Below are 60,000 nucleotides of genomic sequence, written 5' to 3' on the forward strand. Positions count from 1 at the left end.
GCACAGGAAGGTCTTTGTGCTCTTTGACCCAACAATTCTATGATTCTGCTAAATTGTTGGTGATATAGTCACACTTGATGTGTTATGAGAATTTAATTCTAGCCCACAAAAAAGAATGATGCTCTATCAGCCATTTCTGCACATCTAGACTAGCTTGGAAGACTTTGTTAAAAAAGTACTTGAATTTTTGTGGTGAGTAAGCTCTAGCTGTAGGGCACATGTTTTTGCCATACACATCACCAGTGTAGTATTTCCTCATATTCTCCAATAAGTGTCTGAAACATTCTCTCATCTCTGCTTGTGGAAAGACTAGTCTAACAGCTGATTCCAACCCTTTACATGCATCAGGGCAGATAACTAGCTTATCCATGGCTCTAATGGCCTTCCTAAGTTGCTCCATAAACTAGATCCAGTTTTCCTTTGTTTCCGACTCAAACAATCCAAAGGCCAGAGTGTAACACCCCTAGTGTTACGAATTTCTTTAGCACCGCGATTTAGGTCTAAGTAAAATTTTTGAAACGAGTTTCTCGGAATTTTTAATTTAAAATATACTCGACGTGATGGGTGAATCCTATGTGACTTAGTTTTGTGGACTCGAATCAACGTCAAGTTAAAATTGCTCAGTGCGTAAAGATATTTAAAAATGTCGAAGGACGATTTTAGCAAACGGTTTGTTATATTAGATTAAGTATGAAAAACAACTTTTATAAATAAAATAAAATCCATTAATAAATAGAACGATATATATATATATATATATATATATATATATATATATATATATAACTTTTGAATCAAATTTAGATTCGGACTTTGTTGAATTTTTTCAGTGCCTAGATGTTGCAAATTATCTAAATTAGTAAACCATTGGAGATATATATATAGGTATATATACGTTACGACGATAACTCAAACAAAGAATTAGAAGAAAGGGGCAAACGTACTCAGCGATACTAGTAGTGATTGACTGTATAAGTTGACCGATTGCTCCTCACTCTTTCTTTTCTCTGCTCGTCTGCCTGCTGGTTACTGCTGCCGTACTGGACGTTGCTTCCTCGTGACCTCGCGCGCGTGGGCCTGTCGGCCTGGCTACGCTGGCTACTTGCTCATTGGGTCACTTCCGCTCTGCCACTGTGTTGCGCGCAGAGCCGAGATGTGGCACCGTCCTATTGACCGCGCTGTGCCAAGGTGTCCTAGCTCCATGTCGCTGCAGTCGCAGTGCTGTATTGTGGCCGCTGGCGGTCGGTCTGCTCCGCTCCCAGCTGGCGAGCTCGCTCTCGGCTCCTTCACGTGCCTGCCTTTTTCTTTGCCCCGTCCGCTCCCTGCTCTGCTTACCTCGCGTGGCGCCCCTGCCACCAAGCCGCCCCACGAGCGCGCGCTGCTCGGGCCACGCCGCTGTGGCCAAGTAGTCAGCTGTCTCTCCTTCCTCCTCCCCGCAACGCTCGAGGCCTCGCAATAGACCGCCTTCCGCTGCCTGGTCACGCATGCCCTGGTCCGGCCGCCCGCGCTCGGCCGTGCCGCAATGCCACTTCTCCTTTCCTACAGCCGCCCCAGCCCACGCCTTCTTCCTCGAGTGCGCGCGCCACCGCTGTGTGGTCACCGTGCCTGGAGAGCCATGCCACCGTCCGTCCGGTCGGAGCCACAGCTGCTAGCTTGCCGCCGCTGCCGGCTTGCCACCACCACGGTGAAAGGATCAAGATGCCCAAGAGGGAGGGGTGAATTGGGCTAATTCTAAATTTTCTTGCAATAATCAAATCATACGGATAGCCCAATTAACCCATTGTGCCTAGAAAAGTGTTTCTATCAAACTAACGCACAAAGGACTTGCAACCTATGTTTCAAACTTACTCTAGCATGGCGATTCTATGAATGTAAAGACAAGTATTGAATTGCTCAAAGTAAATACTCAAAGTAAATGCTCAAAGTAAAGAGAGAGAGGAACGCGACGATGTTTTACCGAGGTATCGGAGAGTCGCCACTCCCCACTAGTCCTCGTTGGAGCACCCACGCAAGGGTGTAGCTCTCCCTTGATCCGCGCAAGGATCAAGTGCTCTCTACGGGTTGATTCTTCGACACTCCGTTGCGGCGAATCACCCAAAGCTGCTCACAACTTGAGTTGGGTCACCCACAAGCTCCGCCGGGTGATCACCATCCTCTCAATCACCACTAAGCCATCTAGGTGATGGCGATCACCAAGAGTAACAAGCACGAACTCTCACTTGACCACGCGAAGCCTAATGAGAAGATAGATGCACACTTGACTACTCTTGATTCACTAATGAGGCTACTCTCTTGGATTCTCAAATCTCAATCACCTCACTAGGACCTTGCTCTTCTTGGTACTCACAAACGTGTTTCTCAGCTGTTGGAATGAGCAAAAGTAACTCCACATATGAGTGGAGGTTCTATTTATAAGGTAGCCTAAAAAACGAACCGTTATGAGCTTCTGCGGGGTGACCGGACGCTCTGGTCAGTTCAACCCGTGAACCAGTGAAAATGTGTTGACCGGACGCTGGCAGGGTCCGGTCACCACTGACCGGACGCGTCCGGTCGCATTAAACCCTTACTGGAACCTTACTGGACTCGACCGGACGCTGAACCCTCAGGGTCCGGTCAGTACTGACCGGACACGTCCGGTCGCAGATTCCCTTCTCTAGAACCTTACTGGAGTCAACCGGACGCTGCCTTTCAGCATCCGGTCACTTGACCTCTCCAGCATCTGGTCACACCGAACGCAGTCTGTTGATCAAATGAACTGACCGGACCCTGCGGCCAGCGTCCGGTCGCACCGGGGCCAGCGTCCGGTCATTATTTGACCCTCCATTCACTTCCAACTCTCAAACATATGTGAATGAAGTTTGCTCTAAAGGATCTTAGGCATTCATAGAAGCTACCTAGAGCTAGTTTTAATAAGTGTGCACCACACCTAATTCACTAGACTCACCTAGGTCAAGCTACTCATCCATACCCCCCTTAATAGTACGGCCAAAGGAAAAACAAAGTCCTAAACTACTCTAAGTGTCTCTCCAACTCCAATCGACACTTAGAACTAGTCATCCTTAACCTTGTTGTCCATCCTTTGAAAACCGAAATGATTTCCATCGTAGGGGCATGACACCTTTGATTGCCCAATCGATCTCCATTACCATGACCTAACTTAATTGCATCTGCAAAACACACGTTAGTCATAGTAATCTTGTATTGTCATTAATCACCGAAACCCAACTAGGGGCTTAGATGCTTTCAATCTCCCCCTTTTTGGTGATTGATGACAATACCACCTAGAGTATGTGAAAGAGTGATGTTTTTGACGGGCTTGGTTCATATAAGCTTTTGTCGATAAGAACAAAAGTGTTAGTCAAGCTTATATGACCTAAGCCAACACAATGTACTCAAAGGATATGAATTAGGCATGAATATGAGTAACAAGGCTCATTTGCATCAGAGTATAAACGCGGAAGCAAAGGCAAATGAGCATAACACAAGTGATATGACATATACATAATGTAAAGTTGCGAGCACACATATCATATATCACAATCACGTAGATAGCACTATCACATAGATATAATAGTATGCATGAAAGTAACACACGAATGCATAATAGTAATAGTGTACCACACAGATAAAACTCCAAATGTATATATAATAAGCTAATACTAGATAACTAGCTCCCCCTAAATGTCACTCCCCCTGAGTTTACATACTCGAAACCTCTCCCCCTTTGGCGTCAAACACCAAAACCTAAGGGTCAGTCGGCGGGGCTGCAGCAGATGAGTTAGGCGCTGAAGTACATGGAGCAAGCTGGAACTAGGCACCATCATCATCTGACCCTAAACTCTGAACAGACTGACCCTCTATAGCAGGAAGTGTCGCTGAAGCGGTCTGGGTCTGAGCTAGGGTAGGTGCTGCCTATGAAGCTGCTGGTACGTCTATCGTAGGATCTAAAGAGGCGACAGACGAGGGGAGTCTCTAAGTAGTCACAGCGACTGGGGCTGCTGTAGAAGGACTAGCGGTATGCATATGAGGCGGTGTAGGCATGCCGGTCAACTCACTGAAAGATGCTCCAAGACTCCTAGAGACAGACGTGTCAGGCACAAAAAGCGAGGGTGACTGCTCCGGTGAGAAGCCCGTGTGATAGGGAGTGAACTGCGGGGCAACCACCGGTGAGGACAACCACTGGGACACCTAAACTATAGGTGAAGCAAACTGAGCTAGAGGCTGTCCCTAACTCTGAGGCCCACTAGGCTGTATAGCTGGAGTCATCGAAGTGGTGGCAGGTTGAGCAAGCTGGGGCAAAGGCTGTGGCAGTGGGGCCCCAAGTGCTGTCACTACATGCTGCATAAATCCCATAAGTTGCTACTGCATGAGTAACTACTGCTGATGCATCTGCTGCTGCTACTGCTGGAGGAGCTGCTGCTACCGCTGGAACTCATCCTAATGAGCCTAAAACTATGCGAAGTTGGCAGCAGTCTCCTGTGCCTATCGTGCCTAATCCTGCTACATCCACTCAAGAATGGCAATCAATGCGGGGTCTGTCTGTGGTGCTGGTGGAGCTGAGCTAGAACTACCGGCCTCTACATCATGTCTGCATGGAGGCATCTAAGGAATCGGTAGATAGTCATCATCCGAACTATCACTGGACTCGGTCATCCCCTGCTATGCCTCAAGCTGCTCCTCCTCTGTAGCGGCTATGCCTCTAATGATCTCGTCCTGCTGAGCTGCTGACTCTAGAACATCTGGACGATGACTGGGCTGAGTGGGTGCCTGTGGAGTGCTGTGCCTAATCCTCTGTGCCATGTTATATGCGGGAAACTCTGTGGTGGCAGCCTTGTACTCTGCAACCATCTCAGGGGTCCTAACCTGCACACACTTGAGCATCAAGAAAGTGACCCAATGTGTATAAGGAAGCTGTCTGCGACCCTTGAAGCCCTTAGTAATAGTATCCTCTATCTCTGATAGAAGGAGGTCCCAAATGTCGAACACGGTCTGCTGCATCAGGGCATTAAGGAGCCAGATCTGTAGGCAAGTTAGACCCTCTCTGTATCCCAACCTGGGAAGTAGTGTCCTCCTAATAATGGCCTCTAGCACATGAGCTGTAGGAGTCAGATCACTGGGGTTCCTGCTCGACCCCTCACCAAAGGGCTCCTTGAAGCAATGTCGCACCAGATCTGTAGGGGGCACCAACCCTCCATGAGGACGCCTAGGAGGCTCTTGCTATCCATAACATACCTCATGCAATTTGACAGGCTAATCCTATAGTCTTAGTATCTCCTAGGCCCTAAAACTCATCACCCTGTAATCTCTACCATTGAATGCAAAGTGAATGAAGTTGTGATGCGGATCAACATAGAGTGAAGCATAAAACTGCTGAACCCAAGATGGTACATATACTCCTGTCCGGCCAATCAGATCTATGAGCCCTGGCAAATATGACAAGTAGGGGCGGATGTGCTCTCCAGCTGCTGCCATAATAGACTCTAAACTGTAGACTCTCTGAGATCTAAACACTGCCCCACTATTGAGATAAGCATTATAGAAATCCTCCTGGAGCAGCATGTAGAACCCCTCTGCTGCTCTCTCATCCCTCCTCAGAGGAAACAACACATCAAACTCAACAAACCTCAGCTGGCGAACCTGTCTGGCTGTGGCGGCCCTCAAGTCGAGGTGTACCACTGGAGGCAGACCCTATGGTCTAGGCGGTGGGCATGAACCCCTGCGTTGTTAGCTGGCCTCGGTGGAACTATAGCATTGGTATGACCAGAGCGGCATAGCTGGGGTGTCGGCTCGGTCTCCTTGGCCTGTTGGCCCTCCTAAGTGTCCTGAGCTGGCTGGGGCTCTGCTGGTGGGGGCTGCTGCTATGGCTCCTGCTAAGACCCCCCCTGACACTGAGGCTCCTCAATAGCCAGATGACGTCCTGCCATCATGACAGTCCCAGGTGGACTACCATGAAGTCGCTCAATCTCCCTTAGTCTGTCCTGCGTGTCTGGTGCCAGCTGATCTGCTATGACAACTCCACTATAGGCACCACCTCTCTCAGCATGCTCTATGGCCTCAGCGACTATAGCTACTCTCAATGTCTCTGTGTTAGGGTACTTGCGCTTCTTGGATGTCACTTGCTTTGTTGCTTTGCCTTTCGGTCCTGTAGGCTTGCAAGGCGGGGGCCTCCGGTCATCATCACCTAGGCCACCACGAACATTCTTAGTGCGAGCCATCTGATCTGACAAGAGGATGAACTACCACTGATGAAGATCAACTGTCAAACTGACACTCCCAAGGCTTGGCCTCGATCCTTACTCGTGAGCTTAGCTCTGAGTTGACTGCCAACTGCCACAAGAACCTCAATGGCACCGACTTGCTGCATGATAGAATAGATGGATATATGAATAAATACAATATATCTAATAGATGCGAAAGACCTAGGAAGCAAGCAATGTAGGTGCAAAATTGAGACGATGGGCAAGCTACCTGACGATCAGCGATCCAGAAAAGGAAGAGACGTCACGTGGGGGAAACCTCGGACCCGGCTGGATCTAGGGTTGCGAAGAACGGTGAATGGATTGACTGCCCTAGATGATTTGAAATCAGTGCATAGCCATGGATCTAGGTCACAAGCAAGGTAAATTCAACACAGGGATTTGGCCTTACCAAGCAATCGAGGAGGCAAGAGCTAGGGCACTGGAAACAGCCTTGAATGGTGCTTGGTGCCTGGGGAGCCGACGACGGCGCTGGCACAGAGGGTGCGCATCGGCTTGGATGCGCGGAGAGGCTCGGTGGCGGCCTTGGCTGTGGCTACGGGAGGCGTGCGGATGTGGTGGCGTAAGGGACTCGGCACGGGGCTGCGGCAGCGTGGCGAGCTGGACGATGGCGTTGGCACGGGAGGCACGCGGCGAGCTGGCAGCGGCTTAGGCTAGGGCAAGGCGACTATGGCGATTAGGGTTAGACGCTGCTGGCTGAGATCGAAGATACGAATGGTTAAAAGGAGACCCCATGCGTAACGGAGAAGGAAACAGGGAAAGAGTTCGGAAACCGCACGTTCTCCATTGACCAGACGCGTCCGGTGGTCCATGACCGGACGCAGGCAGTGTCCGGTCAGCTCAGCCTAATTCTCCTTCAAACGACTGGACGCTGGATCCCTTCCTGATTGGATGCACAAATGCAGCGTCCGATCACTCCTTCAGCAGCAGTTCACCTCCTATGAACTGACCGGATGCTGGACAGCAGCGTCTGGTGCAGCGTCCGATGCACCTTTTCCAGCAAATCTTCAAAGTTCCTTTGCGCTGCCTGTTCCCAATCAAGTTCCAACTTGAATAAGATCCAAATAAACACCAATTGGGACTGATGTGAGTGACCTCTCTCAAACCCTCATATTTTTCAAAATATTTTGCCTTAGGCTATAATTCTTTTTAAGAAAATAGGCAATAAGAGGGCAAATGGAACAAAACGACAAAACAACATCCATGAATATGCAATACTATGTAAGTAAATCTAGTTGCTTGTCAAGTTTGATCTAAGGTTAAGCTTCTTCACACGCTTTTTGGCGGTTATCTTAACCATGTTAGACAAGCCCTATATGCATTGCCAATAAAAATTAGACATGTTGAATATTACAATGAATGCAAGGGACAACACAAGCTCACTTTTTAGTGAAGTTACTAAAATCAAGCACATTGAGCTCATTCTGCAATCTACAAAATGTAGCCTCATCTAGCGGTTTAGTGAAGATATCCGCTAATTGATCTTCGGTTCTTACACCTTCTAGTGATATATCATTTTTAGCAACATGATCTCTTAGAAAGTGATGGCGGATATCTATGTGCTTGGTGCGAGAATGTTGAACCGGATTATTTGCAAGTTTTACCACACTTTCATTGTCGCACAAAAGAGGTACCTTTTCTAGAACTACACCATAGTCTAGCAAAGTTTGTTTCATGTATAATATTTGTGCACAACAAGCACCCGTGGCAATGTATTCCGCTTCGGCGGTGGACAAATCCACACTATTTTGTTTCTTGGAGGACCAAGACACAAGTGATCTACCAAGCAAATGGCACCCTCCGGATGTGCTTTTTCTATCAACTTTGCATCCGGCGTAATCCTAATCGGAATAGCCAATTAATTCAAATATAGCTCCTTTGGGATACCAAAGACCAATGCTTGGTGTATGCTTAAGATACCTAAGGATTCTTTTTACGGCAATTAAATGTGTTTCCTTAGGACTAGCTTGAAATCTGGCACACATACACACACTAAACATGATGTCGGGCCTAGATGTGGTTAAATATAACAAGCTACCAATCATAGAACGGTAGAGAGTTTGATCAACCGGGTTACCTCCCTCATCTAGGTCGAGATATCCATTGGTAGGCATTGGTGTCTTGATTGGCTTACATTCATCCATCTTGAATCTCTTGAGAAGATCTTTTGTGTATTTCTCTTGAGAGATGAAGATGCCTTCTTTCATTTGCTTGACTTGAAAACCAAGAAAGAATCTAAGCTCACCAATCATGGACATTTCGAACTCCTTCGACATCAATTCACCAAATTCTTTGCATGAGTCTTCATTTGATGATCCAAAGATGATATCATCAACATATACTTGACAAATGAAGATATGCCCATGAAACTTCTTGGTGAATAGTGTGGTGTCGACCTTCCCAATGGTGAAGCCCTTCTTAATGAGGAAGTCCCGAAGGTGCTCATACCAAGCTCTTGGGGCTTGCTTAAGCCCATATAGTGCCTTGGACAACCTATAAACATGATTAGGATATCTAGAGTCTTCAAACCCAGGAGGTTGATCAACATAGACTAGTTCATTAATAAAGCCATTTAAAAATGCACTTTTCACATCCATTTGATATAGTTTCATTTCATGATGTGATGCATATGCAAGTAGGATACGGATGGCTTCTAATCTTGCAACCGGTGCAAAGGTCTCTCCAAAATCTAAACCTTCAACTTGAGAGAACCCCTTTGCAACTAGTCTTGCCTTGTTCCTCACAACAACACCTTGATCATCTTGCTTGTTGTGGAACACCCACTTTGTTCCAATGACTCTTGCACCTTTTGGTCGCTCTTCAGGAGTCCAAACTTCATTGCGAGTGAAGTTGTTCAACTCTTCATGCATGGCATTGATCCAATCCGGATCTTTAAGAGCTTCTTCTACCTCGGTAGGATCATAGCAAGAGACAAAAGAGTGATGAGCAATACATGAAGTAAGTTTTTGAGATCGAGTCATTACTCCCTTTGATGGACTCCCTATGATGAGATCTTGTGGATGATCTTGTAGGAGAGGTGTATTTCTTCTATTGACCACTTGGGGAAGAGGTTGTGGAGCATCAACATCTTGTGCTTGTACCACCATTTGCTCATGGGAGATATGAGTATCTTCATTTTCTACTCTCCCATCTTTTTCACCATCTTGTGCCACACTTGATGAAAAGGGTTGGTTAATGACTTGTACATTATCTTCATCATCTTTTGGCTTGATGTCTCCCACTGGAATATTCTTCATAGCCTCCCTTAATGGTTCATCACCTACATCATCAAGGTTCTCATGTGCTCCTTGGGAGCCATTAGATTCATCAAATTCTACATCATATGTTTCTTCAACCAAGCCGGTGGCATGATTAAATACTCTATATGCTTTGGACTTCGATGAGTAGCCAACAAGAAAACCAATGTCACAATGTCTTTGAAACTTCCCTAGGTGTTGCCGCTTTTTGTAGATGTAGCATTTGCAACCAAACACCCTAAAGAAGGAGACGTCCGGCTTCTTCCCATTGAGCAACTCATAAGGTGTCTTGCCAAGGAACTTTTGAAGGAATAGGCGGTTTGATGCATAGCATGCGGTGTTGATTGCTTCCGCCCATAGAGCTTCGAGGGTGTTGTACTCATCTAGCATTATCCTTGCAAGAGTGGTCAAAGTCCGGTTCTTCCTCTCAACTACACCATTTTGTTGAGGAGTATAAGTTGCGGAGACTTCATGCTTGATCCCAACTTCATCACAATAGGCTTCAATGTTTGTGTATTCAAATTCTTTCCCATTGTCACTTCTAATCTTTTTGAGCTTTACTTCAAATTCATTTTGAACTCTCTTGGCAAACTTCTTGAAGCAAGATGCAACTTTGGATTTGTCATGAAGGAAGAATACCCATGTATACCTTGAATAGTCATCCACAATCACAAGACAATAGAGATTCCCTCCCAAAATCTTGTATGTTGTTGGTCCAAATAAATCCATGTGTAGGAGTTCTAGCACTCTTGTGGTTGACATGAAAGCTTTGGTTAGATGAGTATTTGCAACTTGCTTGCCGGCTTGACATGCACTACAAAGCTTGTCCTTTTCAAACTTCACATCTTTCAACCCTCTCACCAAATCATTCTTCATAAGCTTCTTGAGTGAGCTCATCCCAACATGAGCAAGTCTTCTATGCCATAGCCACCCAAGTGTTGTTTTGGTGAATAGGCAAGTCTTCAAGTTTGCATCTTTGGAGGTGAAGTCCACTAGATATAGGTTGTTGTATCTAAATCCATTGAATATCACTTGATTGTCATCTACCTTAGATACAACAACCTCCTTCTCGGTGAACAAGCATTGGAAGCCAAGATCACACAATTGTCCAACAGATAGCAAGTTGAAGCTCAATGAAGTAACATAGAGCACATTGGAGATGGAATGATCATTTGATATTGCCACTTTGCCTAATCCTTTAACCTTGCCCTTTGAATTATCTCCAAATGTTATTTTCTCTTGTCCATCTATCTCTTCATCTAGTGAGGTGAACATACGAGGATCACCGATCATATGTTGAGTGCAACCACTATCAATAACCCAATGACTTCCACCAGTCTTGTAGTTCACCTACACACAAGAGATTCAAGCTTTAGGAATCCAAACTTGTTGAGGGCCCTTCACCTTCTCAACAAGTGACTTAGCCACCCAAATCTTCTTAGGCCTACTCTTGTTGGGGGGACCTAAGAACATGACTTTCATCTTTCCACTAGAGTCCTTTCTAAGCATGTAGTGAGCATTGAAGGCAAAGGGTCTAGCATGCTTGGGCAAGGGTTGTGGCGGTGGAGTTTGACACTCATGAGCAAAGTGGCCTTCTTGTCCACACTCAAAACATCTCTTTGGCTTTGGCTTTGGCTTTGATTGTTGTTGTTGAGCTTGAGCCTTCTTCTTCTCTATACTTGCCACATATCCAATGCCACTTCTATCCATCTTCATGATGGTGTTCATAAGTAGCTCACTTTGGAGGTGCTTACCTCTAGCAAACTTGCTCAACCCAATCTTGAGATGCTCTTTCTCTAACTTGAGTTTCTTATTTTCTTCCTTTAGAGCATCATCTTTCTTCTCTTCCTTGAGCTTCTTGTTTTCTTCTTTGAGCTTCTCATTCTCAAGGATCAACTCTTTGTCATGATCAAGAGTTTCTAGCACAATGATGTTGTGGCTTTTCATCTCTTCAAGATCTTTTATGAGCTTCTCATTATCACTCTTGAGCTTGACATACTCATCATAGTCATTGCACTCAACCACTTGCTTGCCTTTGCTACTAGATCCATGCTCAATGCTCTCATCAATTAAATCATCACATGAAGTAGCTATATCAATCTTGACAACATGGTTAGTAGCATCATGTGGCTCATTTGGTAAAAATTCTTGAGCAATAACAAGAGTATCATGATTAATCTTAAGAGTAGTGTATTCATCTTTTAGCTTGTTGTGGCTAGTGATGAGTTCATTGTGCACCCACTCAAGTTTATCATGTTTATCTTTAAGCTCTTTCTTGGAAGATTTGAGCTCCTTGAGTTTGGATGATATAGCATCATTAGTTTCTCTAAGCTCATCATTAGCCTTTTCCAATGTATCACACTTAGCTAAGAGTGAATCATTTTTAGCATCAAGCTTTTCATTTGTAGCTCTACTCTTTCTAATGATCTTAGTGTATTTTCTTAGTATTTTGACAAGATCATCATATGTAGGTGAATCATCATCATCGCTATCACTATCATCATCATAGCTTGCTCATCATCACTACTATCATCACTCTTAGTTACCTTGCGTTCACCCTTGGCCATAAGGTATAGGTGTGTAGAGGATGATGGCGATGGTGGCGGTGAAGATGCAAGATCAATAGCAATGGCGGCCACCTTCTCATTGTCACTATCATCATCAGATGATCCACTTGATGAATCAATGTCCTGTGAGCCAATCATCGACAATGTAGGCCTTTCCACCTCTTCTTCTTCTTGTAGAAGTCCCTCTTTTTGCCATCTCTCTTCTTGTATGGCTTGTTCTTTTTCTTCTCATCTTCATCTTCATTGCTTGAGTCATCTTTCTTGCCCTTGTTCTTGTTCTTGAACTTGTCTTTCTTAGGCTTTGTACATTGATGAGCTAGATGGCCAAGTTCGCCACAATTGTAGCAATCCATCTCGGAGACTGGCTTTCTTCTTGAGCTAGTGAAGAACTTCTTCTTCTTGCCATCAAACTTGATGCCACTCTAGTTTAGCTTCTTTAGCATCTTAGCGGTCTTCTTCACCATGAGAGCAAGACTTTCTTCATCATCTCTTCATCACTTGAGCTCTCATACTCAAGTCTTGCTTTGCCCTTATCTTGGCTAGCTTTGAATGCTAAGTCCTTCTCTTTCTTCTTTGTAGAGGATGAGCCATCTTGTGGCGTGATGTGCATGTACATCTCATGAGCATTGATCTTCCCTAAGATTTGTGTCGGTGTAGCAGCGGAAAGATCACCTTGATGTAGCACGGTCACAATATGCCCATATTTGTCAATGGGGAAGGACACTCAAGATCTTTCTCACAACGTTGGATGGTGACATTTGAGTAAGTCCAAGCCCATTGACTTCCTCTACAAGAACATTTAAACTGAGAATACATCTCATTAGCACTTTCTTTGGAAAGCATTCAAAATGAATTTAGCTTTTTAATCACAAGATGATAGCGTTCCTCACGCTCACTCTTGGTTCCCTCATGGAGCACACAAATGTCTGACCATAGTGCATGGGCGTCTTTGTGGTTCCTTACACGGTTAAACACATCTTTACAAAGGCCTCTAAAGATGGTGTTTCGAGCCTTTGCATTCTATTTTTCATAGTTAACCTCAGCGCCTTGTAGGTTAGTAGCATCCCTGAGGTTTTGGGAAGCCTTGAGAGGTGGCTCTAAGAATACCAACATCTAGAGCTTCTAAGTATGCCTCCATGCGGATTTTCCAATATGGAAAGTCATCTCCCTCAAAGATAGGAGGAGGTCCATCCCCGTGAGACATCTTGCTCTTAAGCGGTTAAGCTTAAAAACGTGAGCACGAGGCTCTGATACCAATTGAAAGGATCAAGATGCCCAAGAGGGGGGGAGTGAATTGGGCTAATTATAAATTTTCTTGCAATAATCAAATCCTACGGATAGCCCAATTAACCCCTTGTGCCTAGAAAAGTGTTTTTATCAAACTAACGCACAAAGGACTTGCAACCTATGTTCTAAACTTACTCTAGCATGACAATTCTATGAATGTAAAGACAAGTATTGAATTGCTCAAAGTAAATACTCAAAATAAATGCTCAAAGTAAGAAGAGAGAGGAACGCGGTGATGTTTTGCCGAGGTATCGGAGAGTTGCCACTCCCCACTAGTCCTCGTTGGAGCACCCACACAAGAGTGTAGCTCCCCCTTGATCCACGCAAGGATCAAGTTCTCTCTACGGGTTGATTCTTCGACACTCCGTCATGGCGAATCACCCAAAGCCACTCACAACTTGAGTTGGGTCACCCACAAGCTCTGCCGGGTGATCACCAAGCTCCCAATCACCACCAAGCCATCTAGGTGATGGCGATCACCAAGAGTAACAAGCACGAACTCTCACTTGACCACACAAAGCCTAATGAGAAGATGGATGCACACTAGGCTACTCTTGATTCACTAATAAGGCTACTCTCTTGGATTCTCAAATCTCAATCACCTCACTAGGACCTTGCTCTTCTTGGCACTCACAAACATGTTTCTCAGCTGTTGGAATGAGCAAAAGTGACTCCACACACGAGTGGAGCTTCTATTCATAAGGCAGCCTAAAAAACAAACCGTTATGAGCTTCTGCGGGGTGACCGAATGCTCCGATCATGTTGACCGGACGCTCCGGTCAGTTCAACCCATGAAACCAGTAAAAATGTGTTGACCAGACACTGTCAGGGTCCGGTCAGCACTGACCGAATGCATCCGGTCGCATTAAACCCTTACTGGAACCTTACTGGACTCGACCAGACGCTGAACCCTTAGGGTCCGGTCAGTACTTACCGGATGCGTCCGGTCGTAGATTCTCTTCTCTGGAACCTTACTGGAGTCGACCGAACGCTGCCTTTCAGCGTCCGGTCACTTGACCTCTCTAGCATTCAGTCACACCGAACATAGTCTATTGATCAAATGAATAGACCGGACCCTACGGCCAGTGTCCGGTCGCACCGGGGCCAGCGTTCGGTCAGCATTTGACCCTCCATTCACTTCCAACTCTCGATCATATGTGAATGAAGTTTGCTCCAAAGGAGCTTAGGCATTCGTAGGAGCTACCTAGAGCTAGTTTTAACAAGTGTGCACCACACCTAACTCACTAGACTCAACTAGGTCAAGCTACCTGTAACAGAACCGCCCAATTTATACAAGATCAAGTACGGCTGTCCCCGCTAACACGTTGACACACACATACTTTCACTCATATAAACCCGGTAGTCCGCCGAGTGTCCCTAAAGACCTCGATAAATCAACATCACAACCAAGATCACGTGATTAAGCAAATACACATCACATACACAGGGTTGCAGCAGAAATAATATTACAAATGGGTTCACAAATAATAGTGCAAAGTTTGAGGTTTCAAAATCGATTAGTGAAACAACATAGCTTTCAAAAGATTACATTAATATATGTTCCAAATACATTGCTAGCATAAGTGACATCATCCGACAAAAGCATATAGATGAGAAGTAACTATAGAATCACCGAGCCCATCGGCGGTTAGCCACCATCTTCACAGGCCGAGAACTTCACCTGCAACATGGTGGGATAAACCCTGAGTACGAGAAGGTACTCAGCTAGACTTACCCGTCAAAACCAGAAAATAAAGGACACCAAGGATCATGCAAGGCTTTTTCAGGTGGGCTAGCTTGACACAGTTGCATAAAAGAGCTTATGATTATAGTAACCAATTTAAACTTAGCATCAAGCTTATCATCATTTACCTATCCACTAGATTAGCACCTGTACTAGAGCACTCACTTATTAGGAGCAAACAATATTAACCATAGCAGGTATAATAAGGCTGTCATCATCATATCATCATTTCCGAACCATTAAGTTATTAGTGTATCTACATTGGAGATAAGCCCATCAAGTTCTCACTAACCGGGAGAGACGGCGACTCGAATCGAATTACAACTCAGCTGAGGGGGTATTCCTAACTCTCACCCTGGCATACTTAGCAAGGGTAGCCGTGGGTCACCTTTGGTACAACTCAGGAACCAAATTCGCGGGTTCGATCAGCGCCAGCACTCTCAGGGATTACCCTTCTGCCAGGACGATCAGGACTTTTAAATCACCTACCCTTGGACTCACGCCTACGGCTCCCTTCCGAGGCGTACTTTATACTTATCGACTCCCGGCCTGAGTTGAGCTACTCGGCTTCGCGGTCGGTCTCCAGACCCGACCAACTAAGAGAGAGGCATGCGTTCAACATGAACAGGAAAGGCTCCAAGATTCAGTCCTTAATCAACACAGACGGAGTCACTGCAAACCGGCAAGCCTCCGTTCGGTCTTCATTTCAAATTAAGACTAGTTCTTTTCCACGATAGCAAATATAGCCAACCGTGCCACATGTATCTTCCTATATCTCGCAGGTGACAGGAAATCACCTGACTTCTACCGTGTTTAAGCAGGGCTAAGCACTATACGAGCCTGAGCTACATAGGATTCAGGGTAACAATATCTGGACAAGGATTGGGTAACCAATGCAGCAAGTGTTTGCATCCAACACCTAAACTTAATGCAACAATATATATATGTAACAATAATACTGTAACTGCATTTCAGAAATTAGGAGGCTTAATATGCTCCGGGGCTTGCCTGGGATCTGACACGAATCAGTCAAGTTAGCTTGCTCTGTCTTGACGACGTCTCCACTCTAGTCATGCACTCCAGGGTCCTTCCATCCTCGGGAGGGATCCACCAACACCATCTTCGGATTTGGCTCCAACATCTCGTCCTTCACGTGGTGCATCTAGCGTACCTAGATGAGATGCAAGATGCAAGTGCATGAATATGAAGAATAGTACCATGAGACGCATCACAAATAGCAAGCAAGACAAGCATCGTTTACACTAAACACACTTAAGTACTTTGCGATGCTTAACTTAACATCACACAATCTATCATGCTAAGATAACAAAGAATATTATACATGGCACATAAGTCTCACAAGATCTCAGGTGTATTTAACTTAATTACCAAGGACGTGAACCACACCTAGCAACATGCAAAGCAAGTCAAGGTGAAGCAACAACTATAACCGGAATATGCCAATTTCTGGACTTGCAAACAACAGCTTCATAAATCAATCATATCTGGAGTTTTATAAATCCAAATGATATAAAACAAGACATTCTGGAAAGCTTAGGAAATTATCCACATTTCATATTTAATCATCTCAGCATGATTCCCAAGTTATCATGACCAAACATGCTAATATTTTAAGTCTGCGTAGAATGTAATCAAAATCTGACAATAGACTTATTAAGCATGCAACTCCTAAACTATCAGACCTAGGATCATGAAAATTTAACACAAGCAAGATAAGATAATCATCTACGACTTTTGTATTTACCAAAACTACAGTAAACATCATTTACACCATGAAACTAGTTGCACATGTAACACTTGCACCAGCAGCCTAAACAGCAGAGGCACAGCTATGGACAGAAAACTTATAGGAACTTTAGAGAAGCATAAATGGAGTTCTAGACCTCCGACAAATATGATTCTTAACTTTATGGAAAGCTTATAAAGTTACCTACAACTTTCTTATTATCATCTTAAGATGATTTCATAGTTAACAAGGTCAATTAAACCAAGGAAGACATCTATATCCAAAACATGAACAGAAACTGATATGCTACTTTAAACAGCTATAAGTTGAGTTCCACATGTCCAATAAATATGGTTCTGGAATTTTTGGAAAGCTTAACAAATTTTGAACAACTTTGCTATAAACATCTAGAACTAATTCTGCTACTAACAAGGTCACACATGGCACACAAAGCAACCCTGTCTGGGTTTGGGCAGAAACTGCCACAGTACTTTAAACAACTATAGCTAAACACATACTTAACCAAAAATTGTGCTCTTTAGCTTTTTGAAAAGCTTATGAAAATTACTACAACTCATTTATTATCAACAAGGCATGATTCATAACTTAACTGAGCCAAACAATGCATACATGCAGAACTGTCCAGAATAGAAGCAAAGCAACATATGTCATTTGTTATTTTTCATATCTCTAAATTGATCAAGCCTAAAATCCTGAAATTTTTACCACACTTCAAACATCACATGAGTAGAATGCCACAAAAATTTCACTTCATTTGGAGCCCTACAACTGCAGTTATGAAAAAGACAAATACAACTAGAATTAAAAACCTAGAGGCATAGATCTATTTTTACAGCTAAAACTTTAACTGAAACATGGCATATTATAGATCTACTGCATAGACAATTTCACAAGGATTCCAAAAAGTCCTCATTTGCTATTTTACGAATTTCCTATGAATTACTATGATTTTCTAAACTTTCAGCCGATTTAAAACAAATAGGTCCTCGAGGTACTATTCACTTGAGTCTATGGTTCTGCAGAAAAGCCCCTTTACTTAGTCGAATTTGAGGACGAAGTCCTTGACGGGGTGGAGAACAGAGGAGGCCAGCGGAGCTCGCGGCTCCGGCCGTTGGGGGCCATGCCGGCGTCGGGGAAGTGGCGGTGGAGCACCAGGGAGCCGACGCACCCGCGTGGGGCTGCTCAACCCGGCTCGAGGCAGCCCGTAGTGGCCTGGCCACGGAGACAAGTGACTGCTGCGGCTGTTGCTCCGGCGACAGTGCTTCCCGACGTCTTGCTGACCGGAGGAAGGCGTGGGAAGGCGCTCACGGCTTTCCCGCTGCTGGGCGCGGCTGCAGGAGGCTTCAGGAGAAGGAGAGGCGGCAGCAAGGGAGTTTGGCCGCGGCGGCCATGGCTGCCGTGCGCTGGCACGTGCGCCGGCGCGTGGTCGGAGCGAGAGCAGCGATGGGAAGGCGAGCGAGTGAGCCAGAGGGAGCTCGGGCGCGCGATTATGGAGGAGCAGGAGCGCGACAGTGGCAGGGCACGCGGCAACGGCGCGCGGCCATGGTGGGGCGCGAGCTCTGCAAGGCGGCCACGTCCACGGACAGGTGCCGCCCGTTGAGGCATTTCACCGAGCACGTGGCGGGCAGCGACGTGGGCAAGGTGGAACGCCGTTTTGGGCCGCTTCCAGGCCGAATTAGACATTGGGCCATAAACGAAGTTTGTTCACCTCGACATGCTCTACGCTTCTTATTTAAGGTGCCCTGGCCATTTGAGCTTTGTAACAGCGGATAATTAAGCTCCAAGATGATAGTGTCAATATGTTAAAAGCGATCACGGAAACTCGCTTTCGGAGGTCGAAACTCGATCAAACTTAGTGCAACTTTTTGCATTCTCTTCTCCATAACATAACCTTGAACTTTTATTTTTGGACTAACTCAAGATGCTTAGCAAAATTTGGAGAACGCGGGATGTCAACATCGATGTCGGTGAAATCCGGACTGCAAACATGGTCGGGTTGATTTCAGCTTTTTCTCTTATACTTTGAGCACTGTTTTGATCTATTTCGAAGCTAAATCATGACTTGGTCCTTTAACAAAGTTTGTTATACTCAAACTTTTCTTCAACTTTCATTTTTGGTCAAACCTCATATCTAGGTCCAGAAGTCAACTTTATTTCTCGGTCAACGCAAAGTCCTTTCTGCTACAAAATATAGGGTTTCCATTATTTTCGAACATTTTCTCCACCTTCGCTCAACACGAACCCTTCATAACTTTGTTGTAGAGTTCAATTAGAGTTGTTTGAGCAAGGTTACAAGGTTTGGTTGACTTCATATGTTTCCAATCACTTGATAAAGCAATTCATGCAAAGATATGACTTATCATTTCATGTGACTTTTTGATTCCAAACTTCATGAAACTTTTCCACGGGTCTAGATGGATGCATATGGATGTAATGTACATAGAAGAAGCATACTTAGAATTACTCTTGCATAATCTTAACAAGGGTCCATATGTAAGCAATTGTGTGTGGCCCAAGTTTAAGTTGAAGCTCCATCATGTAGATTTGATCTTGACACCTTGATTACCACTTGACATGTCATGTTTGAGCTCAAACCCATTGCTTAACTGGTGACAAACACCTGGGGTGTTACAGCCCTCCCCCCTTAAAGGAATCGCGTCCCGAGATTCGATGCGAAAGACTTTTAAGGAGAGAGAAACTTGTCATCTAGTTCCCAACATCAGTGATAGCATTAGGCTACTTCAACTTTGGAGTATCAGAGAGGCTAATTTGGTCACGACACTTTCTGATACTTGCTCTTCGTTAGTAAGTTATTGTCTGAAGAATTTCTTCGTTGGCGTCCATAAAGCATCGTTACATTGGAAGGAATCCAAGATAGCACTGTCCTGCGTACTTCGTCCACGATGTACGAAGAAGTGATACAAGCGTAGACTAAATACTTGTAACATCTACTTCCCTAGTGGATATAACATAGACCTATGGACTTTGCACTAGATCGCAGTCGGTTGACGTATATTCCTCGCAACGGTGCTATATTGGTTCCCTAAGGGTTGAAAAGCAGTTCTCTACTAACAGTGGCTTGAGCACAACTTCTCGTAAAGGATGTGATCATAGACCGGGTAAACATCCTTTGAGGGTATGAGAAGCTAGTTAACCAATATCCAAGTTGGTTGAAGCGGTGCAATCACTCATATGTCAACTGATGGAAAGCTACATAATGTTCCATGTGGGTAGTGCTCTTTTCTGGTAACAACACTGTGTTATCTGAATCTGTTGAGTGAGTGGTAAATGTAATAGCTAACTCAGTCAGCTCAACGTTCCCAATGATCATTCCTTAGGGAGCCTTTGGATCTAAGTCGCAACAGCGATCTGGGTTGAATCTGAGGCAACCTATTGGGTAAAACACATATAAGGTACCAAAGGCATGTCAGCATTGGAGAACCGTTGATGCAGAAGGATGTTAGCGAGGCTTGGAGGGTAGCACTAAGTTGCAAGTAATCACAAAACTAGGGACTAGTTCACTACCAAGTAGGTTGAGTACAATTTGCCTTCGTGGTGCAGTTGCACAGCAAGTTGGGTTTACTTGCATCGTAGCAAAACCAGCTTTCTTAAACTATATTTGACGTCGAGGCTTCCATTCTTATGCCAATCGATGTCTCAAAAAACCATAATCCAAAAATCTATGGTTTGACACCTTTCCAATTACTTTCGAATTGCAAGGGCACAATTTGACTTCTAGAACACCTTGACTGCTCACGCATTGCTGATCTAAGCGGGCAAAAGCAAGGCACATAGGGGTGCAATTAGTCTTCTCAAGGGTAAGGAGGGTTGTCTAACAGCAATACACCTACAAGTTGTAATTTCTTGGCATTAATTACAAACACAACCATCTAATGGAAAAGGATAATCGCAGTCACAGCGAAATTGCAGATTCTGTACCCCTTTTGTTTTCTATTCATATCTCACAAACTAGGGCTCCATTGTGCATGAATTTTGGTAGGAATATAGATCCATGGATCTTCTAACTACTCACCAAAATTCAACTCAACTGGACACTGTTTGATCATCCAAACAATTCATCTACCAAAACTGCTGTGTTCTGAAATGGCAGCAAAGCCAAGCCGACAAGATATCTCTCAAATCCAATGTTTTACTCAACCAATACTCAAACTAACTTAAGACATTGAAGGGTCCTAAGCAAGGAATGAGATCACCAAGTTTGGGGTCAATCCAACTTCGTTTGAGTCACTAATCGTTGGCTTGAAGATGTTCGGTTCTGTACCTTAAAAATCTAGACAGATTTCTCATTCTTCTCTTTCTTTGCTTCATACGTTGTGGTGTGTGTTCTATACTCTCGATCTCTTTGTATAGCAGCAGCAGCCTTTCCCTAGCTGAGGATGAAGGCTAGAGTTTTCCTCACATGTTTCTTAGGTAACAATTTCCGCCGTTGATCTAGACACCAACTTGACGATGCACAAGCATTGGACTTGTGGGCTATTTTCATAGGGTGCAAGGCATAACTCCACATGGAGGGCATTCCTACATAGACAAGGAACCATTTCTGAATATTCTCTGGCACTTGGTCCAATAGAACCTTGAACAAATCCGTTTGTGGTACCTAGGGGCACAATGATGCTGATCGAAACTAGGCACATGCTTTCTCTAGTTCCTTACATAGCCGATACAACGTTTTGTACTATCTGTGTGATTATCCAAGATGGAATTGACTTGATAGCACAGGTTTTGGAAAACAAAGCAGTAGCTGCATTGGTAAACGGCTTGCTATTACATTGCTTAACATTGCTCTGCGAGACATAGCCTTTGTAATTAGCAAAAGTTGTCACCTAGCTGGAGGTTAAGCTTCTGACTAGTAACTAATCAGTTGTCTCTCAACACTCAAAGTTCCAATTTCTTACTCTTGACCACAATAATTGCAATCGAGGCACAACAGACGGTCGCCATTGAAGTCTGCGGATAAGGAGTCACACTAGAGATGTTGATCTCGACTGTGCGATCAGCATGCACATAATAATCAAGACTTGGATAGCCAGGTCATAATCATAATGTGACGTTCGATTCTTATCTGACTAACAACTTGTCCAACATTAATTGTTGTGTGCCTTTCTGATCCAACAGTGATGACATAAGTTGTTCACTAGGTGACGGACGTCAACGTTGGGACAACCAAGTGGAGTCACTTGTCTACCACCTCTTGTAGTCTGTTAATGTTTATGTCGGTGACCAGTTTTTCAAAGGTTATTCTTTTTGTGACTTCAAAAGGAAGCTCTACTACTTTCGGTCAGATATATGGATCTTCGATAAGATATAGAGAGATAATCAAGGAAGAGCTCATGTGAAAATAACACATCGGTGCAGTTCGGCAATGGATCATGACTAGAAACCTCGATACCAGCGCGCACCCAGCAGCACAACCATGCGTCGGCCGCCCACAAGGAGGCCCTAGGTTCCGTTGCGGCACCATAGATCGCTAATCGGGGCACCATTACTGAACATACAACCAAAGTGAAACTTCTAGTGGCACCAATTAGTTGTAAGAACAAGCATTGTGCAAAAGAGGGATAGCGAACAAGGATAGTCACAAGGTTAGGAATCAACAAGAAGGCGATCAGAAGATCAAAACACAGCGCAAAAGAACATAGCCTAATTGCCAAAGGCAACTAAGCAGGAGACTCTTGCTTAATTTCCATATACGCCTCGTGTCCACCAAAGTGATTACCAGATAAAGATTAACATGAGATTTGGTCTTGTCGAGCAACAACATGAGATCAAGACTGATAAACATCCAGAGACTTGAAAGGGTTGGAGGCAAAATAAATGAGATTCGAGGGACAGGGCCATTGCACTGACTAGGGATTGAGTTGATAAAGCAATGACATGATCTGTGAGGAAAAGGTTCCAAAGCCAGGGCAGATAACGATTAGCGTTGCACTAGCTCATTAGTAGGAGAAAGAGCAATGAGGTCTAATAAGGAATTTTTTTGGTAGCAGGGTCCTCCTACACAGGAGTGGGACAACCACGAAACATGCAAGCATTCAAGGGAACTAAGCTTGGGCCTAAGGTCAAGCAAAGGCATAGATAAAGTCTCCGTAGCACAACGTTCAAGGCTAGCAACCACGTGTACAGGCTCAGGTTCCTAAGAGAGAACTTAATTGTAGACAGCAACCCTGAGATTACCAAAACTTGGACGCTGCTCCAGGATAGCGCTCTTCCACACTCATATGCTTACCGAGGACAAAAGGGTGACAACTATGGCACTACCTAGATAACTAGCATCCACGCCTACATAATGGTCTTAAGCGAGCATTTCGAAACACTCAATCCAATTAGCTTAAGCGACTATTACTAAGCACAAAGCTCGTACATAATAAGCAGTCACCTACAGTAACACCACAACACATATCAGGCAAAACATGGTGGTAAGGCACTGTTATCCTTTTGTTTCCTTTTTACTGAGTAGGTGGATATCTCTACAAAACAAGTTTTACGTACATTTAGCAATTTAGTTTTCAAAGGGGTGAAGTTTTGCTAATTAATAACTTATCAGCTATTTCCTTTGGAAGCCAACATACGAGATGAGCTAATCACACACTATCTTCAAGCATAGCTATACAAGCAGCATGGGACAAGACATTTTGTCTAGCTTCACACAGGGAAGATGGTAACATCACATGGATCACAAGTTACTTACTATTAGAACAAGGTGAGGGAAGCATATTTATGCACAAGCACAATCATGATGCATGCTCGTCCTATTCGTCCTCACGAAATTGCCAGCCTAAGGTGGCAATCACGTTCTATGTCGGTGGCATAACACGTACTCTCTCGATATATAGCTAGTCGTCAGCTACATTCAATCTACGCATTCGTGGTTAGCGTACCTGCAGGCAAATTCATTGCAGCCCATCCCCACAAGAGATAAATAAGCATACAATGAAAGTAGTAAACTAAGATACTCTCCATATATACATCCCCCGATGTATATACTTCGGTATCCATAGCTACCCGATAAATATACCCACAATTAAGTACCTTCATATATACATGTGTGTAACATGTAAATATTCCAGTAACCAAAGCTAACTCTCCCCTAGACCGATAGTGGGACGGTCATGCTCTCACAACTCACACTTACCTGGGCGTAGAGACAATTGATCCATACATTACCATTCAAGCGAATGGCATCCATACAATAGCACGCCGTATGGACGACGAAAGTAAAACCCCCCAGGTTAGTACTTAGATAGCCACCTAATAGTCCTTAACTGGGCATAAAGGAGGATGTCGCTAGCATAGTTTTGCAAATTAGTTTTTTTTTGACAAATTTGCCTGTAGCTAAAGTTTTAGTTAAAATAGGCTTTTTAAAACCAAAACTTTGTTTTTAAAACAATGTACATGACAGTATTATGCTTAATCTTGCTCTGATGCCAGCTGTAACAGAACCGCTCAATTTATACAAGATCAAGTACGGCTGTCCCCGCTAACACGGTGACACACACATACTTTCACTCATATAAACCCGGTAGTCCGCCGAGTGTCCCGAAAGACCTCGGTAAATTAACATCACAACCAAGATCGCGTGATTAAGCAAATACACATCACATACGCAGGGTTGCAGCGGAAAATAATATTACAAATAGATTCACAAATAATAGTACAAGTTTGGGTTTCAAAACCGATTAGTGGAACAACATAGCTTTCAAAAGATTACATTAATATATGTTCCAAATACCTTGCTAGCATAAGTGACATCATCCGACAAAAGCATATAGATGAGAAGTAACTATAGAATCACCGAGCCCATCGGCGGTTAGCCACCATCTTCAACAGGCCAAGAACTTCACCTGCAACATGGTGGGATAAACCCTGAGTACGAGAAGGTACTCAGCTAGACTTACCCGTCAAAACTAGAAATAAAGGACACCAAGGATCATGCAAGGCTTTTTAGGTGGGCTAGCTTGACACAGTTGCATAAAAGAGCTTATGATTATAGTAACCAATTTAAACTTAGCATCAAGCTTATCATTATTTACCTGTCCACTAAATTAGCACCTGTACTAGAGCACTCACTTATTAGGAGCAAACAATATTAACCATAGCAGGTATCATAAGGCTGTCATCATCATATCATCATTTCCAAACCATTAAGTTATTAAGTGTATCTACATTGGAGATAAGCCCGTCAAGTTCTCACTAACCGGGAGAGACGGCGATTCGAATCGAATTGCAACTCAGCTGAGGGGGTATTCCTAACTCTCACCCTGGCATACTTAGCAAGGGTAGCCGTGGGTTACCTTTGGTACAACTCAGGAACCAAATTCGCGGGTTCGATCAGCGCCAGCGCTCTCAGGGATTACCCTTCTGCCAGGACGATCAGGACTTTTAAATCACCTGCCCTTGGACTCACGCCTACGGCTCCCTTCCGAGGCGTACTTTATACTTATCGACTCCCGGCCTGAGTTGAGCTACTCGGCTTCGCGGTCGGTCTTCAGGCCGGCCAACTAAGAGAGAGGCATGCGTTCAACATGAACAGGAAAGGCTCCAAGAATCAGTCCTTAATCGACACAGACGGAGTCACTGCAAACCGGCAAGCCTCCGTCCGGTCTTCATTTCAAATTAAGACTGGTTCTTTTCCACGATAGCAAATATAGCCAACCGTGCCACATGTATCTTCCTATATCTCGCAGGTGACAGGAAATCACCTGACTTCTACCGTGTTCAAGCAGGGCTAAGCACTACTCGAGCCTGAGCTACATAGGATTCAGGGTAACAATATCTGGACAAGGATTGGATAACCAATGCAGCAAGTGTTTGCATCCAACACCTAAACTTAATGCAACAATATATATATGTAACAATAATACTTTAATTGTATTTCGGAAATTAGGAGGCTTAATATGCTCCGGGGCTTGCCTGGGATCCGACACAAATCAGTCAAGTTAGCTTGCTCTGTCTTGACGACATCTCCACTCTAGGCATGCACTCCAGGGTCCTTCCATCCTCGGGAGGGATCCACCAACACCATCTTCGGGTTTGGCTCCAACATCTCGTCCTTCACGTGGTGCATCTAGCGTACCTAGATGAGATGCAAGATGCAAGTGCATGAATATGAAGAATAGTACCATGAGACGCATCACAAATAGCAAGCAAGACAAGCATCGTTTACACTAAACACACTTAAGTACTTTGCGATGCTTAACTTAACATCACACAATCTATCATGCTAAGATAACAAAGAATATTATACATGGCACATAAGTCTCACAAGATCTCAGGTGTATTTAACTTAATTACCAAGGACGTGAACTACACCTAGCAACATGCAAAGCAAGTCAAGGTGAAGCAACAACTATAACCGGAATATGCCAATTTCTGGACTTGCAAACAGCGGCTTCATAAATCAATCATATCTGGAGTTTTATAAATCCAAATGATATGAAACAAGACATTCTGGAAAGCTTAGGAAATTATCCACATTTCATCTTTAATCATCTCAGCATGATTCCCAAGTTATCATGACCAAACATGCTAATCTTTTAAGTCTGTGCAGAATGTAATCAAAATCTGACAGTAGACTTATTAAGCATGCAACTCCTAAACTATCAGACCTAGGATCATGAAAATTTAACACAAGCAAGATAAGATAATCATCTACGACTTTTGTATTTACCAAAACTATAGTAAACATCATTTACACCATGAAACTAGTTGCACAAGTAACACTTGCACCAGCAGCCTAAACAGCAGAGGCACAGCTATGGACAGAAAACTTATAGGAACTTTAGAGAAGCATAAATGGAGTTCTAGACCTCCGACAAACATGATTCTTAACTTTATGGAAAGCTTATAAAGTTACCTACAACTTTCTTATTATCATCTTAAGATGATTTCATAGTTAACAAGGTCAATTAAACCAAGGAAGACATCTATATCCAAAACATGAACAGAAACTGATATGCTACTTTAAACAGCTATAAGTTGAGTTCCACATGTCCAATAAATATGGTTCTGGAATTTTTGGAAAGCTTAACAAATTTTGAACAACTTTGCTATAAACATCTAGAACTAATTATGCTACTAACAAGGTCACACATGGCACACAAAGCAACCCTGTCTGGGTTTGGGCAGAAACTGCCACAGTACTTTAAACAACTATAGCTAAACACATACTTAACCAAAAATGGTGCTCTTTAGCTTTTTGAAAAGCTTATGAAAATTACTACAACTCATTTATTATCAACAAGGCATGATTCATAACTTAACTGAGCCAAACAATGCATACATGCAGAACTGTCCAGAATAGAAGCAAAGCAGCATATGTCATTTGTTATTTTTCATATCTCTAAATTGATCAAGCCTAAAATCCTGAAATTTTTACCACACTTCAAACATCACATGAGTAGAATGCCACAAAAATTTCACTTCATTTGGAGCCCTACAACTGCAGTTATGAAAAAGACAAATACAACTAGAATTAAAAACCTAGAGGCATAGATCTATTTTTACAGCTAAAACTTTAACTGAAACATGGCATATTATAGATCTACTGCATAGACAATTTCACAAGGATTCCAAAAAGTCCTCATTTGCTATTTTACGAATTTCCTATGAATTACTATGATTTTCTAAACTTTCAGCCGATTTAAAACAAATAGGTCCTCGAGGTACTATTCACTTGAGTCTATGGTTCTGCAGAAAAGCCCCTTTACTTAGTCGAATTTGAGGACGAAGTCCTTGACGGGGTGGAGAACAGAGGAGGCCAGCGGAGCTCGCGGCTCCGGCCGTTGGGGGCCATGCCGGCGTCGGGGAAGTGGCGGTGGAGCACCAGGGAGCCGACGCACCCGCGTGGGGCTGCTCAACCCGGCTCGAGGCAGCCCGTAGTGGCCTGGCCACGGAGACAAGTGACTGCTGCGGCTGTTGCTCCGGCGACAGTGCTTCCCGGCGTCTTGCTGACCGGAGGAAGGCGTGGGAAGGCGCTCACGGCTTTCCCGCTGCTGGGCGCGGCTGCAGGAGGCTTCAGGAGAAGGAGAGGCGGCAGCAAGGGAGTTTGGCCGCGGCGGCCATGGCTGCCGTGCGCTGGCACGTGCGCCGGCGCGTGGTCGGAGCGAGAGCAGCGATGGGAAGGCGAGCGAGTGAGCCAGAGGGAGCTCGGGCGCGCGATTATGGAGGAGCAGGAGCGCGACAGTGGCAGGGCACGCGGCAACGGCGCGCGGCCATGGTGGGGCGCGAGCTCTGCAAGGCGGCCACGTCCACGGACAGGTGCCGCCCGTTGAGGCATTTCACCGAGCACGTGGCGGGCAGCGACGTGGGCAAGGTGGAACGCCGTTTTGGGCCGCTTCCAGGCCGAATTAGACATTGGGCCATAAACGAAGTTTGTTCACCTCGGCCTGCTCTACGCTTCTTATTTAAGGTGCCCGGCCATTTGAGCTCTGTAACAGCGGATAATTAAGCTCCAAGATGATAGTGTCAATATGTTAACAGCGATCACGGAAACTCGCTTTCGGAGGTCGAAACTCGATCAAACTTAGTGCAACTTTTTGCATTCTCTTCTCCATAACATAACCTTGAACTTTTATTTTTGGACTAACTCAAGTTGCTTAGCAAAATTTAGAGAACGCGGGATGTCAACGTCGATGTCGGTGAAATCCGGACTGCAAACACGGTCGGGTTGATTTCAGCTTTTTCTCTTATACTTTGAGCACTGTTTTGATCTATTTCGAAGCTAAATCATGACTTGTTCCTTTAACAAAGTTTGTTATACTCAAACTTTTCTTCAACTTTCATTTTTGGTCAAACCTCATATCTAGTTCAGAAGTCAACTTTATTTCTCGGTCAACGCAAAGTCCTTTCTGCTAAAAAAATATAGGGTTTCCATTATTTTCGGACATTTTCTCCACCTTCGCTCAACACGAACCCTTCATAACTTTGGTTGTAGAGTTCAATTAGAGTTGTTTGAGCAAGGTTACAAGGTTTGGTTGACTTCATATGTTTCCAGTCACTTGATAAAGCAATTCATGCAAAGATATGACTTATCATTTCATGTGACTTTTTGATTCCAAACTTTATGAAACTTTTCCACGGGTCTAGATGGATGCATGTGGATGTAATGTACATGGAAGAAGAATGCTTAGAATTACTCTTGCATAATCTTAACAAGGGTCCATATGTAAGCAATTGTGCGTGGCCCAAGTTTAAGTTGAAGCTCCATCATGTAGATTTGATCTTGACACCTTGATTACCACTTGACATGTCATGTTTGAGCTCAAACCCACTACTTAACCGGTGACAAACACCTAGGGTGTTACACTACCCATCCATACCCCCTTTAATAGTATGACCAAAGGAAAAACAAAGTCCTAAACTACTCTAAGTGTCTCTCCAACTCCAATTGACACTTAGAACTAGTCATCCTTAACCTCGTCGTCCATCCTTTGAAAACCAAAATGATTTCCATCGTAGGGGTATGACAACTTTGATTGCCCAATCGATCTCCATTACCATGACCTAACTTAACTGCATCTACAAAACACACGTTAGTCATAGTAATCTTGTATTGTCATTAATCACCGAAACCCAACTAGGGGCCTAGATGCTTTCATGTTGGTTGTGAGATTATGAAAGAGCTCAACTTGATATGGTTATTATTGTATTGACTTAATGGTACCAACATGTTTGGCATAGGATAGTTGCTAATCTAGTATGAGATAGGATTAATAACTGGTGATTCATAGTTGAAAAGATATTGGATAACTAATGTTTTATGCAAATAATGTATACTAGCTCTACTTATAAAGCCTTGCATACTCCTTGGTGTCTTAGCATTTTAGTTGATGACGGGTAAGTCTAGCTGAGTACCTTCTTGTACTTAGGGTTTTATTCCCATTGTTGTAGATAATGTTTTGTACCATGGCTACTACAAGCACTCCCTTGCTCCTATAGTGGATGAGGAATAGGACCATGGGCAATGGTCACTCTTTTATATCATCTCACCCTTGTGCTTTTGTTTAGATGATTGTGGAAAATGGCTATGTATCTAAATTAATGTTGATGTCATTCTTAACTATGTTGCTTCCACTACTGTTAAACTGAGGTTGTAATAACTATGTTGGAACCCCGATGTATGACAAACTACTTGTGAACTTGTTGTAACATGTGGCTTGTATGTTGAGTCATGTACGATCTTGGTTTATATGTTGGTTGATTTGAGATCCTTTGTGATACTCGATGGACTATCGGATTTATATGGGCTCAAGTGTGATAATTTGACTGCCTCAGTGGTTACTATTGGACTTGTGCTCTTATAAATTGGACAGTTCTATTATAGCTAGCATAAGAGCAGGATTCAACACTAAACTTGTCACATGTGTAATTAAAATAAAGGTTTTTGTTTTATAAACTTAAAATTCTACAATTGTAGTAATAAGTTTAGAGTGTTGAACATTGAACTTGAAACTATAGTGTGCCAGTGGTCATCTCCTTTATACCTAGTTAAGGACTATTAGGTGACTATTTAAGTACTAACATGGGGGGGTCCTACCGCTCTCTTCTTCCCCGCGCTCTGATCCTTAGGGCTGCGACACTATGGGACTTGTTAGTTCATTATTTGCTTCATCTTGCTTCCTGATGAGGACATGACACCCATGCATATGACCATGTTTGGCATGTGGTATGGAGGGGTAGGAGGCCAGCAAGGGTGTCCAAGTCAAGAAGGAGGTCCAAGGCTAATTCGGTTCGAGTCCTCGAGGTGGAGGCCCAAAGCAACTCAAGTTTGAGTCTGCCTCGACGTCCAGGACCAGTCTGCCTTAAACTGGTCACCTAGGACGTATCCGGACTCCGTTTTTGACGATCCACATATGGTTGGAAAGCTAATTTGATAAGGAAGCTAATACAAGTGGTTTCACATAAAAATACCTTTGGAATCAATAGGAATTGTCGAAATAAGTCAACATCCAGAATCTGCTACGGTGCTGCGACACCCTCTTTTGGTCCGTTGGACCGTGTATCGTGTTTGGGCCCATTAGGGGGCGCGTCCAGGGAGAGTGACGCCCAAGACTCTATAAATAGCAGCCATCACTCTCCTTAGGGTTTGGGTTTTGTTTAGTTCTTGATTTACTCATGAAACAGATATCGTTTTGCTGCAACTGTGCCGCCAAGGCTGCTTACTGTGAACCAAGGCCCCAGTTCTTGATCTTGTTCGCCTATGGCGATTAATCCTTTTGAATATAGACTTGAACTCCTTATTTTCATAAGCCTCATATTTATTTGCAATTTTAGATTGCGTTCATCCTGTTCTTGCTTGTGTTCTCGATTTGCTTGCAGGAAAGCATTCTCGGCGAGGTCAATTGCGTTCACGTGGTTGATAACCAACGGAGCAGTGGTGTAATGGTTGCGGGGGTCCGAATTAGTCTTGATTCGAAGCCTAGATCATGAACATCGAGTCTCCACCTATTGACGCTATCATACCTTTTGGAAGATTGGGCTTAGTCTACATCAAGTGGTATTAGAGACCTTGTTGCCCGTTGGGTATAACTTTGTTTTCCCCCTTTAGATTGTTATTGTTTTTGCATTACCTATAGTCCACAAAAAGCAAAAAAAGTACACCGCCACATATTTCCTATCCTATAGCCTCATTATGCCATGCAAGTTCATCTCTGTTTCACGTTGTTGAGTTTGTGCCCTAGGTCAAGTTCTTATTGCTTGTTTTAGATCGTTTTTAGTCCAGTTTGTGTTTTCCCCTTTGTTTTTCATCATAATCCGTGAACATCTCCAAGTCTTGTTTAGTTTCCTTTGTATCCATCAAACCCTAGTCCACGCCATCTAATTTCCTACACTTGTACGCACTGTTTCCATCAAATCCTTGCTGTCGTGACCAATTTTGCGCGCATTGTTCCTGTTTTGTCCTCTAATTCGAAGTGTGTTCGTAAAACTGGTCTAGTTTTCGCATACGAACTTGGATTTCGATGTTCCATATATTAAAATCGATCAGAAAAAAAATTTTGGATCCGTCCATCCCTAGCCTAGCTAGGGTCGAAGATTTTTATTTTGGTCAAAATGTGGTCACAAGATCCTATTTTCATGGTCACAAGGTTTTTATCAATTTCGAGCACGTCTTCTGGAAATTCCATAGGCCACGTCTTTCACTTGTTTAAGCTTATATTTTTTGTGGTTACTTCTTTTGTGCTCCTAAGTGAAGAAAAAATATCAAAAAAATAAAAATAAAAAGTCAAAATTTCTCAAAAGAACAACGACAGCTCAAAAAAATACAAAAAAAGAGAGGGGTAAAAGAGAAACAATATCTAGAGGAGCACATAGAGAGCGTCATTTGAGCTGTGTTTGCGTGTGCTGATTTCTACCTTGTTCCTAATCATATTCTTGCTGTTCACATCACTTAATACATCTGGTACTTGGAACATGAGTAGACCAGTAACTAAGACAAGTACTTGGAATACATATTTAGCTTTGCTATTCAGTTGTGAATTTTGCTATTCTTTGCTACTATATTGTGCCTGTCCAAGCTCCACTTTCTTCTAACCAAGTATAGGTTCGCCTTGCAATTGTTACACTCAAGCTACAATGGTATCACAGTCACCGACCGATTGCACCGCCTATTGCTTTGGTAAGAACACTTGTAAGACCGTGGTAAGACGCTTGAGAGTTGAGTGCCTTGATTTTTCCTTGTCCACAACCTAAGTAGTTGATAGGGATAATACTTTTATGTTGTCTTTTGCTATCTTCTAACAATGACAGGTTGTTTGTATCCATCGACTTATAATGGTATAGGTGCTGATGAGTACATGGAGTGGGAAATTACCATTGATAACATTTTTGCTACTCGCTTTATGTGTCCAAGGAGGAAGGTAAAAAATGCAGCTAGTGTTTTATGACATTCTGCTTTATCTTGGTGGGAGTCTTTAGATCCTTCTGATAAACCTCAAACTTGGAATGATATGAAACTTCTTATGCGAGAAACCTTTGTTAATCCACCTCCTTACTTGACTTCATATGATGAGGTGTACCATTTAGAGGAAGAGTCTGTTGTTATTTCTCTTGCTATGACTAACCTTCTGTAGGATAATGTACATAAGCGAGAGGATGACATAGAAGAAAATAAGGAGCTCACAACCTCATATGCAAATGCAGAACCATCACTTCACAATGCACCTATTACTCCTGCTGAAAACATAGGTAATGCCCATGGTGCTACACTCATAGAAGGTGAGAATTGTTTTAATGTACTAAATTCTTCCACATGCCATGCTATCATAGAGCAATTGTTAGTGGAACCCTCTCTTGATTTATCTTTGTCCCATGATAATTTGCTTGATGTTCCTTGTGATAAAGATGAATTGGTTGATGATGCTTCGGTTTTACATGTTTTGGAACCAACCACTTGCGCTGAAAATAAACATGTTATTCATATTGCTACTAAAACTGATGAGTTCAAACTGTTGTCTTCTTTACATACTTTGGGTTACATTGAATTTAATGTTTTGTGTAACCTAGATTGTTTGGAGAAGAGCCTATCTAAATATATTGATTTGCCTTGGTTTTCTAAACATACATATCATGTTATTGGCAAATATAACAACAAGGGACAATATATGATACATCGAGTATACATTCACAGTAATATGAATTCTCCTTTTGTTGTACAAGATTATGATCGTTTAGAGGTCAGCCATAATAATACAAACATTTTCTCATGTTCCTCAAAGAAACAAGTTCACTTCCAAGAAGGGGAGCATTGTTGGTTGCTACCTATGTCTGCTAGATCATCTATTCCTGCACTGTCTTTGGTTAGTTCTAATCTTTTGCAAGATAGTATTGACATACATCATGTGTATTTGGATCATGGAGTCTACATGCTTGCTAAAATTTTTATGTGAGATGACATGCTACAAACTTGGAAACATGGTCACGTTCCTTCTCACAATAATTTCAGTTCTCTTTGTTTTCGCAACCCCGTTCTCCTTTATGTTGTGCAGGATCAGTTTCAAGCACAATTGATGCTAAGGACGGCTTTTCATCAAGAAGGAGAGGATGATGAGGATATGACACCCATGCATATGACCATGTTTGGCACATGGTATGGAGGGGTAGGAGGCTAGCAAGGGTGTCCAAGTCAAGAAGGAGGTCCAAGGCTAATTTGGTTCGAGTCCCCGAGGTGGAGGCCTAAAGCAACTCAAGTTCGAGTCTGCCTCGGACTTCAGGACCAGTCTACCTTAAACTGGTCACCTAGGACGCATCCAGACTCTGTTTTCAACGATTCACATATGGTTGGAAATCTAATTTGATAAGGAAGCCAATCCAAGTGGTTTCACATCAAAAGACCTTCGGAATCAACAGGAATCATTGAAACAAGTTGGCATCTAGAATCTACCAGGGTGCTGTGACACCCTCTTTTGGTCCGTTATACCGTGTATTGTGTTTGGGCCTATTAGGGGGCACGTCTAGGGGGGTGACACCCAAGACTCTATAAATATCATCCGTTGCTCTCCTTAGGGTTTGGGTTTTGTTTAGTTCTTGATTTCCTCATGAAACAAACATTGTTTTGCTGCAACTGTGTCACCAAGGCTGCTTGCTGTGAACCAGGGCCCTAGTTTTTTATCTTGTTCGCCTATGGCGATTAGTCCTTTTGAATATAGACTTGAACTCCTTCTTATTTTCATAAGACTCATATTTATTTGCAACTTTAGATTGCATTCATCCTGTTCTTGCTTGTGTTCTCGATTCGCTTGTAGGAAAGCCTTCTCGGCAAGGTCAATCGTGTTCGCGTGGTTGATAACCAATGGAGCAGTGGTGTAACGGTTGCGGGGGTCCAAATTAGTCTTAGTTCGAAGCCTAGATTGTGAACATTGAGTCTCTACCTATCAACGCTATCATACCTTTCGGAAGATCAGGCCTAGTCTACATCACTTCCCCTATAGTGCCATCGCCTAAGGGCCTTTCAATGATACCACCACTAGGGTGTGGTGGTATCAGTTTTTGTATTCCTTGTGTGCAGATCGTCTGCACATTGCTTTGTAATCATATTCAACATGAATAAAAGCTTAAGGAATCCTCCCTCTAGAGTTATTATGGCTCTCTCGCGAGGCCAGGGTGAGCCCCTGGGCCATCTGGCCAGATTTGGTCTCGTGGGTGCTGAACCAAGGTTCTTCGAGTCGATTATCGACCTTCCGCTATGTCGGGAGGCAGGGGCATAGGGCAACTTTGGGCCCTTCCATGTGGGCACCAGGGGAAGCTTATGTTTGCCCGTTAAATGCGATTTGACTGCATGTGCTTTGAGGTTGTATTGTTCAAGTTTGACCTCATCAGTCTTTCACCCATTCGACCGGGTCTAAATTCGTGAGTCCAGAAATGTGGACTTCAAGTGAGTTATTGATGTCTCACCGCACAGGGCGACATGGTCATCAAGTGACCTTTGACCTCTCCTCCTGAGTGTCCACGACCCAAAGGATGCAGGCTTCGGGTGAGTCATTGGCCTCTCATCGTGCAGGGCAACAGGGTTGTCGAGCGACCTTGGACCTCTCCTCCTAAGTGTCTGTGAGTAGGAGGACGTAGACATAGGGTGAGTCATTGGCCTCTAGTCATGTAGGGCAACAAGGTCTTTAAGCAACCTTGGACCTCTCCTCCTGAGTGTCTACAAGTAGGAGGATGCAGACTTAGGGTGAGTCATTGGCCTCTCATCGCGTAGGGCCACGGGTCGTCGAGCAACCTTGGACCTCTCCTCCTGATTGTCTATGAGTAGGAGGACATAGACTTAGGGTGAGTCATTGGCCTCTCATTGCATAGGGCGATGAGGTCATTGAGTGACCTTGGACCTCTCCTCCCGAGTGTCTATGACCCCGAGGATGTAGGCTTTGGGTGAGTCATTGGCCTCTCATCGCGTAGGGCGATGAGGTCATCGAGCGACCTTGGACCTCTCCTTCTGAGTGTCTATGAGTCAGAGGGTGTAGGTTTTGGGAGAGTCACTGGCCTCTCATCGCACAAGGCGATGAGATCATCAAGCGACCTTGCACCTTTCCTCCTGATTGTCTATGAGTCCTAGCGTTGCTTTGAGAGCAAGGCACTGTTGCGTGATTTTGAGCCACCCGTGGCGATGACCCCTTCTGAAAAGGTCATTGGTTCTCAAGGGTGCGCATGGTTTTGCGACCTTGCTTTAGGCTATGGTCTCAGATCATATGTAGGAGCCAACCGTGGCCCTGCTCTGACTATCGAGATCGCTCGGGCCTGGCTCTGTCTTCCTCGTGTTGCCCTTTCCCAACTTCAAAGGGTTGTTCTACCTTATTATGGACAGGTTTCAATTTTTGCCCCACGTGGGGAGAGGCTTGTCCACCATAACCACATGGTCAGAGCAGTGCGCCTCAGCGGGGTCGATGGTAATTCAAGTGGGACCCGATATCCTCTCCAATCGACGTGGAGTTTGGTTGTGCCTCATGTGAGACATCCCATTAATCATTGGCCGTCAATCCTATTTTTCCCCAACCGCCTTCGCAGCGGCCAGAGAGCAAGATGCCTTCCCCCCAGAGGGGCTCAACCTAGGAGACTTTGAAATGGACAACTTGAACACCAAGAGAGATGGTCGTGTGGCTCCACACCACCGATTAGAGCCGTGGGGGCCCATCTCCTCCCTACCCCTATCCCTTTGTGGCCTCGAGCCCTTCTAAAGGCTAGCCTAAGAGACATTTTCCTAAGCACGACATAGGGTCATGTTCATGGTGGGTCACTCTTCGCATATAGGTTTTTAGGTATGCACGACCCCTTTGATCCCGTAGCGTTGCGGATGTCCACTGTAACACCTCTGGTGTTAAAGCACCATTAAAACTAACTTGAGCATGTCATCATCATGCATGTTAGGAATCCATGGTAGCAAACTATGCCTTGCATCCACTAAAAACAAGGTTAATTTCTTAGCAATGTAATGCATGTGTGATGAATTGTGTTCCAAACCAAAAATCCTTTTAAGGTACTTTGTGACCTTTTATTTTTGAATTTCACCAAAATACTTGAAATTATGCCATAATAAACTTTAAGGTGTAAAGTGTGTACTTTACACTAGTGTCAAGTGTAGGGTATGAATTCAAATCCAATCCATTAAAACTTGAGCTCCAAATTTGAAAATAGAATTGGATTTCAGCACTTACGCAGAATTGGCTGTCTTGGGATTTGGTTTTGAATTCAAATTTGATGGATTTATTAAAATGAATTTTTCAAATAAACTTATGGCAAATAATTGCATCATTTTAAAGTATGAAGTTTCTACTTTGGGATAATGCTTTTGGTTGTGATGTTTGAACATTAATTAAGCACTAATTAATTCACCAAAGATAGCTAATCAACTCTGTTTTTAAAACCCTAACTGCTAAGGATCAAAGTTTAGAGTTCAGTGTTAATATTCCCTTGTTCTTTGCCTTGGATCTCTCAAACTAGTTCAAAGTAGAGTTTGGTGCTTGAATCAAAGTTGGAGATCTCATGAAGATGACCAAATGTTAGTAAGGAAGTTCATCAAGTTGTTTAATGAAATCACAAGAAAATGGAAGCTGATGATGGCATGTCAGGTCGCTATAGTGTTGCCGGCAGCAGTGTGTCTGCCTGCTTGCCACCACCACCAACCATTTTCCACCTCCTTCTCATGCTTGGCCACATAGCAACTTCCCTGGTCACATCACAAGCAAGAGCTAGACGCCTAGAAGCCTCCCTATCGTACTTATCTCCCTGAGTTGGCCATAGTGCTCATCTTCTCCTCTTACTGCTGACATCGAGCACCTCCTCTCCGCCAGTTGTGTTTGCTGTCCTTGCTCACTCCCAGCTCAATTCATCTTGCCCATAGCTCTGCCACAACCTTATGCTTCTGCTGAGCTAGTCCATGCCAGCTCTACCTATCTGAGCTATCCATGCATCATCGTCTTCTTCCTCTCGGCCGTCTACAGTGCTACCGTGACCACCTCACCATGGCTAGGTCACTCTGGTGAGTCTCTCACCGAGCTGTTTCACATCTAGCTCCGCCCTAACATCCTAATGCTCATTAGCTCTGTTGTTTTTGCTATAAAACTCTAGATGTGAGTTCATGTCGCCGCCATCGTCCTCACCGCCAACCATGTAGCTCTGCCTCACCTTTGTCTCAACCAGCAGGAGCACCAAAGTCATGGTGAGCTCCTAAAGCTAGCCCAGCTGTCCGTTTAAGCTTTACTATGCCCTAGCTACCGAAGCATCGCTGCACCAGCATGCTCTACCCTGCCGAGCCACCGTGTCCACGGTCGCGTGAGTAGCAAAGCTCCACGCACTCTATAGACCCCTCAAGTGTGTGAACAAGAGAGAGTTGAGTATGCTGGTGGCCTTTGTGTCACCGAAGAGCTCATCGTTGGGCATAGCCGCGCTGTTGGAGCTTCGCTATGCCGCCATGGCTGCCGGTGTGGATGCTGTCGTGTCATAGTTGATCGACCATCACCGTTAGGGAGTTTGTGAGGTCGAGAGGGACGTGTAGGGCTAGTTGGTGTCACCAGAATCACCGACGACAACCTTAGCCACCGTGCTATAGCGCCACTGACCCGCCGGAGTCATCGTCGTGCACCAAATGACCAACCTGTACCACTAGGGTGTGCACGATGATCAGAGGAGTGTGACGGAGTAGGTCTCGTCGTCGACGAGCTCGCCGTCAATGAGAACCCACCGGCAATGACCACATGTCTCGCGATCAATGTGGGGGCACTGTTTAGCTAACTTGGGGGCCCCTCTGTCAGTCTCTGGGTTAGCAGGGGGTTGAGTGCCAAAATGTTTTTCCTTCATTTTATTATTTTTAGAAATGATTAAAATGTGTTGATGTTTGTTTAATTCATATAAAATTGTAAAAGTGTGATAAAATCATGAAAAGTTTTGTGTAGCCTCTTTATGCTGTTCTCTATCTAGAAAAAATATGAAATGGTGAAAATCAATAGTTTTTGCATGCTTTAAAATTACCTCTTTTAATTAATAAATGGACCTTCCTTGATTTTTATAGGCTAAAATAAATATCTTCTAATCATGAAAATATTTGTGTATGCCTTCAACGCTTAGATATTCCTTCACAAAAATTTTGATACCATTTTGATGAATATAAATTATCCACATAATTCCATGCCTTAATTAATTGATTAATAAATACTAAATAATTAGAATAAATCATAAAATGACTTGAGTGAGATTTTGGATTTATTGTAGACCTTGGGACACAAATACCCCTATTGTTCCTTGGCAACTTCGTTACATGATTGTGTACTCATTATTAATCTGGTTCATAATAATAACAAATATTGCTTTGTGAGTAATTAACCTAATTAATTAGTGAAGGAAAGTTGTACTCAAGATAATTAGTTTGTTTAGTCATCTTAGTCCATGCTTAACATCTCATCAACCTAAAGAATGTATCTTTACTTACATTTAGAGATCGAGAGTGGAATCCATTTGTTGACCACTCCCAGAAGTGGAATTCCTTTCAGTAGAACTGGTTTTCTTATCTGTGGTTTTCTAAAGTGCCTGACAACCCTAACACCACAGGCAATCCCCATAGCATAAACCCATTTTCCTTGTGTTCTACAAATGCTATTCACATAAGTCTAATGCTTGTTGCATTTAAGTAAATAGGAGTTGGTTGATTACCAATTGCTACATGTCTGCCTTGTCCTTTCAATACTTATTCTTGTCACCATGTTAGCTATGGTAATTTAATAATGCTTAGCCATGCTTAGTTGATAAGAGTTAAGTAATGGGTTAATGGTTCTACACTCAGGGTTGGTCCTAAGGTTAATGATGATCATGAATTTAATTTGAGATCGGGTGGACTCTTTGTTTGCGTCAAGTTTGAGTCTTGACGTAGTGCCCGCCTGTGTCAATTGAGGATCGTTCATTGTAGGCTTGCTTGTGTCAAAACTTTGTAGTGCTAGCCACATACTTCGGTAAGCCTAATACCTTGGCTATCCTATTATTTGAAAGGCCAACCACGCACTGGGAGTGGAGAGATGGCGAGAGTAACATGTACACATCCTATGAATCCACCAGGAGTGGCATAGGGAGGTGGAGTACTATGCTCTCGGGTAGCACAGGATTCGTTCACATTTTGGAGGATCCGAGTGAAGGTTGATATATGTAGGTTCAGACCTAGGCTTAGACCTGCATATGTTGTGTGGTAAGGAAACCCTAACAGGGCCTAATCGATTCAAATTGTTGCTGCTTCTCGGAGAAGAAGACTTGATCAACTACCCTATATCATAGTTAATAACTGAAACATTAGTTATATGATCATGAGATGAGATGGTTAAAGACGTGATTGCTTAGATCAGGTGCAAATGAGAGACTCATAATGTGATAGAACTGCCCAATTTATATAAGATCAAGTATGGCTGTCCCTATCTAACACGTTGACGTGCACATACTTTCACTTATATAAACCCGGTAGTCCACCGAGTGTCATGAAGGACCTTGGTAAATCAACATCACAACTAAGATCGTATGATTAGGCAAATACATATCACATACACAGAGTTACAGTGGAAATAATATTACAAATAGTTTCATAAATAATAGTACAAGTTTGGGTTTCAAAACCGGTTAAGGAAAAACAACATAGCTTTCAAATGATTACATTAATATAAGTTCCAAATACATTGCTAGCATAAGTGACATCCTCCGACAAAAGCATATAGATGAGAAATAAATATAGAGTCACCAAGCCCACTGGTGGTTAGCCACCATCTTCAGCAGGCCAAAAACTTCACCTGTAACATGGTGGGATAAACCCTGAGTACTCAAATGTACTCAGCTAGACTTATCCGTCATAAACCAAAAATTAAATGACTCGAAGGATGATGCAAGGCTTTATAAGTGGAGCTAGCTTAACAATATTTTCCATAAAAAGCCACTAATTCAGCTATATATTTTATAATTCGATCATCAAGTTAATTATAGCTATTCATCTCTAGATTAGCAACTAACCTATGCCAAACATGTGGTATATCATTTAGTAGCATAACAATAGTAACCATAGCTGGTGTAATAATTCCATGTTCATCATAACCATCATATTCCATAATCTAGTTACTACAATGTTGGGGCTAGCCAAGTTTCTCACTATCCGGGAGAGACAGCGATTCGAATCGATTTCAACCAGCTAGGAATTTATTCGTAACACAAACGCAGGCAGACCAGATCAATGGTCACCATAGGTCACCTTTGGTACAACTCAGGTCCATATTTCATAGGTTTGCCTAGCACCACATAATCAGGGACAACCTACTGCCAGGACGTTTAGGCCCAACCTACCCTTGGGCTCACATCTGGCTTCTCGCACATCCTTACTACCATCCAGAGTGCGCACTCTAATAGAACAGGATCTGGCCTCAGTTGAGCTACACGGCTTTGTGGTCGGAACGAGTTATCCGACCAGCCAAGTGAGAGGCATGCATTCAATCTCGACAAAAATGCCAATAATGATACGGTCCTTAATCGACACAAACAAGATAAAACATGCACACAAGACCTCAATGTGCTGCTGCCTCTCAATCACCAGATCCCGTTCAGACTCAATTTATTCATCATCACATGGTTATTTTCCACGATAGCAAATATAGCCAACCATGCTTTGGTATCCACCTATATCTCGCAGGTGACAGGAAATCACCCGACTTCTACCAGTCTAAGCATTGTTAAGCACATATTTGATCCTAGATCTACATAGGGTTCAAGGTATATTTCTAGACAAGGAAATTATATGCATCAAGTGGTTCCAATCAACTCTTATAACCTAATGCATCAAACATAAAAGGACTCAAGTTGATATTTATAAAACATAGGAGGCTTAGAATGTTTCAGGGCTTACCTAGGATCCAACACTAGGTCAGTGTTTGTTAGATGGCACTCGCTTGGTGAGCATCTTCCATCTTGGTACTTTCTTAGTCCTTCCATCTTCTAGATGGATTCACCAAACTCCATCTTTGGGTTTGGCTCCAACATCACGTCCTTCACATGGTGCATCTAGCATACCTAAATGAGGTGCAACAATGCATACGTATGAATGAATGGAAGTGCAACACGTAAAGCATTCATAACAGTACACCAAACCAATGTAAGCACCTAGAGCTATTTAACTTAATCATCACTCAAGCATAACATAGGATATGGCAAGCACATCAAGCATGGCACCAAAATTACTAGCGTGTAGCCATGGCAAGTATTCATCAATCAATATCAACTTAACATGTTTAACCAACTAGGGCAAGCTAAAGCAATCAACCTACACAAGCAGTTCCTGGACAGCAGCACAATAGTCACTTGATTTAGTCATAAATAGAGATGCTAGGATCCAATAAAGGTAATCCTAGACTTTCTAGAAAGCTAAAGAAATTATCTACAACTTTATTATTTACACCTAGAGCTGATTTAAAGGTTAATAAGGTTGGAAAATACTAACAAGCAGATCTACACAAACTAGGATATAAATCTAATAGTAACTTCATAAATTTATATCTGAAGTTCTAGACATCCAGTAAATATGATTCTTAACTTTATAGAAATATTATTAAGTTATCTATAACTTTCTTATTATCATCTTAAGATAACTATACAGCTAACAAGGTCAAACAAACATCAAGAAGGCATCTCTGTCTAGATTTGGACATAATATACCATTTCACTTTGAACAACAATAACTAGAGTTCTAGACCACCAAAAGCAGTGATCTTAGGCATTTTAGAAAGCTTAGGAAAAGAAATACAACCCTCCTATTATCACAAATACATGATTCCATGTTTAAATATGCCAAATAATACAATAATTTAGATTTATCCAGAGGACATGCAAAACCTGACAGCAAAATTGTAAAATCTATAACTCCTAAACTATCAGTCCTAACATCATGAAATTTTAAAACAAGAAATATAAGGAAATTATCTACAACTTTTGTATTCAACATATCTACAGAAAACATCATTTGCAACACGAAGTTATCATCACAACAAAAAATGCACATGTAGCCATTTCAGAATATAACAATTTGATGTTTCACTTGTTTTGTTAACAAAGAGCATACACACATGATCCATTCAAGAACTTCAACCACCACTAACATACTTAGCAACACTTTATTGAATGCCATTCACTCAAAGCATCATCCAATACAATTACAAGCTTTATCTACAATTATACTTTTATTGATCCTTTCTCCTAATAAACATATATATAATTTTTGTGATATAAGAGAACAACTAGTTTGGGGCTAATACTTTTATGAGTGGTAGTTGTTATCAAAACATGGCTACTGCACAAATTTCACATGCTCAGGTTTTAGAATTTAATTACTATGAAAAAAACAAATTGTTATTGTAAGAAAACATGTAAAAACAAGATAAATCTAAAGATCATCATTTTCTAAAAACATATAGACATATTATGATTTCTCGGGTCCCAATATAACCATGCAAGGGCAAAAGAACCACATTTTACATTTTTGCATATATAAATTATTTAGAGTGAAATACACTAGCGACCCTTTGACTTGTTGGCCTGTGCCAATCTGGTCCACGAACTTGCAAACATGAAAAATAGGCCCCTGAACTTGTCAATTTGTTCACCGTAGGTCCATTTTTCATCCGGCACGGCCTCCAGACGACATGGCAGTGCCAGCGTGGTGGACAAAGCACGTGAGCTGTACATTTCAATGGGCCTATCACGCTTGCCTATCGGCACCGCGTGTGCTCAGCCATGGCACCGCGCTCGCCCACTGGCTCCGTGTGCTTGTTGCCGCATGCGCTTGCCGGAGCCATAGTGCCGCCCGCCGGTGCTGCCACGCTCGCCCACCGGCACCGTGTGCGCTCCTCCACGGCACGGCACTCGCTCGCTGGGCATTGGCTCCACGTGCTCACATGCTTGCTGCCATGTGCGCTTGCCGGAGCCACCATGCTCGCTCGCAGGTGCCGCCACGCTCACCCGTGCGCTCGCTGTCGTGCTCCCTGCCATGCTCGCCCGCAGGTGCCACCACGCTTGCCCACTGGCACCGTGTGTGGGGCATCGACATGGTGGTCTTGGCGTAGGGCAAGTTCGAGCTTGGCCTCTTTAGTCCTGATAGCTCCGGCCAGTTCTACCTTGGCATCTGGTACAAGAACGTGCCTGTGCAGACCATCATCTGGGTCGGCAATCGTGTCAATCCCCTGTCTGGTTCTGGTGTTGCCTCCACCGAGCTTCGGGTGTCCTCCTCCGACGGGAACCTCGAGCTCGTCGGGCTCAGCCCATCCTCTACCACGCTAGGCGTCCTATGGTCGTTGAACCTATCGTCGTCTTCATCGGTGTCGTCCTCACCGGGGTCGAACGTTGCGGTGATGCATGACAACGGCAACCTGGTCCTCCTCGATGGCGGCAACTCCTCCAATGTGCTGTGGCAGAGCTTCGACCACCCGATAGACATGCTAGTGCCTGAGGCATGGCTTGATGAGTTCAAGCTCACCGGTGAGTACCAGACGCTGACGTCGTGGGGCAACGCCGAGGACCCCGCGCCGGGGATGTTCATGGGCACGGTGGACCGCAACGGCAACAGTGAGTTCTTCCACCTCTAGAACGGCTCCCGCGCCTACTGGCGCAGTGGCGTCTGGACAGGGCGCGTGTTTGCCAACCTGCCGAAGGCCGTCAACAACATGCTATTCAACCAGACGTACGTCGAGATGCCGACGTACCGGCGCATCACCAGCGTGGCTCTACGATAACACGACCATCACGCGCATGGTGCTGGACCTCACCGGCCAGATGAAGCAGTTCATCTAGGTCCCCGGCAGCCAGAGCTGGCAGTTCTTCTGGGCCGCGCCCACCGTCCAGTGCGACGTCTACATGCTTTGCGGTGCCTTCGGCATCTGCAACCAGAGGAGTCAGCCACCGTGCCAATGCCCACCCAGGTTCACTCCAGCGGCGGACTAGGACTTGGGCCTCAGCGACTAGAGCGCCGGGTGCCACCGGAGCCTGTCGCTGTAGTGTAGGGGCAACAGGCCAACGGATGCCTTCCTGGAGCTACCGGGCATGAAGCTCCCTGACGATTCGCTCTCCGTGGTGGGTGCCCAAAGCAAAACATGCGAGTTGGCTTGTCTAAACAACTGCTCTTGCCAGGCCTACATGTTCTCTAGCGGTGGCTGCACCGTCTGGCATGATGGATTCCGCAACCTTCAGCAACTGTTTCCAGATGCCAGGGGCGAGCGTGTAGAGCCAGCGCTAAGCGAGCGAGCGCCGTGCCGCAGAGGAGCGCACATGGTGCCGGCTGGCACTACCACGTCGCTCGGAGGCCACATCGGATGGAAAATGGATCTACGGTGAACAAATTGACAAGTTCAGGGGCCTATTTTCCGCGTTTGCAAGTTCATAGACCAGATTGACACAGGCCGACAAGTTAAAGGGCCGCCGGTGTATTTCACTCAATTATTTATAAACCATTTAAAACCATTTATCAAGCATTAATCGAGTTAAATTCATAACTCGGTCATACATCCACCAAAAATTATAAAATTTTAACCAGATCTCACACATTCTATAAGTATACTAGAATAAAAGTTTTAGGTCATTTGGAGTAGTACAATAGTAGATATGATGATAGCAAGCAAAGTAAGCTAGAATTAACCATTAATCATGATTAAATCAAAACATCATAAAAATAGTTATCAAACATGTTTAATATTTTTATTAGCCTTAACATGCCAAAAAAAGACTCCCAAAACTAGAATCACATTTTTAAGACATTCCTACCTCGAGATATGCATCTGACAAACTTAAAAGGATTTCTAAAAGCACTTTATAAGAATAAATAAAAACATCATAAACTTTCTACTAATATATACCATATGATGACTTTACTGTGTAGATATACTCACAAGGATTCCAAAAAGTCCGCATTTGCTATTTTATGATTTTCCAAAGTTTAGCCGATTATATGCATATAAGGAAAAAGAAAAGGAAAAACACTTTTTCACTAGGGTCCCTGTAGATTTCCTTAATTTACCCGTAGAACAACCTTTACTATTCATATGAGTCATGCACTATGCACTTAACCCCCTGAAAGACTTTCTATTCATGCGCAAACTCCATCCTCTTCTTCTTCTCGATGCTAGAACAGGGGAGGCCGACTTTCGGCTGGCTAAGGTGGCGCCGTCGGTGAGCAGTGGTGGGGAAGGGCCAGCCGGGCTTGATCGTGCCTAGGCCCTTGCTTGGCCAGCAGTAGCCAGCAGTAGCTTGGCCACGGCAGCAAGCGGCGATGACTGTGATGGACGAGGGGGCTGACGGACGGAGGTGGTCGTGCTCAACGTCCACACCATGGACTCAAGGCCGATGGCTGGCAGCAGCAAAAGGAGGGGCTCTCTGCGGTAGTGGCTGGAGGTCGCGAGGAGGCATGGAGGCAAGGGAGACACAGCGGTTGGAGTTCCACCTCGGCATCAATTATGGCCATGCTCTAGCGCACGCGCATGGTACCAAGGGCGAGAGAGAGCACAGAGGGAGTGGAGAGAGTGAGGGAGAGACTAAGAGGGGGGCTCGGATGGGTCCAAATCGAGGCAAGGAGGGGGCAGAGGCACGTGGCGTGCGAGGAAGACACACGGCGCTGAGCATGGCAGCCACAAGGCATTGCATCGAGCATGTGGCATGCGGTGAAGTGGGCAAGGTGGGAGCCAAATTGGGCCAGCTATGGGCTGATTTGGACCTTGGGCCCAAAAGCAAAGTTGAAGCCCACCTGATGATCTACAAAAATCATAAGGATGCCTAGCCATTAGAGCTCTCCATTAGTGGCTAATTAAGCTCCAATTTGATAGTGTCAATGACTTAATGAGGGTTAAGCCTTGCTCTGCTTGAGCTCGAATTACTTGGTCAAAACATGGACAAATTTGATCCAACTTCTTCGTATTCGTTCTTCATGGAATTAGCTCCAACACTCATTTTTGGCTCAACTCAAGTTGCTTAACAAATTTTGGAGAACACGGGATGCCAATCATCATTGCCACTAAAATTCTAGACAAAATATTTTCCAGGGCTAAAAACAGTAGCACATTCAATCTTTGAGCCTCTATTTGACTTATTTCCAAGCTGATTTGGCTCTTGGTCCAAAAACAATGTTTGTAGTACTCAAACTAAACTACAACTTTCATTAAAGAATCAAGGTTTGGATCAGCTTGGTTAGGAAGATACAAGCCTCCAAAGTAGGGTATAAAAAACTGAAAACTGAGATTCAGTTAACTCCAAGAAACAGTTAGTCATTGTTGATTTTGAAACTAACTTCGAAGATCCAAATGAACTCCAAACTTGATGAGACTTACTTCATTGTTTCGAGCACAAAGTGTACTTCAACTCATATTATGGAATCTAGTAGAGCTGTCACACAAATTTAGAAGATAAAAATTCTCAAACATGTCAACTCGCTGTTGTCAATCAGGGACTTAGAAATAATTCAAAGGGACTAAAACAGCACTGCATCCAAACTTGAGGACACTGTTTGAGATACTTAGAAGTTGAATTAGGTCTTGGTCCAAAAATAAAGTTTGTTGTACTCCATTCAAGCTTCAACTTTTATTTAATGTCCCATTCCATGAAAGCACTCCAAATAGTTGGTCAACACAGGTCAAAACCATACCAAGAAAAAGACAATTTTAGACATTCCCACACTTAGAAGCCTTTTCTTGACATTTGCTCAATATGAACCCTTCATGACTTTTGTTCATGAGTTGAATTAGAGTTGTTTGAGCAAGGTTTCAAGGTTTGGTTAACATCCCATGTTTCCATTCACCTGATGAAGCAATTCAAAATAGATTATAACTTATCATTTCATGTGACTTCTTGATTCCAAACTTCATGAAACTTTTCCACTGGCCAAGATGGATGCATGTGGATGTAATGTACATGAAACAAGCATGTTTAACATTACTCATGCCTAACCTTAACTGGGGTCCACATGTAATCAAAGGTGTGTTGTCCAAGTTTAGGTTGGGACTCAATTTCATAGATTGGACCTAAACACCTTCATCATCACTTCAAAATTATGAACTAGAGATCATAATCATTGCTTGACATATCCTACTTAAGTCCAATTTTGCTGCTTAACTCATGACTAACACCCGGGGTGTTACACATAATTACTTAACCTGAGCTAAAACTTGGAAAGTAAGGATCAATATTTAGTAAGCTTTTTCTACAAACTCAATCTTGATTCTTGCTAGAGACTTACCTTGATTCCCCATAAGCCTACATATCCTTGGAGTTTTTCCTTTTCGTTGGTTAAGTCTTGCTGAGTACCTTTGTACTCAGGGTTTGTTAAACCCTCGTTGCTGGAGGAGAGCCAGCAGTAGAAGAGTTTGTCGTGCACCCTTGGGCGGGGTGAAACTCCTTTGAGTGATGTATAGTGGTACCTATCATGCTACCCTACTAACTAGTTGGCTAAAGCTTATAATTTGCATTAACTTGAATAATGAGTTGTAAACTTTTGGTTTGTAAATCTTTCATTGTTTACTCTGATGTAACATATTTGTATATCTATACAAACTGTTGTAATACTGCAATGTCTTCTATAATGTATCCTACTCAAAAAGTAAATGTGGATGATTCAGGGTTCCCTGAGGACACCCGACAGACTTCTAGAGTTGTCTGGCTCTCATGTGCAGCAGTTAGAGGTCTACAAGACAATGACAGGCACATGTGGGCTATATAATCCAAGCGATTCTGCCACATCTGCCCACGTGCAACAAGGCACCTTTTAGATGAAGGTGCATAAACCAAAGTGACGTGAAATGTGAAAGCAAGCATGACCTCCCTGGCCAGGGTTATCTCACGGGAGGTCATCGCTCCACCTTCTACCCAGTCACCTCCCCTATCCTATGGGATGATCAAAGTGGTTAGTAATGGTCGTGGACCTAGTTCGATTGTTGAGGTTATCCTTGCAGCTATAAATCTACTAGGGCAGTGCATTGCGTAGGCATTGCTCTTCTATCTCTTACGTTGCCTTCTTCTCATTTTTGCTTGTGCACTGGCAGTTGTTTCTTCTAGAAATATGGGCCATGGGAAGCGCCTTCATGAAGAGTCTTCTGAGGTTGATGGACTGCCATCGCTCCTCTTGTCCTCTCTACGAGAACAAGGGTAAGTGATTTCACGTTGTCACTTTTAGCTTGATTGTGTTTGTGTTAACCACAAGTGTGCTTAGGGTCTTTCCTCCGGCAATGGCATTAGAGACCGAAGGCCCTTTCAGCATCATTCGTCCTCGATCTGCTCTAGCATTGGGGCCGGTGAGTCCCCGTCCCTTGTCCCTTGCTATCGAGCGGCAAGGGATATGGAGCTTCATGCTCAAAAGGGACGAGGCTCACCGGTTGCACTTGAGCTCTGCCCATAAGGTGGCCCAACTAAAAGCCCGCATGGATTACCTCTAGATGACCCTCTAGGTGGTGGAGGAAAAGGTCACCAAGGTGCGGTCGGTAGCAACCATCATGAGGGTGCAAGTGTATGGTGAGTTTCTTGCTACCACTAATTTTTAATCGCTAGGTTTTTGTTCTTGGGTTTGGATAGGGCTTAATGGATCGTAGTACTGGAGGAGCAACTTTTGGTGTCCCACCATGAGGTGGAGGCCTGCCTCCAGGAAGGCCCTATGGGTGGGAACCGCCACCACACCGCATGTATGTGAATGCGGTTGAATGATGAAGAGAGGGATAGGATTGACATCATCGGTGTTTGTTTGGGGGACGAACGTTCGCTCCGCTGTTGTTGCTCGCGTTGAGGTGAGCCCTCGAATGCTTGCTTGTGGTGGAGTTGTCATTGCTCCCACGCTTCGGGCTGGCAAGGGCACTTCTTGGTTACTTGGGGTGGTCGTAGTCGGCGTAGGTCATCCTCTCAAGCTATCATGAGCTTGGTCTTGCCAGCTTGACATCCTTGGTGAGCTCATGAGCCCCCAAGGATGGTCCCTTCATGTCTATCCTGTTGTGGTCCTTGGTTGAGAAGACTCATATGCTTTGATGCTTGGCCCTTTCTTGTGTGATGACACTGTGGTTGTCGTATCCCCTCCTTCAATTATGGCCATCGCCCTCGATGGAACGCTGGCGTGATTTGCTGCCATGAAAGATGTTTCCGAGTGCAACACAGTTTGATCTGCTCACCATGACGCACAGTGCTCTCAGAGGATCTGCTTACTTGAGTGTATGTGCCTCTATATAACAACTGATAGTTCATGAAGACCTATCGTTCATAAGTCTATCACATAGGGTTGGGCCCGGTTCTAGGCTTGACCCCGCACGGCGTGGTTCTAGCCGACCACCAGATCACTAGCGTTGATGTCGCACATCAGTGAGTAGTTCCATCACTAGCGCTAGCGTGGCTCGTTGCATTCTGATGATGGTGAAAGCGCTATTCGGAGCATGATTCTACCATGGGATCTAGCTTTCCCTCGCAGCGAGTCTGGTCTAGGTAGAAACCGGTGATGGGTGTGGACCCATTAGTTTAGGTGATCTCATGGTTCCCTAGAAGGATGTAGCCACTATGTGCCATTCCTTAGGTGAGGTCGCCATGAGCCGTGGCTGTCTAGCTTCCTAGGTGGAAGTCTCGGCTATGGCCAGTAATGAGAGAGGGCACTAGGCCCCTCATGTGGGTGCACTTTGGGATGCAGCCCCCAAGGGTAGTTCCAAGAGTGTGTCCACCATGGACCGCGAGATCTAGACCTACGGGATGGAGGTCTGGGTCACAACTGAGGGTGGATGAGGGCATCAGCCCTTTGGTGTGGTTAACCATGTGGTTCCCCAAAAGGATGTGGCCGATCGAGGCCATTCCTCGGGTGGGTTTATTGCGAGCCATGGACCTTTGGTTTCTCGGACTAGAGGCCTAGCCATGGCTGGTGGTGAGTGAGGGTATTGGCCCCTCTAGGTATATGAACTCTAGGATGCTGCCACCGGAGGTAGTTCCAAGAGTGCGTCTGTTGCGGGCTACATGTCTTGGATCTCCATGGTAGAGGTTTGGATCGTAGCCACGAGCGGATGTGGGTGCTGGCCCTTTGAGGTTGATGAACTCATAGTTTTTGCGGTGGATATGGCTTGTCACAGAACTGACCAATTTATAAGAGCACAAGTATAATGGCAGCCCATAAGCGGTTGCACTATCATACTTGAGCTCATATAAACCCGGTAGTGCATCGAGTACCACGACGGGTCTTGATTAACGATTCACATACAACCAAGATTGTACATGATTCAACACACATGTCACATGTTACATAAAGTTTAAAAATATAGTTCATTCATCAGAGTATGAAATAAGGTTATTACAAACCAAGTTCAGTAAATAGTACTGGAAGCAAATTAAAGTTTGAAGCTAACTTTTGCCATCTTAGTTCAGATACAGTGCCAACTAGTGATCACACTCCCACAAAAACACATAAGGAGGATTAATAACAGATGCCTGTCGAGGGCTCACTCTTCATCCATGGTAGGATAGAAGCAGCTCTTGCAATAGCCGTGATAAACTGTACCATCTGCAACAATGGGAATAAAACCCTAAGTATGAGAAGGTACTTAACTAGACTTACTCATCATAAACAAAAAATAAGGTGACTCCAAGGATTATGTAAGGCTTTATAAGTGGAGGTAGCTTGACAACATTTTGCATAAAAAGCAACTAACTCAGTTGTACAATTATAATTCGGTTATCATGTTAATTATAGCTATTCATCTCTAGATTAGCAACTAACCTATGCCAAACATGTGGTGTATCATTTAGTAGCATACAATAGTAACCATAGCCGGTGAGTAATTCCATGTTCATCCAAACCATCACATTCCATAATACAATCACTATGATGTTGGAGCTAGCCAAGTTTCTCATTGTCCGAGAGAGACGGTGATTCGAATCGATTTCAATTAGCTAGGAATTTATTTCTAACACAAACCCAGGCAGACCAAATCAACGGTCACCTGTGGTCACCTTTGGTACAACTCAGGTACACATTTTGCGGATTCGACCAGCACCGCATAATTAGGGACAACCAGCTGCCAGGATAATCGGGACTACCCTGCCCTTGGGCTCATGGCTAGCTCCCCACACATCCTTACTACCATCCAGAGTGTGCACTTTTATAGAACAGGGCCCGGCCTGAGTTGAACTACTTGGCTTTGCGGTTGGAACGATTTATCTAGCTAGCTAAGTGATAGGTATGCGTTTAATCTTGTTAGAAGGGCCAACAACGGTACGGTCCTTAATCGGCACAGACAGAATCATATGAGTCAACCTACACATAGACTCTGCATGGCCTCCATTTCCATTACCTCATGGTTCTTTTTCCACGATAGCAAATATAGCCAACCGTGCTTCGGTATCCACCTATATCTTGTAGGTGACAGGAAATCACCTGACTTCTACCGGTCTAAGCATGGCTAAGCATATATTCGATCCTAGACCAACATAGGGTTAAAGGTGTATATATATCTAGACAAGGTAGTTCTATGCATCAAGTGTTTCTAATCAATTCTTATAACCTAATGCATCAAACATAAAGGACTCAAGTAATATTTTGTAAAACATGAGAGACTTAGAATGCTCCAGGGCTTGCCTTTGAGGAAAGAGGTTGGTCGGTGATCTGGGCACTCAGGGAGATCTTCGGGAGTTTGCTCTTCTTCTCCTAGAGCTGTGGCCTGAGGCGTCGCCAGCTGATCCCCTTCCTCTTCTTCGTTGAACTCCAACAGCGTTATCTCTTTGGACGATCCTATATGCATGAGCATGGAATAAGACATCACGAATGCATATACGATGACACGTATAATATGATATGACATGATGAATGCATCCCCATAAGTGTTTTCAACAACATGGTATTAAAGTAATAACAAGTGCATCTTATTTTACTGAGTAGGTGCATAACTCTTCTCTACTACTTAAGCAAACACTTCTACAAATTATTTTCTGGACTACAAGAGAGTAGCTACTTGTTTTGACCATAACTGGAGTTATATACATCAAAATGTTATGATTGTGGATATTCTGGAAAGCTTATGAAATTTTCTACAACATTATTTTAATACACTTAATATGATTCAGCAGTTATCTAGGTCAAACAATTAAATTATTTAAATCTATCTAGAGAGCAAACATTTCGGACAGCAGACTTCTAATAGCCAAAATTCTTAAACCATAAGGCCTATGACTATAAAAATTTAACACAAGGTATATCAGTAAGTTATCTACAACTTTGTTATTAACAAGTTTTATAGAAAAGACCATTATCAACATGAAATTATCAACTCAACCAAAACTATACATGCAGCCATCTAGTTAAATTATAAAGCAATAATTAATTAGTTGCATACAACCAATTGCTTTTAAGCCTTACTACTAACATCAACAGTTGATATGTATCATAAGCACCATAGAAAACATCATGGTAAAGCCCAATTTATTTATTTAAATGCCTTTATTAATTTAATTAGATATTTAGATGAAATAACAAACATATACCAAATGTGCACAATAAATTCTCAGAAAATTACAGTAGCTTCTAAGTGATCCCAACAGACTACTGTTAAAATTTCATACCTTGTGTGATGAGGACATCACTACTTCATTGCATACAAGCCAAGTAGAGGAGGAGGTCTAGCATGGGCATCCAATTCATCTTTTTCAAGGTGGAAGCCTAGTCCAACTCAAGTTCGAGTCCGGTTCGGGCTCCAGGACCAGTCTGCCTTAAATTGGTCACCCAGGACGCATCCGGACTATATTTTCAATGATCCATATATGGTTGGAAAGCTGATTTGATAAGGAAGCCAATCCAAGTGGTTTCATATCAAAATACCTTTGGAATCAACGGTAATCATCAAAACAAGTCAGCATCTAGAATCTGTCAGGGTGCTGCGACACCGTCTTTTGGTCCGTTGGACCGTGTATCGTGTTTGAGCCCATTAGGGGGTGTGTCCAGGGGGGTGACGCCAAGAATCTATAAATAGCAGCCATCACTCTCCTTAGGGTATGGGTTTTGTTTAGTTCTTGATTTTCTCGTGAAATAGATGTCATTTTGCTGCAACTGTCGTCGTCAAGGCCGCTTGTTGTGAACCAGGGCCCCAGTTCTTGATCTTGTTCGCCTATGGCGATTAGTCCTTTCAAATAAAGACTTGAACTCCTTCTTGTTATCATAAGCCTCATATTTATTTGCAATTTTAGATTGCATTCATCCCGTTCTTGCTTGTGTTCTCGATTTGCTTGCAGGACAGCCTTCTCGGCGAGGTCAATCACGTTCGCGTGGTTGATAACCAATGAAGCAGTGGTGTAACGGTTGCGGGGGTCCGAATCAGTCTTGGTTTGAAGCCTAGATCATGAACATCGAGTCTCCACCAATCGATGCTATCATACCTTTCGGAAGATTAGGCCTAGTCTACATCAAGTGTTATCAGAGACCTTGTTGCCTGTTAGGTATAACTTTGTTTTTTTCTTTAGATTGTTACTGTTTTTGCATTACCTATAGTCCATAAAAAGCCAAAAAATATATACATTATCACATATTCCCTATCCTATAGCCTCATTGTGCCATGCAATTTCGTCTCTATTTCGCGTTGTTGAGTTTGTGCCCTAGGTCAAGTTCTGATTGCTGGTTTTAGATTGTTTTTTAGTCCAGTTTGTTTTTTCCTCTTTGTTTTTCATCATAATCCATGAACATCTCCAAGTCTTGTTGAGTTTCCTTTGTATCCATCAAACCCTAGTCCATGCCATCTAATTTCCTACACTTGTCTTCACTGTTTACATCAAATCATTGCTGTCGTGACCAATTTTGCACGTATTGTTCCCTTTTTATCCTCTAATTCGGAGTTCGTTCTTAAAACTGGTCTAGTTTTCGCATACGAACTCGGATTTCGATGTTCCATATATCAAAATCGATCAAAAAAAATTTTGGATCCATCCATCCCCACAATAGCGAGGTCAGAGATTTTTATTTTGGTCAAAAAGTGGTCACAAGATCCTCTTTTCGTGGTCACAAGGTCTTTGTCGATTTTGAGCACGTCTTCTGAAAATTCCACAGGCCACATTTTTCACTTGTTTAAGCTAATATTTTCTGTGGTTACTTCTTTTGTGCTCCTAAGTGAAGAAAAAATTTTAAAAAATAAAAAAAAGGTCAAAATTTCTCAAAAAAACAACGACAGCCCAAAAAATAGAAAAAAGAGGGGCAAAAGTGGAACAATATCTAGAGGAGCACATAGAGAGCGCCATTTGAGCTGTGTTTGCGTGTGCTGATTTCTACCTTATTCCTAATCATATTCTTGCTGTTCACATCACTTGATATATCTGATACTTGGAACGTAAGTAGGCCAACAACTAAGACAAGTACTTGGGATACTTATTCAGCTTTGTTATTCAGTTGCAAATTTTGCTATTCCTTGCTACTATATTGTGCATGTCCAAGCTCCACTTTTTTCTAACCAAGTATAGGTTCGCCTTGCAACTGTTACACTCAAGCTACAACGGTATCACAGTCACCGACCGATTGCACCGCCTGTTGCTTTGGTAAGAACACTTGTAAGACCGTGGTAAGACGCTTGAGAGTTGAATGCCTTATTTTTCTTTGTCCACAACCTAAGTAGTTGGTAGGGATAATACTATTTGTGTTGTCTTTTTCTTTCTACTAACCATGTCAGGAAAAGCCAGAGGCAGCGGCAAAGGAAACGAGGATGCACCTATAGATTTCAATGACTCTGTTTCTAAGAATGAGCTTCGTGTCGTTCTTGATGACAAGTTCAATGAGATCCTTCAATAAATCACCAATTTGGCCAAGAGGATTGAAGATGTTGAACAATGACATCCTAAACCACGTCCTGAAGATGATGATGATGATCTCCCTAAGGAGGACGATGGCGACACGGAGGCTGAAGCCAAAGCTCAACAACATGCTGAGGATGCATGTAAGCGTAATTGGTTGAACTTTAACCAACGCGGTATGTGAGGTAACAACCAAGGTAATAATGATCATTTCTCTAAAACTCCTTTTTCTGGTTCTGCTGATCCTGAAGCATATTTAGATTGGGAGATGGCTGTAGATAAAAAAAATTAGCTCCCATCAAGTATCTAAAGAATATAGAGTTAGACTTGCTACTAGTGAGTTTACTAATTTTGCTCTTTTCTGGTGGAATGATATTTACAATAATGCTAATGCTAATGCTCAAATACCTCAAACCTAGACTGTACTTAAACGACGAATGAAATCAAGATTTGTTCCTCCATACTATCAGCGTCCTTTTTCTGGTTCTGCTGATCCCGAAGCATATTTAGATTGGGAGATGGCTGTAGATAAAAAATTTAGCTCCCATCAAGTACCTAAAGAACATAGAGTTAGACTTGCTACTAGTGAGTTTACTAATTTTGCTCTTTTTTGGTGGAATGATATTTGCAATAATGCTAATGCTAATGCTCAAATACCTCAAACCTAGACTGTACTTAAACAACGAATGAAATTAAGATTTGTTCCTCCATACTATCAGCGTGATCTATGATTAAAACTACAATGTTTAAATCAAGGTAGTAAAACTATTGAAGAATATTATCAGGAGCTTTTAATTGGTCTAGCACGTAGTAACATACAAGAGGATGATATAGATAAGTGTTCTAGATTTTTTGGAAGTTTACGTCGTGAAATACAGGATGTTCTTGACTATAAAGAATGGACTAGATTTTTCCCAATTATATCATTATGCTATTAAAGCTAAAAGGGAAGTACAGGGACGACAACCTAGGCGATCCACGACTCCATCCATGACTCCATCTATTCCTTCACGTCCAACCGAGGTGAGTAAATTTTCTAATGTGCAGACACCACTAGCGTCTGTAAAGAAGAATTCTCCTATCACACCTTCTTCTAGTGGATCTGCTACACCTTCCTCTAGCAGCTCTTCTAAAGTTGTGTGTCACCGCTATAAGGGCATGAGACATATTGCTAAAGAATGCCCCAGCAAACGCGCATATATTGCTACTGATGATGGTGGGTATGCTAGTGCTAGTGATGAAGAGAATGAATCTGCACTTGCAACTGATCTTTATGCAGATAAATTTGCGGATAGTGCTGAAGATCCTGATGAGGTAATTGATAGTGTGGCATGCACTACAGACTACAAATCAATCCTTGTTCAGCATGTTTTGAGTACACAAGTTGAGCTAGTAGACAAGCTACAACACCATAATTTGTTTCAAATGTTCCTCATTGTTAATAATTTCTGTGTTCGTGCTATAATTGATGGAGGGAGCAGCAATAACTTGGTAAGTTCTGAGCTTGTCAAGACTCTTGGTTTATCTACATGTGCTCTTCCACATTCATACCATATTTAGTGGTTCAACAATAGTGGTAAGGCAAAGGTAACACAATCTGCTCGTGTGCAATTTTCTATCGGGTCATACCATGATTATGCTGATTTTGATGTCATGCCTATGCAAGCTTGTTCACTTTTGTTAGGCTGCCCTTGGCAATATGATAATAATGTTGTACATCATAGTAGGCAAAATAGATATACTTTTATGTTTAAAGGAAAGACCATTGCTTTACTTCCTCTATCACCTGCTGAAATTATGCAATATGAAAAGGAACTTGCTGAAAAGAAAAAGAAAGGCCATGATAAAGACTTTAGCAAACCAACAAATGAACCATCAAGTAACATGAAAGAAGTTTTATTTGCTCTTAAATCTGGTCTTGTTGATCATGATGAACCATGTTATGCTCTAACTTGTACATCGTCTATATGTCCACTTGGTCCTACTCCTAGTGCTATGCCTCTTGTTGCTACTAACCTTTTGCAGGAGAAGAAGGATGAATTCCCAATAGGGAAGTCACCATGGCAGTCACCTTTACGAAGGATGGGGCGCCAAGATGAACGTCTTCTTTCGGAACCATCGTTGTTGTCATCCAATGGAGGAGATGATCTACTTTAGTCGAGGACAACTTTAATTCAAGAAAGGGAGGATGATGAGGACATCACTACTTCATTACATACAAGCCAAGTAGAGGAGGAGGTCCAGCATGGGCGTCTAATTCATCTTTTTCATAGTGGAAGCCCAGTCCAACTCAAGTTCGAGTCTGGTTTGGACTTCAGGACTAGTCTGCCTTAAACTGGTCACCTAGGATGCATCCGGACTCCGTTTTTAACAATATATATATGGTTGGAAAGATAATTTGATAAGGAAGCCAATCCAAGTGGTTTCATGTCAAAATACCTTTGGAATCAACGGCAATCGTCAAAACAAGTTAATGTCCAAAATCTGCCAGGGTGCTGCGACATCGTCTTTTGGTCCGTTGGACCGTGTATCGTGTTTGGGCCCATTAGGGGGTGCATCCAGGGGGGTGACACCCAAGACTCTATAAATAGCAGCCATCACTCTCCTTAGGATTTGGGTTTTGTTTAGTTCTTGATTTCCTCATGAAACAGATGTCGTTTTGCTGCAACTGTCGCCGCCAAGGCCACTTGCTGTGAACCAGGGCCCCAGTTCTTAATCTTGTTCGCCTATGGCGATTAGTCCTTTCGAATAAAGACTTGAACTCCTTGTTATCATAAACCTCATATTTATTTGCAATTTCAGATTGTGTTCATCCCGTTCTTGCTTGTGTTCTCGATTCGCATACAGGACAGCCTTCTCGGCAAGGTCAATCGCGTTCGTGTGGTTGATAACCAATGGAGCAGTGGTGTAACGGTTGTGGGGGTTTGAATTAGTCTTGGTTCAAAGCCTAGATCATGAACATCGAGTCTCCAATCGACGCTATCATACCTTTCAGAAGATCGGGCCTAGTCTACATCATTGTGAACATGTATAACATCCTCTAAAAAAATGACAAGCTAGCAAGATTTATTTTAGTAAACATAGTTAACCCTATCGAAAAGTGTCAAGCAATAGATTATATATTTTTCTTAGCTTCATCCTAGTGCCATAATACTGTAGAAAAATTTGCATGGCAATATGTTACTTATTTTTATCCCTATAAATTTCCTTAGAAAACACTATTTATTAATAGATAAATAGAAAGATCTTACTCCAATCAAGTTTACTGCAAGTTCATTATTTTTCCTAGCTGGAGCATGTCAATACAAGATCAGCAAAATTAGAACCACAATTTTATCACTTTCCTAGCTCAAGTTATACATTTTACAAGATTGCAAACATTCAAAAAGCACTTATTTAGCTACATTTTATTCACCTAGAAAAATACCAAAAATAGTGCATTTCATATTTTTATAAAATACTACACTTCATGAGGAATCTAACAAAATTTGGTTTACCAAAATTGGACACTCCTAGCTCTAGATATGATTTTTCAAAGTTAGCACAAAATCTAGAAAAAGAAATAAACAAAATCCTAAACTGCAGCCGCTGACGCATGGGATCCATGGGTCAGCGGGTCCACCTGTCAGCCGAACCAAGATAGGGGAGCAGGTTTGACCGGTGCAAGCTCATTGACGATGAGCTTTTTGGTAAAACTGACCCCACCATCGTGCTCTCATTCACCCACGTCGACTGGTATAGGTGGTGGAGGTGCGGACACACCGGAGCATGCTTGTCACCAGCCATGGCAGCACGACGGCACTGTGCGAAGGTGCACCGGCCGTTACTGGCCATGACAAGGCCCGACAAGAAGCGCATGGGCTCCATGGTGACCACACAAACCTATTGAGAGTACCTAGGTTAGTTGGGAAGCGCTGATAGGGTTTGTCCACGTGCGCGGTGATGCGGCGGCGAGAGCGCAGTGGCACTGGCCGTCGTGTTCAATGCCGGCGAGGCTACGGTTCACCGTAGGGTCACCACCAGAAGCTAGGCTACACCCATATCAAGCGCTAACACGACGAAGAAGAAAGAAGGCGCAAGGGAGCCTAGCAGCGGCAAGCTCACCGTGAAGATGGCCATGGAAACCGAGATTCCGATGGGGGCAAGAACGGTGAATTCGCCCTCACCGTGGCTTGCCTGGCCCTGCTACTACATCGAGGAGGTAGAGAGGAAGACGGTGAAGCTAGTGGTTAGCTGGAGGAGGCAATGGTGTGGTGGTGAGGGAGCTAGGTGACGATGGAGCAATGTGGTGGCTCGACGACGAGGGTGCCTCTGCTGCGCGTGCGAGAGGGAGCAGTAGAGAGGGAGAGAGTGC

The 60,000-nt window shown here is 43.4% G+C and overlaps 1 pseudogene; it reads left to right on the forward strand.

The window, feature by feature from the left end:
* The first annotated feature begins 43,939 nt into the window (after positions 1 to 43,939).
* LOC136531094 (G-type lectin S-receptor-like serine/threonine-protein kinase At2g19130) lies at positions 43,940 to 45,221 on the forward strand (annotated as a pseudogene).
* The last annotated feature ends 14,779 nt before the right edge of the window (positions 45,222 to 60,000 follow it).

This window comes from Miscanthus floridulus, unplaced genomic scaffold (assembly GCF_019320115.1).
Source record: "Miscanthus floridulus cultivar M001 unplaced genomic scaffold, ASM1932011v1 fs_276_3_4, whole genome shotgun sequence".
In the NCBI taxonomy this organism is placed as follows: domain Eukaryota; kingdom Viridiplantae; phylum Streptophyta; class Magnoliopsida; order Poales; family Poaceae; genus Miscanthus; species Miscanthus floridulus.